The following is a 59,258-nucleotide window of genomic DNA, read 5'->3' as shown; positions in this document are numbered from 1 at the left end:
TGCTTTGTATATTATTACTATTATTATTATTATTATATTGTTATTATCATCATTACTATTTTACTTTATTTCAATTATTAAACTGTTCTTATCTCAATGCAGGAGTGTTTCTCACTCTTACTCTTCCGATTCTCTCCCCCATCCCATCGGGGTAGGGGGAGTGAGCGAGCGGCTGCGTGGTGCTTAGTTGCTGCGAGAAAACGCAATAACCCTGCAGGCATAATTTCATTCTTTTTAAATGATCCCATTCAGCAATGAGCAGATTCACAGCTATCAACAGTGGCCAATTTCCTGTTTTATCATCCAGAAAAGAGACCAAAGTCTCTGTGACTCAGACCTCATGACACAAACATCTTAGCCCTGTATAAGCCTACCGTTGAACTCACAGGGCTTTTTAAATTCCAGATTTATAACCCTGCTCTTTTAGGTCCTGTCTTCCCTTCCTAGTGCCCTCCCATCCCCATGCATCCTCTCTGAACTCTGATGAGCTCATCACTTGAGATATAATAAAGCAGAACTTTGGAACTCCAAGCCTTACCATCTCTCTTCTTCTTGGCCCAATCAAGTTAAGTGCAATTAAAAAGAAAAGCATACAGTTTACATTATTATTTCATACTCTTTGTTTTAAATTTTAAAATCTCTTAGTTTTTTGAAGGAAATGCTTTTCATAACTAGTTTTTGTATGGTGTGTTAAAACAGAGTTTTAAAATATTTTCTTCTTGTCAAGGAATCGGAACTTAACATAAAAATTAAAATGGCCATACTGAATTTCATAAGTTTACTTGCTTAGTTAGGTATGTATTCAGAGTCTGAAGCATTGAAACCTATGAGCTTTTATAGAAGTATAAACAACTAGAAAATTTTGGCATCTTCAATGTTAAAACAGAATTTTGAGGATAACATTTTCACTTAAGCATGAATAGTCGCAAGAAACACTGACCTAATCTGAAAACATCTCACCTATTCACTTCTTTCTGACAGAGCACGGTTTCTTGCTGCAGAACCCTGCCCTTAACTATCTCACCTAATAAAGTGCCTTGTTACCTGACCTAACCGCGGCCCCAAACTCTCAAATCTAAAATGAGTAGCGCTCAGCTCCATCCCCAGGAAGGGCATTTCACACAGGAAATTTACTCACCGCAGAGGGAATGACTCATTCCAGTGACACTGTCACTTAAACGCTACTCCTGCTCTAATGAGTATTTTACTGTATTGTTGTAAGGCTCTCAAAGTAGAAAGATTGAGAGAGCCTGAAATATGCTGTTTGATCAGAGCACTTTTACAGGAGTTACAAATTTCAATGTCTTAATCAAGGTCCAGTTAACCATGCAGCTGTATGCACTATTGTTAGTGAGAAGGAAGATTTAACATGGCTCTGCAGATCTAGAGATGAATAGTGACTCCCCTGAGGAATACGTAAAAACTACTAGGAAGGCAAGCGTGAAAAAGCAATTTGAAGTACCTGGATAAACTGTGAGCCAGAGAAAGTTTCAGGTAGACTAAAAGTTGTGTAAGCAGCAGCAGCAACATTGCAAATAGCATTCATTAAAATAAGTCCAACAGCATGAGCTGAACAGAAAAAAACCCCACAAACTAATTCACACCGTGTGCAACCATCCATCCTGTGTACTAGATACTGAATGATTGCTATGGAAATAAGGCGACGGGACCACACCTCAGCAGTAACACAGTGTGGAACAACAGTCAGCAGTTATTACCTTAACTTCTGTTTCTCTAAGTGATCAAAAGCATGGCCCGCAACTCATGGAGTCTTCTCCTGGCTCACTCTATATAGATGTTGCGTAAGTGGTAGATGCAGGCAGCCATGATGATGACAAGTGATGCTAAATATTGCCCTTAAAAATCTTTTTACGAATGCTCAAGTGCAACGAAAAGCTCGATCTCTCGCCATGAATAGCACACTCCCACAAGATGCTGTCTGAGCGTCTGAACTGGTACGCTCCCATTTTAAGAACTGGTTCTGTGTATGTCAGGGAATAGCAACAGCTAAGGATGGCCATGTCTGGACGGCAGCCCTAGCTCGCCAGCAGCCAGCGGCGGACAGCGGGAAGACGTCTCGGCTCACCCCTCAGCCCAGCGCGGATCACCGGGCCCGGGGGAGAGAGCGGGGCAGCCGAGCGCGCAGGCCCCGCCCCCCGGACGCCCCGCCCCAGCAGCGGCCCCGCCCAGCCTCTCGCGGCAGGCGAGAAAAGCTGCCCTAGCCCGCGCCTGCGTCCGGACCGCAGCAGCGACCCTCGGCAGTGCCCGTGCATAATAAAAAAATAAAGTACTCGTAGAAGGGCGTGGAAGATACGGGAGCAGCCGTTCCTTTCAGTGGGTGCTTTCAACGCTCGGCCTCTGCAGAGAGCACCTTCTGTCGCCTTCTCCGCTGCCACTCGTCAGGCAGCGATGGGGTCACCCTCGAGGAAGCGAAGGCGAGCTGGGTCCTTGCTGAGGCGCTGGCGCGGCGTGTGGCGCAGTTTAGGCCGCGCCGCCGTGCCGCTGTCGGGGCTGGGTGGAGGGCCGCGTGTGGCTGCGCGGGGCGCTGCTGGGCAGCGGGGCCGGCGTGGGGCGCGGCGGTCACTATGATGCCTGGAGAGACACCGCCGCCGCCGGCCGGGACTGCAGCCGCCGCGGCGGCCTGCGCGAACTGCGGTGTCCTCCAGCAGGTAGCAACGGGCCGTCGTCCCTTGAGCGCTGGAGCGCATCGGGCGGGGTTTTTGCTTAAGGACGCGATCGTGGGGCTGCGCCGGGCCGCTGGCGGGTGCGAAGCGCTGGGTGCCGCAGTCACCGCTCCCGGTGCAGCGGGAGCTCGGATAACGAATGGGACAAACGGGCTCCGTAAAAGGAGCAGCAGTGGCGAGCTTTAGCCGGGGGAAATGCGGAATAGTAACTCGTGTATCTGCGGCGTGCCTAGCGGGATCTGCTAGTGAGTTCCTAGGCGTATCCTTTCGAGTTTGTTTCCGTGCCGTGGAAGGAGTGTCATCGTTCACCTCCTTTCTTCAGCGCTCTTAAGCGAGAATGTAGTCTTATAGTGTAACGCTTTGGGTAGTGTTTGTTTCCCCTTTAAATGTGGGGAAGGCCCTGCTGAGAGTTCAGAGGGCGGAGGAGGTCTTCGGACACACTTAGAATGAGTATAGGTTGAGAATCAGGGAAATCTGTAGGCTCAAATGAGCTAGATGCCGTTTATTGGTAATATTCTGCCAAAGCTTAATTTGATTTTAAAATAAAAAGTTATGGGGATTTTCGTATATAATCTACTGTAAAGGCAAAGTTTGAAGAGCTTTTTTACTAAAGCCTCATCTTAAGTATGCGTACTTTCTTTTGGAGCCTGCATTCCCTGTATGTATTTGTATGGTGAATTAGTAACTTGTTCACTAAGAGAACTGAAAAAAAGAAGACAAATTCTTGTATTGTGTGGAACATTAGCAATCAGTTCAGGGGTTATTTACAATGTATAGTATTGGGTTTTGGGGTGAAACTTCTTTACCAACTTGAGACTCTTCCTTACAGAATATAAATGAATATGTAGCCGCATTAATTGCACTGAAGCAAAAAATGATTGATGGAGAGTAAGTACAATTGCACAAGTGTTTGGTTTGTTTCTGGTTTTTTTTTGTTTTGATTTGGTTTTTATTGCTCTTAAGTTCTTAAAGCAAATACGTGTTGTGGAATGTAGGTATTTGTTAATGCACAAAACTAAATCCTCCTCAAAATGAAAGTAACTTCTTCAGGAGCAGGTCCTAAATCTAGACTGTAAGACTTCTTTTATTTATGCCCTAAAACATCTGTGTGTAATGGTAGTAAAGCAGGACTGTTTTGTGTAGCTGTAATAGCTTATATATTATTACGAGTACTAGCAGAAGCAGCTCTTTGAAGAGATTTATTTCACTTTATCTGCCGTGAAGAATATAGTATGAGAACTAAAAGTTGAGCGCAGGTGTATACGAACATTTTCAACAGAATTTAGTCTAAGCATTAAGGTGTGAAATGCTGTTTGGATTAAGTATCAGAATATGAAAAGTGAGGTTGAACATCAGTCAGAACAGTAAGGTTCTAAAACGCTTCTCATAGTTTGCTTTCTCTTCTGTGATTGCTTCCACTTCTTCTCAATAATCATCAACATATGATTGTATGGAATAATGTATCAAGATGTGTTATGTATACCTTGATACTATGGCTTAATATCCTTGCTATGTCTCCTAATTGTAATTTTTTTCTCTCATGTACCCTTTCCTAGATATGTGTCAATTGTGCTTTAGCGAATCTAAATTCCGGTCCTGCATTCTGGATTCCAAAAAGTATTCGAGAGCCCTTACTGTCTTAACTGGGACCCTTTTCTTCAAAGCTCCTTTCTTCTGTCTCCATAGATTCCTTTTCCTACCTCCAAACTTTGTGTCCCTCTTCTCTCTGCTAGTGTGTGCATTTCTTGCGGGAATTACTGCTCCTTTAACTACTTGCATCTCAGCCCCTTTCTTTTTTGCCTTACTTGATTACTCTTGACTGTTACAAGAGAAAGTAATGCAGCTTTCTCTGTATTGGATGAACTGCCATGGTATTTCTCTTTCTTGTCCTTTCTTCTCTCCATTCTTAAAACCCATAACATTTGAGGAAAGGAGAGAATACCTTTCCTTGGTACTGTCCCGCGGCCCACTGTACACCTTGGATCAGAGTAAGTGTTACCCTCTTATGGCTGCTAGGAGAATAGTGTAAGGATTAAAGCCTTTTAGGGTCCTTTGAACTATTTTTCTTATATTTATGTGTTCTTTCCTAGGAAAACATCCTTTTAAGTTTGGGAACTAGGATATGATTTTGTGATCATATGTATATTTTTTGATTATATGTATATTACGTTCATTACCTAAATAATGTTTTTGGTGTTTTTTTGTTTGGTTGTTGGGGGTTTTTTAAGCTGCAAATAGTTAATGGCTACAAATTCATGTAATTGCCAGTCCGTTGTTTTTTTGGGTTTTTTTTTTTTTTGCAATTTCGCTGATTTGAGGTTTGAATGGCTTAATGAAACAAAAGAGTTATATTGACTACTATCAGAAAATGCAAACCAATCTTACACTTTATTTATCTATAAAGCAAAAGGAAAGCTATCCTAAGGCATGATTGTCAAAATCGGGTGAGAAAATGAGTAATGTCTTTTTTCTTTTTTTCTTGCAGTCGTTTGCTGACAGAATATCAACAGAAATGCACTGATATCCTTTATTTTTCTATTAGTGTTCTTACAGAATTAGTATATCAACATTTCTTATAAGAGGGCTTGAGGCTTTTTATTTAAGGTTTAAGTTAAGAGATGATGCCTCTAGTAAAGAACATATTGGATAGACTTTGTAAAGAAAATAGGTCTTTGGAATTAAAACTATCCACTTAAGGTCTGCCTGTGTCTAATATATGGCTTAATATGGACTATTAGAAATCTGCGTTGCTGAGAATGACTCAAGTTTTTTCATGTAACAGAAGCAGCTCTACTTATTCACTTCAAACATGTTGAAATGTTTCAATTAAACACTTAGTTCTGCAAGCCCTATGTTTTTTGGGTGGAAGTTTTTATTGGATGTTTCTTTGCAAGTGGCAGTTGGATTGAAATCTACTTAAGTTCATTTGATAAACTGTTTTGAATTTCTACCTTAACAAGAGATTACAGCTTCAATTTGCCGAACGGTAAGTTTGATTTAAACTGTTTACTAAAGATGCTGTGTTCTCTGTCATGGACAGTTTTAGGAGTGTGACGTCGTAACAGCAACAGCCCTGGGTCTAGGCTGAGCTTTTAATATGGTCCTTTCTTTTACTATGCTTCTTAGGCCATAGTTAGCAGATATACCCTTGATGAGGAGAGAAATCTGTCCTCCTTCTACAATACCTGTGTGAAATTCTTTCCTGGCCCTGTGTTACATAAGAGTCTAAAGTGACGAAGTAGAGGTGCAGAGCTCATCTTTTGGTGGTGGTTAAGTTTGAGCGTATTTGGAGCAGCCCTAATTGTATGAAGCATTTTGTCTTAGAGTTGTAGCTGTGTGCCCTTGCTTACTCTACTTGAGAGGCAGCATATAATCTTTATGGACTCCATCCTGCCTGCTGAAAAATCCCACAGTGGGACTTTACTCTTATTTCACAGCACTGCCTATGTGAGACACTTACTCCTGGCACTTCAGTGTAGGCAGCTGGGCAGTACTCCTGTGTGGCACATGCCATCTGCTTGCATCTATCTTTAGGCTCAGTTTAATGTTTTTAAATCAGATCTTGAATTTTTTTTGAATGTAAAATGTTGGATGGAAAAATGAGAATACTTAGTCTCTTAAAAGCCCGTGGCTATCTCTTACAGCATTTTTCAATAGGGGAAAGCAAAATACTTGGGCACTTGCCTGAAGAATGAGAACATTGAGTTTGAAAGCACCCATGGTTTTCGGCAACTTTTTTTTTTAATTGCGCTTCCCATTTCAGAGAGATCTCTGCTCTTCGTTGCCAAGTGGAGCAGATGCTACAGAAAATCCTGCCTCTGGAAAAGTGCCAGGAAGAGTTGGGTTCCTTGAAAGCAGAGTTGGAAGAGAAAAAGGTGTGCTTCTAAGGTTTAAATAACATGCACTTTTTCTGTTGAAGGAAATGTATCTGATTAATGCTCATCTTAATGAAGCAGGCTTTAATGAACCTAGTTGTTATTTCCAGCTCACTGGGACAGGTTTTAGGTGAAATTAATTAAATGGCAGCAGGTTTCAGATAGGCAGAAAGTTCAGGCTTTTGTAGTTCCTATGATTTTTGATCAGATTATTTGGGTTTTATTTCCTTAGGAAGGAGATAGATTCAAATTCCTTTGTTTTTCTGTTCTGATCTTATTAGATTACTGGACTCTCTATAACTTGTACTACTGAAAGGGTGCAAAGAGGGTCTGTGCAGAATAGGATTTTGTTTCTGTTACCATTTTGAACATATGCTTTTACATTATTAGCTACTTAAGTTTATTCCTAATTTCTCTTCCATCCCTTATCTGAGATCTAGTCTACAGAAGAGAAGCTTTTGACTGTTCAAATTGCCTAAATATATGTATTTTCTAGACATTAACCATTACTTATGCAAAAAATACCCCACCCTCTTTCTTGTACTTTTTTTCATGCTCGTACAAGGTAGGATATTAACATTTGTTTGTACGCAGTTTTTCTTCTGTTAGACCTGTTTTTTAAATCATCTTCCCTCAGCAAGCATTAGTAGCTTATGTCCTGATGGCACTTTTTCAGAAAAAGCAAGATTATGCGTATGGTGTAAAACAGTTGTGCTCTTGACTTCAGCTTTGAGTTCCTATCCAGATAGGTGCTGGAGGCACATACTCAAAAGATAGATAGGTATAGATTTATTTGTTTGTTTGTTATAACTTTTGCTTTTAAAAGAACAATAATAACCTGACTTTTCAACTTGCTTGTTTTCTCATTGAATATACTTTTTTGGCTACGCACTGTTTTCATTAGAATAGGTAAAGTGTCTGCCATCTTTCACCACCCCGCCCCCTCCCCCCCCCGCCCAAGAAGGACATATTTTAACTGTGCTTTCCTTCTCCACAGAGTTCTCTCAAGATCTATCGGGAGAGTCAACTGGAATATGATAAAATTAAAGAAGAAATAGTAAACGGTGATGCTGTGTGAGTGCTGCTGCTTTTTTTCACAACCTTTCTTTCTCCCTCTTACCTCTTCCAGAACTTGGTCTTGCACCTTACCTAGTTATGCTTTCCATTTTGCTAAAATTTTTATGCTTATGGGTTCTTAGAACAGGGAGTTGATGGAAGAATGGTCTTAAATTTTGTAGCAAACACTCTGGAAGGTAGTATTAGTTTAATTATAATCTTGTCTTGAAGTGGCTTTTGGTGGTTGTTTAGTGAAGGTTTTTAAGAACAGCATGAGATTGGAGAAGAAGATATAGTTTCTCCAGTTTTAAGTAGTTCTTAGTCTTGGCTTTTTGTTATGACCATCCGTTTCTGTTGTGCTGATAAGTCTCTGAAGCAAATATATAAATGATATTGTCAAAGTGATCTGCACTTAAAATCAGTCCTTAAAATAATTGTTTTTAAAGCAACAGCTCAGCAGGCCCTGAACTGTCCACCATATTTGGAAATGGGCAGGAGGGATTTGGCACCAAAAATGCAGAAGCCGTTTTTGCTGCCATAGTACAGAATATTGTGAAGCTGTGCCTTGATAATTCCCAAAGTTTGTTCTCCCAGTAACCAGTCACTCAAAGACTTCCTTGCCTGGAGCATATATATATATGTGTGTTACCATCTTTTACAGCTCTTGATGGACTCTCTGATGAAGAGAGGCTTTTTAACCCTGTTACATTCCTAGCCTCTAAATCACCTGTATCAGGGAACTGATACTGATTATAATACTGATACTGTTAATTCTCAGTATTATATGGAAAGGTACTTCTGCTCTCAAAAGATAACCAGCTAATATACAGCTGGGTGTTGTGAGTTTGTAGTTGTGGTTACTTTTCTCTGTGTGCATCACTTTGCATTTATCAACACCAATGACTGCTGTCTAGTCACTTGGAATTCTAAGACCCTTCGGCTGTTTCTTGTAGTCAGCTTTTATGTCTGATGTGTTCCAGCACATATCCCAGTGGGACTCCCACTGGTGACTCCTTCCTTCCTTCCTTGTAAACTGGCTGTAATTTTTAACTTTGGTGTTCCTAAGCTATTTTGGTATTACCAGCAGGTTGAGGGAGGTGATCATTCTCCTCTACTTAGCACTAGTGAGGCCATACCTGGAGTACTGTGTCCAGTTCTGGGCTCCTCTGTGCAAGAGAGATATGGGCATACTGGAGAGAGTCCAGCAAAGGGCCACGGAGATGATCAAGGGACTGAAACATCTCTCGGATGAGATACCCTAGCATCTTTACATGGCTTGCGAAACATATGGTAGTGACAAGCACAACAACAAGCCGCTATCATCCAAAAGATTGTACAAGCAAACTAGCATTGTTGTCACTTGCTGTTGCCATTTCTTCCACCAGACTGCACTTATTTCACGTATAGGTACTCTGTGTCTTGTGAGCTTAAAGGAATCTTTAGCACATCGTCCTATCTAAGAGCAGCAGAGAGCAGCTATCCCATTGCTAACTGCATCTTAGGAGGGAACTGACCACCCTAATGTACTGGCAGTATACTGTGTCACCGTAGATATATTGCCTCTCTCCTATCTGTTATTCATGTCTTCAAAAAGGAGGAGTCAGGGAACTACAGGCCGGTCAGCCTCACCTTGATCCCTGGGAAGACGATGGAGCAGCTCATCCTGGAAACCATTTCCAGGCACTGAATGACAAGAAACTCCTCGGGAGTCATCAGCATGGCTTCACCAACTTGATAAACTTCTACGATGAACTGACGTGCCTGATAGATGAGGTGGAGAGCAGTGGCTAGTGTCTGCCAGGCCTTCAGTAAGGTCTCTGACACTGTCTCCCATCAGAACCTCACAGCCCCTCAAGCTGTTCCTGTAGGGGCTGGATGAGCAGGCAGTGAGGTGGATTGAAAACTGGCCGAATGGCTGGGCCCTGAGGGTAGAGATGAGCGGTGCAAAGCCTAGTTGGAGGCCAGTAACTAGCAGTGTACCCTGGGGGGAGGGGGACTGCATACTGGGTCCAGTCTTGTTGAACATCTCCATGATGTTCATTTCATGTTCTTCATTAGTGATTTGGATCATGGGACAGAGCGTACCCTCAGTGAGTTTGCCAGTGACACAAACTTGGGAGGAGTGCCTGATAGAGCAGAGGGGCGTGCTGCCACCCAGCGCAAGCTTGACAGGCTGGAGAAATGGGCTGACAGAAACCTTGGGAAGTTCAGCACAGAGAAGTGCAAAGTCCTGCACCTGGTGAGGAACAACCCCACACACCAGTGTATATGCTGGGGGCCACCCAGCTGGAAAGCAGCTTGGCAGGAAAGGACCTGGGGGTCCTGGTGGACACCAAGTTGGACATGTGCCAGTGACGTGCCCATGCGGCAAAGAAGGGTACCGGCATCCTAGTCTGCATTAGGCAAAGTACTGCTGGTGGGCTGAGGGAGGTGCTCCTTCCCCTCTGCTCAGCACTGGTGAGGCCACCCCTGGAGTACTGTGTACTGGGGAGCCCAGAACTGGACATACTGGAGGAGCAGTGAAGGACCACAAAGATGATTAAGGGACTGGAGCATCTCTGCATTGAGGGAAGGCTGAGAGAGTTGGGACTGTTCAGCCTGCAGAAGAGAAGGCTCAGGGGTGATATTACCAATGTCTATAAATACCTGAAGGGAGGGTGTAAAGAAGACAGAGTCAGGCTCTTTTCTATGGTGCCCAGTGACAAGACAAGAGCCAGTGGGCACAAACTGAAACACTGGAGGTTCCCTGAACATCAGGAAGCACTTTCTTACTGTGAGGATGACAGCACTGGCACTGGTTGCCCTGGGAGGTCATGGCCTCTCCATTCAACAGCCATCTGGACATGGTCCTGGGCAACTGGCTCTAGATAGCCCTGCTTGAGCAGGGTGGGTTGGACAAGATGGCTTCCAGTGGTCCCTTTCAACCTCAGCCATTCTGTGGTGCTATAGCTATTTTAGATACCTTTGATGTTGAGGCCGTTTTAAGCAATAGGTCACATGAGTTCAGTAATTTGAGAGTTGAGTTTCTTCAAAAGCAGAATTCTAGTGAATTGTTCATAAAATGAATGTTAATCCACAGTTACTGTAAAATAATTTAGATCTCAACTTGTTTGGTCCCATGTGCCATTCAGAGCCAGCCTCGAAGTTATGTTGCTCAGGACCTTGTCTAGTTTCATTTTGAATCTTTACAAGGAGGGCAATTCCCCAATTCTGAGCTTATAACAAGCGTGATAACTTGAGGCAAATACGCATCTCCACTGTGAAGAAGGTTTTAAGTATGAAATCATTCCTACAGACAAGCTTTGAAAGAAGTACTCAAAATGTTGGACTGTTCCACAAGTAATGTTGTTCATTTAAATTAAAAGATCACATTCTCTCTAAGGATGAAATAAATATGAGACACAGTTGTTTGTATTTATACTTTTCAACTTTTGAATATTATAAATATAACCATGTTATGGTTTTTGTGGTTTGGGTAGATTATAATACTGTATGTATTCTGATTCTCAATGTAGCTTCTGTTAGCATCTTAAAGATTGGATTTGTGCATGCATCTTGCAGATCGGATGGGTGCTTGAGTTGTGTAGCGTAAGAGGAATTCTGTCCAAATGCATCATCTATAAGCTTCGCGTTTTGTGAATTACTAGATTTAACATCTACCTATTTTCTTTGTTACTGTAATTGCATGTGTTGATGAAACTAGTCGGCTTACTACTACACCTGTAAAAGTAACTATTTCATCTGTAAGTATCACTGCAATGATAAATGTTGGCATTTAATGGCTGTCTGGTTATTCAGATCAGTTGTTTGTATCATAGAATTCCTGTCTTGAGTTGAAAGGGACCTGTAAGGATCATTGAGTCCAATTCCCAGCTTGTCACAGGACTACATAAAACTAAACCATATGACTAAGGGCATTGTTCAGATGCTCCTTGAACTCTGACCAATTTGGAGCCCCACATCCCTGGGGAACCTGTTCCAGGGACTGGCCACACTCTCAGTGAAGAACCTTTCTGTCCAATCTGAACTTCCCCTGCTGCAGCTTCATTCCATTTTCTCGTGTCCTATCACTGGTCACCAGAGAGAGGAGATGAGCACCTCCCCGTCTGCTGCCTCTCTTGAGGAAGTTGTAGACTATGATGAGGTCACCCCTCAGCCTTCTCTAAGCTGAACAAACCAAGGGACCTCAGCTGCTCCTCGTAGGTCTTGCCCTCAAACCCTTTCATTGTCTTGGTCGCCCTCCTCTAGACACACTCTATTAGTTTGATGTCCTTCTTACATTGAGGTGCCCAGAAGTGCACACAGTACTTGAGGTGGGGCCATGCCAGTGCAGTGCAGAGTGGGACACCACCCCCATTGACTAGCTAGCCATGCTGTGCTTGGTGCACCCCAGGACACGGTTGGCCCTTTTGGCTGCCAGGTAACACTGTTGACTAATACTCAACTTGCCATCAACCCAGACCCCTAGATCTCTTTCCACAGGGCTGCTCTCCTGCCTCTTGTCCCCCAACTTGGACATACAATGAGGATTAGACCGTGCCAAATGGAGAATCCAGCACTTCCTCTTGTTAAATTTCATATGGTTGGTGATTGTGCGGCTCTCTAGTCTATCCAAGGTCTCTCTGTAAGGCCTCCCTACTCTCAAGGGAGTCTACAGCACCTCCTAATTTCGTATCGTCGTCAAACTTACTTAATGTACACATTTGACTCTTGCATCCAGGTCATTTTATAAAAACATTAAAGAGCACTAGCCCTAAAATTGAGCCCTGGGGAACTCCACCGGTGCCTGGCTGCCAGCCTAATGTAACCCCATTTACTATAACTCTTTGAGCCTGACCCCTCAGCCACTTGCTTACCTAGTGTATTATGGACTTGTCTAGCTGTGTGCTGGACATTTTGTCCAGAAGGATACTGTGAGAGACAGTAACAAAAGCTTTGCTGAAATCTAAAAAAAACCCCACATCTCCTGGCTTTTCTTAGTCAACTAGGTGGGTGACCTTGTCATAAAAGGAAATTAGGTTAGTTATACAGGCTTTTCCCTCGTGAACCCATGCTGGCTATGACCAATGACTATGTTGTCTCTCAAGTGTTTTTCAATAACTCCCTGAATAACCTTCTCCATAATTTTACCTGGCACTGGCTTGAGACTGACAGGCCTGTAATTACCAGGGTAATTCTTACTGTTCTTGAAAATTCAGACATTTGCCAGTTTCCAGTCAACTGGGACCTCTCCAGCCTCCCAGGCCCTTTGAAAAATAATGGAGAGAGGGTCCTGTGAATAACGTCAGCCAGCTCTTTTAGTAACCTGGGATGAATCCCATCAGGCCCTATAGACTTACATATATCCAACTGGAGCAGCAAGTCTTTAACAAGTTCAGAGTTGGCTGGGAGTTCATCATCCCCCCAGTCATGGTCTTCCAACACATAGCTCCAGGGGGGTCCCAGGGCCCATCATCGGTGTTTTAACAGAGGTGAAGGCGGCATTAAATGTCTCTGCTTTGTCTACATCCATGTTTGTTAGGTGACCAACCTCATTAAGTAATGGACCAATGTTATCTTTGATCCTCCTTTTGCTGTTAATGTATTTTAAAAAGCCCTTTTTGTTGTCCTTCAGAGTACTGGCCAGCTTGAACTCCAGTCGAGCTTTGGCTGCACAAATTTTCTCCCTATAATGGTGAACGGTAACTCTGTAGTTCTCCCATGTCGCCTGTCCTTGCTTCCAATGTCCATACATTGTAGCTGCAGTACTTCTGTGCATTGGTCAGAAGACAATCTACAGAGAAACAGAAGTTCGTTACCTGCTATTTTTTAAAGGACAACCCCCCCCCCACCCCTTTTCTTTCTTTCTCTTTTTTTTCTGCAAAGATGTTTTATGAGGACTTTTTTTCTGAAATTCTCACCTATGGCTTGACTGTCAAAGCCATCATCTGAGTATAGAGAGAATTAAGTGTGAACCTGTTCAGTCTGAGAATGCCCAAGAGCATCGGTCTATTACTTTAGCATTACATCATAGAAATGCAAAAGCCAGAAGCCAGCTTTCAGGTTGTGTTTGTAACTCCAAGCTGTAGCTGATTTTTGTACCTGGATTAATGGACTGACTGTCTTAAGAGCAAACTCTACCTCTGTAACAGATACAGCTGTTTGTGTGAGAATGTCAGCAACATGCCACTGATTTAAATTTTCAACTTCAGGGATGCATTGGTCTTACAGGTCCTGGTCTAGGAAGTGTGTTTTCTCTGAAATGGCTAGATTTTTTTTCCCCTGGCTTTTCATGCAACATAATTCTATACAGAAATGATATATTAATGCCTTCTTTTTAACAGGAGAAAGAAACTGGAAACCAAAGTGAAGAAACTTGAAGGTAACTTTCTACATTGTGTTACTGTGCTGTTGTCCTACTTCATCTCTTGGTTCCTTTTTTATCCAAAGAAGTAATTGCAACTTTCTAAGTCTGAGGCCCCAAGGAGCAAGGGAGGACAGTGCTATGTGTGGTGTTTAGTCTCTGAATTACATCAGCCCTCCTGCAAAATATTTTCTGTTGAGTGTCTTAGGCACATGGCGTAAATGAAGTTGGAAGGGAACTTCTGGTCATGAAGACCTCAAAGGATGGTGTGTGCCCAGCCTGTCCAGGCAACCTGATTCACTGCATGACTGTCTTCACAGTGAAAAAGCTTTTCCTTGTAGCCAGTTGGAAACTCTCCTGTTTCAACTTATACCTGATGTCTCTCGTCCTCCCACCATGCACCACTGAACAGTCTCATTCCATCTTCTTGAGACCTCCTTGTAGGTACAGGAAAGCTGCTCTTGGATCCCTTCTAAGTTTTTTGTTGTTGTTGTTGTTGGTTTTTTTTCCTCTCAAGCTAATTAAGTCTAGTTCAATGAGCCTGTTTTCAAAGGGCATGCGCTCCAACGTTCTAATAATCTTGGCAGGATTCTTCTAGTCATGTTTATAATCATATTTAAATATGTAGCGATCCTGACACATGTTTTCTGATTTTTAAATATTCTGGCAATTGTTTTTTCATTCGTTTGTTTGTTTGTTTTGTTTTTAAGTAGAGATAAAGCACTTGCTTCATGGCACTGTGTTTTTCTTGTTTTGCTAGTAGAGGGTGGATATGCATAAATCATTCTGATACTTAACTTGCTGTACTGTTAGTTGGCAAGGCAAATATTTTCATTCATGGCACACTTACAGCTGTGCTTACCACAGTTTAAAGTACGATGAACCGAGTGGCTTGTCTCTTAGTGTTAGAAATCCCCCAAATCCTACTGTGAAGTACAGGTACATGGTGCTTATTTGGGTGAGCATTTTGGAGTTCCATTACATGGCAGCAAGGTTTTTATACCCTCTTGCCCTCCAAAACTCAAATTCTGGCAGAGCCAGAACAAAATACTGTGAGATAGTTTGCATTAGGTCCAATTTGAGTGACTAGTTTATCTGTTTTGTTCTTTTCTGTGTTCATTAAATATCCCAGACCCTGTATTTTAGCCTGGTATCTTTTGTCAATTTGAAGTTTTCCCATGGTTGTTTTTTCTCAGTCTACTACCTGACCTGCCTTTTTAATGCGCTTTCTTTTGATATGCTCTCTTTTGTGACCTGATCTGATCAGCAGGCAAGTTTCATCTGTCTTTTCTCTGCTGTCTGTGTATAAGTCACAAAGCTGATCTCTCAGGAGTTCTCTCAAGTATTTCCCTTGCTTGAGAATTTCCCTAGGAACCTCACATTCAATCCTGACCTGCCCTGTGCTTTTTATTCCCACCCATCTGCACTCTTCCCAGGTGTCTGTTAGACATCGAGAGAGAATGTACTTTTCTCTGTTTATTAGTCTTGAGTGCTATCTACATCTTTCTAATGCAGTTGGCTATAGTGTTTTCGTCTTTGAATCAGAGCCTTCTTTTGAATAAGAGAATAAAACACATGAAAAAAACATTGCACCCATTCTTAATTTTATTCCTTTTTTTCACTTGGTATATATTGTTCTGTAGTACAGTATCATTACAATATAGAATCATAGAATTTTTTACGTTGGAAAAGACCTTCAAGATCATCCAGTCCAACCATTAACCTAACACTACCAAGTCCACACTAAACCAATTAAGGGTAGACTAGACTAAATCATGTCCCAAAGTGCTACGTCTACCCGTTTTTTGAACGCTTCCAGGGATGGTGACTCCACCACCTCTCTGGGCAGCCTGTTCCAATGCTTCACCACTCTTTCAGTAAAGAAACTTTTCCTAATATCCAATCTAAACCTCCCCTGACACAACTTGAGGCCATTTCCTGTTGTCCTATCACTGGTTACTTGGGAGAAGAGACCAACACCCACCTCAATACAACCTCCTTTCAGGTAGTTGTAGAGAGTGATAAGGTCTCCCCTCAGCCTCCTCTTCTCCAGACTAAACAACCCCAGTTCCCTCAGCCGCTCCTCATAAGGCCTGTGCTCCAGACCCTTCACCAGCCTTGTTGCCCTTCTCTGAACACGCTCCAGCACGTCAATGTCTTTCTTGTACTGAGGGGCCCAAAACTGGACGCAGTATTCCAGGTGTGGCCTCACCAGTACTGAGTACAGGGGGACAATCACTTCTCTGCTCCTGCTGGCCACACTATTCCTGATACAAGCCAGGATGCTGTTGGCCTTCTTGGCCACCTGGGCACGCTGCTGGCTCATGATCAGCCGGCTGTCAACCATATGACCCACTCTTCGTTCTTGCATGTAAGTGAGAAAAGCAATAAATGTATTTCAGTAGTTTAGAACAGTAATTATGCAGTGGAAGATGACATATGTATGAGTCGTTGTCTTAGTGAGCCTATAACTTCAGTAGACTTGTATTTCACACTGTCTTTCTGGTAATTTGATTTGCAAACTGGTGCCCAATACTACTTAAATTAGTTGTCTCTTATATTGTAGTTTCTAACTTGAATTTTGGTTCTCTTGAAGAGGCTGCAACAAAGCATACACAGGACTTCAGACAACTGAAAACTGAAAAGAAAAGGCTTGAGAAGGAGCTAAAGAAGGCACAAGTAAGACTTTCCTGGTCTTTTGGATGAAGCTTCTTTTAGTATTTCTGGGGGGGAAAAAAGGAAGCTACTATTAATAGAGATACTGAAATAGTAAAATTACATTTGTTGGGTGTATTGAGTAACTAAACATAGCAATTCACCTTAAGAGATAGAAATTTTCCAACTGAAGCATGACCTTTGAAATGTTGATTTAGATTTCATGCTAATTAAGAGTAGATGCTCTACAAACAATGTATGGCATGAAAAATTAATATTACTTAATTTTAACAGGGAAAACTTGATGGGGTACTTAAAGAGAAGTGCAGAAAAGGTAAGTGTTCACCTTTGCCTTCAGATTTATATGTGGTATTGTTCCATTTGAACATATCCTTTCCCCCCTCTCCTCTTTTTAGTAGTTAAGCATGCAGAGACCCAGAGTTCAAGTGAAGATCTTACCACAGATATAGACAAAGGTAAGACTTTTTGCAAGACTCTTCTCTGTACAAAACCGACCATGATGAATTTATTGCAGCTCTTCTGGAGTTGCATTTTTGGAAACAGAGGATACTGACAGAAATGGTGTAAGAGCAGATGTGGTTGATACAAATATGTTACACTGATGAACTAATGTAGTAGATGACTCTCTGCAGTTTTGCAGTAAGGAAAATACTTGATTCATTAAAATGACTAGTCTACCCCATCCATGTGTCAAGTCAGTTCACGTGCAATTATAAAACACTGAGAAAAATACAAACAATCCCATTGTCTTTGAAGCTTACTGAAATCATAAAGGAAGTGTGCAAAGCAAAAGACACAAAATAGAAGTGTAATCTGCTACAATTTCTGTGTGAGGCTCTGTAAATCAAGTGGAAATCCAGGATGCATAGTTGTTTCTTATCCTATTGACTTTTTTCCCCTAATGATCTAAAATATCTGCTACAAATTATCTGAATCTAACTGTGTAATGGAGCAAACTCCTAAACTTCCTCTAAAGTACTGAGGCCAAACTTTAGGCAAAGCGGTTTTTTTGCATTTTTGCAGTCTTTTGAAATACTGGTATTGCTTTTGAATTGTTTAGAAATCCTGAAGGTAATTTTCAGGCAAAAGAAGAACTTGCCTGTTCTATTTCTTGCTTTGCAATATTTGTGTATAAAGTTTTTGCCAAAATTAAACCTTCTGAAAAAGGTAGACCTTGTCAGTTCTTTTGTGTCTCAGCATATGTTTACTGCCTTTTGGATTGTACTAAATTGGTACCCAATTTCATGCTTTAATTTTTAATTAATGGCAAAATGGGAAAATTAAGATCTGAGCTCCAATATGAACTTCAAATAGCAGCAAGGCTTTATTACTAATGAGAAATTATTAGTGTTGTTAATAGCTGTCATGCAAAATTTGGCACGTTTTCCTCCTATATGCTGTGGTTTTTTAGTATATCTCTTCTTAAAATAGTAGCAGTTTGCTGTGGTCTTTGACTTACGGAATTGGTGCAAAACCAATAGTCTCAGTTCCTGATTGTTGGATCTGATGACAGTTTTGGCATAAGTAGGTGAGGTGCTTGTGTATTTTGTTGATTTTTTGGTCTGTTTCTCCCTCCCCACCCGCCCTTCTGGTTCTGGAACTAGGTTGTTTGGCATCACCTAGCAATGGTGCTGTTAGGACTCCAGACAATGTCAACTAACGTTGTGGCCTGATAATTAATTCAGATACATTTAATGTGCTGTTACTGCATGGTAAGAGTAAGATGAGTAACTACTGAGTGGGCATAAAGAAAGAATGTGTTGTAAATACTTTCTTCCTAAAGGATTTCCTGCCCCATTTATGTTCATGTCACCTGAGTTGTTTTAGAAAGCTGTTTAATTTCACTAATGCGACATTCAAATCTGCTTTTACATTTTACTCTGGGGGCTGCTACAACTTTTTGCCACCCTCACTAGAGAAAGGAAAAGCTAAAGCATTCTGCAGTCCTTCAGTCCGCTGTGTGGCTGTGGCCAATACGGGATCCATTCCCTCAGTGGTATCTAGCATTTCTCTTTCTCTGAAGCTAAAATGCCCCTATGTCCTTAATTTTTGTCGTGGGTATTTTGTATTTTGTTCTAGGCATGTCTGTGTTTTGAGTAAAAATAAAGAAACATAAATTCTTAGCCTCTGAGCAATTGAGGTTCTCCTCAATTTATAAAAATATTTATTTCAACAGAAAAAATAAAGCTTTTGTTAGAAGAACTCTGGACGTGCATTGACAGTGCAACAGGAAGAAGAGAGAATCAGGAGAATGATCCTGTATCGGGTGAGATGGCATGCAAAGTCTTGAAATTTTCTTAAAGCTTTCTCTTTTTCTGACCAAAAATAAATATCGGTACATTTTTTCAGCTTCTGTTCAGGATAAGGCATGGCCTGAAAAAAGAAGACTGACTGTTACAGAAGGTAGGTTCCAGAAATGTGAATTTATTAATATGCGAGTGCATTAATTTAGTCTTACTGGGCTATCATCAGGTTGGATACTGTTTGCATAGCAATTTTTTGACAGACTTAAATGCTTTCCTTGGTGATTCCCTGGTCAAGTATGTGTGTGATTAGGATATTTGAAAATAATTGCAAATATTAATTTGAACAGCCAAGTAAACTGGAATGCTCTTATAAATAGAAGCTGTTGTAATCTGCTGTTGCAATTGAGAACTCAAATTCTTTTACTATCAGCTGCTTTGACTATTTCTAAGTAGTCAAAACTCAGCTCTCATGTTTATACCTTAATTAATAAATCGTTATAAACTCTGCAGTGTATAATGTGAATTACGGGATGCAAGCGATCTTTTTAGTCTGAAACAAACACATGGTAACATAGATGGATTGTAAAATTTAAGAAGCTGGTACCACCACTTTCTTCATTCATACCTGCCGGAATAATAATGGATAACAGTGCATTAATTTTCATATTCCTGATACAGAGAAACAAAATGTATAATTTGGCGATAGCTTTAATTTTGTAATGTGATATTCAGTATAATAATAAAAAAAAATCTGAGTAGTTATCCACATGCACATTCACGGCAAACTTGAACTGCTTTAATTTCATATAACAGATGTCATTTTCCTTCTGCCCTCAAGAGTAGTAGGTGCCTTGAAACTGCATTAGTATTTCTGTAGTTGTTGCTCCCGAGTGTGCTTATTAATCTTTCATTTTTCTTTTATTTTCTCTACTACTATGATTTTTCTGTAACTCAGGCTGTAGAGATACTGTCTGGGATAGGTACCCTGCCTTATTAAGAGCTTTGAAGGTGAACTGTTATCTTGTCTCTCCACCCTGTTAAGTCTGAAAATTTGCTGAATTAATCTAGTTTCAGATTGTGTTCCAGTGGAATCCACTTAAGAGGTGCCAAAATATAAGGACCGGCTCATAAGCCAGTTTATCAACCTCACTCCCATCAATTTAGTGCAGCAGATCTGTGGCTTCAGCTCCAAAACTGAGCTAGACAGTTGTCCTCTGAGATTCTGAATTTGATTTCTTGATCAAAGGTCAATCAAATGACAAGAACAATCACAAGAAACTGAAGAGTTTGAAATATGGGTGATTTCAGGGGTATCGGATTCTAGTGTCATCCCCTTCCCATCCACCACACGGGGAACTTTAGATTCCAGGAGTCCTGTCCCATCTTCTTAAGGAAACTACAGTACTTTCACAAAAGGAAGCAATTGTCCATAATTGTCCCTTCTAGTCGGTCCCTTTTTTGCTTTTGTTGGAGTGGCTAGATACTGTAGAAATGCATCTTACTTCCTGTTGCTTTGGGTTTGATTTTTTCTGTCTTTAAGCCTAGGACAGCCATCTTGTTGTTCTGCCTCTCATGAAAGTGTCCATTACCTTGGATTCATAACAGCAAAATGGTTATGTTTACAGATGCAATCTTCTAGCAAAAAAAAAATAGGATCTTAATGAGTTTGCCCTAATTCCTTGTCCCGTACTACAATGGTTTCATCTTAGAGAGCAAATCACCTTGATGGTAGTATTGCTGAAGCATCTTTTCCAGAGAATGTCAGTTCATCTGTCTGCCTGGATCTAGCCTTTCAGAAAGATACCTCGTTGGCTGATTTCTTAGTACCCTCAAGTGTGCTGTAAAATACCAAAGCTTTGCATTATTGTCAGTGCCTTCTCTGTTCCACCAAGATTGATACTACTTTGAATGGCTTTCTTGAAGAACATGTTCATGTCTGAAAACTGGAAGACTCTTCAGGCTTTCCATTCATGCTTTTTCCAAGAAATGTGCCATTGTGAAAGCCTCATAGGACAATGAGGTTTTGCCCAACTTAATTTAAACACATTTTTGCTTGGTCTTGGTAGTATTGTTACAAATCTGCCAGTAATAAAGTTGACTGTACCTGAAGTTGACCATCAGACCAATAACCTTAGACCATAATCTAAGGTTAATAAGACATTGCTGTTTTTTTAGACTCTGGAAAACTGTTTCCTATGTAATTTGAGCATAAAGTCACCTACATTGTGAATGGGCATGTGAAGAAGCATTTGAAGAATCTTGCAGGCCAATGCTGCAGATTTTGGTAATTGGGATTCTCCAACATGCACTGTTTGTGTGCAGGCTTATGGTGAGAGGAGATGAGGGAAGACCACATCTGGGAGGACCTGAGCCTCTTCAAGTAGTATGTATAACGGGGTTCTGAGCTAAATCTGTCCTACTGCAGACCTATACCCATCTTACCTGATCGTCCTTTTTGTTTGGGGATCCAGGGTAGGGGAGAAACTGCATATAGATGTTAAGAACAGGGGTGGAAAGGAGCACACTGGAGGTACCTTGGTGTCTGCTTTAATACCAGGTGAAAGGAGATACAAGGCAGTGGCATTACCCGTGAAATACAAAGATAAGACTGAATCCTTAAGGACCTGTGTATATTTTGTGGTCCTGAGATTAAAGTCCATAGGATGTGAGTGATTTAAGAAGCAGACCTCTTTTCTGTGTTTAAGACCATATGAAAATCTCTCAAGATAACATCTTCTTAGATAGTGTAGCATTGCATATTTAGTTTCAGGTATGCAAGGTTCACCCTAATTACTTGTTTCATATGATGGGACGTGTAGATTTGCTGTCTCGAAAAACAGAACACTGTGTGTAGCTATAAGGAATAGCTAGTGTATAAAACATCCTGAAATTCACATAATTGGAACAGGTTGAAAAATCGAGGGTGGTCAGCAGGGCATAAGAAACTTTCTGTGGAGGGATTTTTCCTCAGAGAAATATTGCTGTTTGTCCTTGAGAAGTGTGTAATTGCCACTGCCAGGCTTTTGTAGTCACTGTGCTGATAGTGATGAGTTTTTGCTGTAAACCAGAAGAGATTCTATGGCTAGATGAATTATTTTGGTAAAATATCCAGCATCTTAATCTGGTCCTTCTTTTTGAGAGGAAAAAAACAAGACTTTTTTCAGAAAGTTGCTTTGTTGTTTAGGGTGGGGAGAGAAGAGGACATTGTTTTGCAGCAGTGAATTGCCCTGCAATGTGGACAATCACGAGCAAAGATTTGAGTTGTAAAATTCAATTCATTTAGTAGCAAGGCAACCGATGTTAGCATTGGACTGTTTGCTCTCCTTTCTCCATTCTTCATCAAGCAAGTATTTCACAGTAGTGTGTGATGGTATTTTCAGATCAGAGTAATCTTCACCTTCTCTCAGAAGTGGGAGAAGGCAGCAATGTAAGGGTTTGAAGCTATATGGACTAGATTCCAGGTTGTAGATTTGAGGACAAAATAATTCTGGTAAGTGACATAATGAAAAAGAGTGTGATTCCCTGGATAAAGTAAAATTTGTCTGTGAGATATGATCTTTGAGAGGATCCTTCTGATAAGGGCTCTATATCAGTAAGGCTTTTCCTGGACCTGAAGTTCAGGCCAAGGTGCCAAAGGGTTGACTGTTTCCTATAGAGAAGTTTACTATATCCTGAACCTTTGAAAATTGCTATGACAACTCTTCCTACAGATAAAGGGGTAACCATGAGAAAAGCATCTCATTCATAAAGAAGTTTTGTCAGGGACTGGGTTGGAAAGGGATGAGGAGAGAAGGATGGAGAATCTCTTAGTCATTCAGAAATTATATCTTTGATCCATTTCGCAGGGGGATCTTTTCAGTGGATGGTGTGTATCAATATTCTTGACTCCGTATAGGCACATGACTGATCTTGAAAGTATAGACAGGATGTGAAGTTCCTGATAACTTAGTACTATTGTTTAGTTCACTGTGCAAAGTAAACTTCCCAGTTGTCTCATTGAAGTTCTTCTAGGGGCAAAATATAGAACTGTGTGTTTCTGCCTGCTTCAGTGTGGAGAAAGTTCTGAGCTTAGAACTGGTTGGCACACAGGAGCATGAAAGAAATCTAAGATATAATCTAAGATTATATCTTAGAGAGAACCATCTTCTGAATTTTCCTTCTTTTCTTTGTTCCTGCTTGTGATGGATCTCCTGTTCCCTTGGATGGTCTAATGGGACTCAAATTGTAAAAAGAATCTAGGTTTTTCATGACAAGATGTAGAACATCCCAGAAGTTCTATGTGACTGTAGCTTGTAAATAGCTTGTGTGATCTTAAAACTTGTAAGATACTGCTTTGACCAAAGGAGATATCAGAGCTTACTTATCTTGGGGGAAAATGAGGTGGTAAGGCCCTTTAGGCTGAACAGTTTCTCCCTCCTCCTACTGTCTGTTGCAGCAATTGAGATTTTGACGTGGAGCTGCTACGTGAAGTGACTGAGGTGGATCTTGGGAATAGGGGTTTTGGTCAGTTTTCCTACTGACTCCTTTGGTGGAGCCAACATGTCAGAATGTGCTTAAAGGTTATTGGGAGGCAGGTCTCTGGGAGGTCATTTTCACCTATCGGATTAAATTAGTATTTTCGAATCTGGTACTACCATTGATGCTGCTTCAGGAGTATCTCTGCAAGTTCTAGTACTGGGTAAACACCGACAGCAATAATGAAGCACACTATTCTTTTTTATTTTTCCAACAGAATGCAAGTTGTGCCAATTAAATCAATATATCCTCTGTTCAAAACCATGTTGTGCATGTGCTGTTCTTTGTACTGGGGGATGGTACTTGGATGTACACAGAATAGGCTTGATCTCTTGCTTGAATACTGCTGATTCTGTGTCCAGTAGTGTTTGTAAGCACTATAATTGAGATCACACATACAAATGTTGTATAAGAACTGCAAATACTACAGAGTAGGTTCTAGTTCCATGTGGCACACTGGGTTTTGGCATTGTTGATTTCTGCTGTTTTATTGGAGGCCGTCTTTTCTTTTTATGAAATCATGGAATTTAAATTTCAGAAAACTGGGCCATCTTTTCACTGTTAAAGGTATCTAGCACAGTAACAATCAATATTTAAATTCTTTGTCTCTACTCTTTAGACTTTCCTGGGGCAATGTGTTTTGTCTGCACACATAAGAAATGGGTTACTGTGTAATAATAAAAAGCGTGATTTGAAAAGGAACAAAAGTACAATGCAAAGAATCAGACCATTTGGACATGCTTTCTTGCTGCTAGAATAATGTGCAAAACTGGTATAGTTGACATTATCTTGAAAGGGTTGTCAGCTGCTCAGTGTCTTTTGTTGCCTTAGTGGTTCAAACTCATTTGTGCATAGGTATGTTGTGGGGAGGAACCTCACTTCTAAGAAAGTGGGGTTTTTTAAGGGTTCAGCTTTAACTAAGTCACCTCATTAAAGACAAAATCTTGTATGATTAGACTCAATATTTAAATTTAAAGAACAAACACTTTAAAAGCATATGCATATTAAATCATAAAACTAGGAATATAGCTAAGAACTCCCTTACTGTGTTTATGGCAGGGTATAATTGTAACTGTAACTGTAAGTGGAGCTGCTGGCTCAAACCTGCAAGTTGCTTTAAGCTGAGAATTACAGCCTGAGTGAGGAATGTCACTGTGTGCTTGTCCCACTTTTCCTGAACATCAGATACTAGGCTAAAATTGAAATAAATCATTGAGCTATGTGGACCTTCAGTCATACCCAGTATGGCCCTTCCTGATAAGAAAAAAATGGGAATAATAGTCTTAATGACATTTCTGAAAGTGACATTAAGTGCTTCTTGTTACTAGTCTATGGTAATATCACTTGAAAAGATGGTAATGCATTCTTTTTACTATGGTGTGTTACCTCTGCAAAGAAAAATGGGAGGGGAAGAGAATTCTTAACAGTATTTTTGTTTCTTAGAAACTGCACAAATCCACCAGAAGATCAGGAAGTGTGATGGCAAAACACTACCTTGGTATTCTTCACTAGAAAGTGCTGGAAAGCAAAATTCTGTAACAGCCATGCAACTTCAAGTGAGTACTGAGGCTTTTGGAGGTGACTGTCTTGAGAACAGGAATACTGAAGAATGTCTGCACAGTGGTGAAGATAAAACTGTAGATGTGATAATGCAGACAGATGGGGCACACAGCAGTTCAGACTTCTCTGATCAGGAGCAAAAGGGCCTGGGTGGAAATGTGATGGATATATTGAATTGGGCCAGGCCTCTCCCTGCTCTACTTTCTCCAGTACAGCTTTCACCACTAACTACACAGGTGAGTTTCAGGATGTGTCTGACTTCGCACTAACTTCGTTGTATAATTACTGCAAAAATAATTATTTGGTATTCCTGGGATTTTTTTTTTTTTTTTGAGTATCAGTATCAGTCACTCATGCACTGAAATGATCTCTGTGTGAATGTTTAGAACCATATGGATACTTTTTTACCTTCTAGCATACTGCCTGTGGAAGGGGGAAAACCATAATTTTCAGAAGTATATTTAAACCAAAGTCACCCATGTCTCAACTGCTGTCATAATTTCTTTTCCCAATGTTGCAGACTTACAGTCCCAACTTCTGTTTGGTATAAGTGTGGCTTTCATAGCAAAATTCCATAGCTTGAAAGTCAAGGGGAACCTACTCAAATGTTGTTTTCCGGTAATGTTAGAATGCAAGTAGGTAGGTAAAGAAGTCTGACTGTTCACAGAGGTACTTCCCATTTGCTATGAAGAATAGTGATGGAGAAGGATGTAATTCTGTTGATCAGCCTTAATCTCTCAAAACCACTGCGTGTCAGGGCCACCAGTGTATTTTTTTAGAGAAATAGATCTTAAAACTGATACCAGGATTTGGAATATTAACTTTGTATTTTTCATTAAAGGATATATTATTTGGAGAAGTCACAGGTTCCAGTGACGAAGAAGTTGATTGCAGTGTTTCTGTGGTGGAGGATATATTACAAGAAGACCAAGTTCAGCCTCGGAGTTGTAATGTATTCAACCTCAATGAGGAGTGTAACAGACAGAGCAAATCATGTGAGCATGGTCTTGATGCAGAAACCTCACAAAACCTGAGTTGGAATGAAAAGAATGTTCATATCGGTCCAAAGATGTCAAGCGAGGAGGAGAGAGATGCTGAAACAAAGCAAGCTGAAGCTGCTACTTTAATTGCAAACATGGAAACTAACAAAGTTTGTTTGGAGGAGAATTCTGAGAATATGGAAACTGAGAAGAGAGAACTAACTGAAGCAACAGCACATGAATTGGAAGCAGTCGAAGAACACAAAGGAGATAGTGAGGACATGCACAGTGAAGAGGGAGGTTCTTCAGCTGATTTTATGTTACACAGTTTCAAGCCTCAGACGGAAAAATGTAGTGAGGTAAAGCAAACAGAGGAGAATGTAATCTTAACTGGAGCTGTTGATTATGAAGGTACACATGAAAAGCATAGTGAATTAATGAAAGCAGAAAGAGGTGGATTATCAGGGGAGAGAGAAACTCCCAGGACTGTGTCTGTTCCCCAAAATGTTACTCATTTGCCACCTGGGCAATGCATTGTGCTTCGAAGTGAAGATTCTGAGGAGAAATCTGATATGTTGATACAGAATGAAGTGGTTGAAAATGAATCAAAAAATGTAATCAAAGTAACTAGTATGGCAAGTGATGTAGGGGAAAACATAAAACGAGTGATAATTGGAGAGGAAACAACAGCTGCAATACAGATGAAAGGACTTTATGTAGAGGCAAATAATGAGAGCGAGCTCTCTGAAAATTTATTGTCTGATTTCAGTAGTTCAAAGTCCTTCTGTGAAGTGGAGTGTCCTAAAGACCTAATGATACAGCGTGATGGGGATGGAATAATTATGGAGACTGAAGCAGACACTGGAGCTATTGAGATCTCTGGACACTCTCAGTGCTCTGACATAAAACGTGACAGTGAAAAGATACTGGAGAAACAATGTGTGCAAACAATAAAAGATGAAGTGGACAGAGAATGGGAACCAGAGAAAGTCTCTAGGCATTACTTAACTGTATCTGCTGTTGAAGGAATCAGAAAGTCATTGCCTACAGATGATGTAGACAAAAATGTAGGTATGGAGCGGACTGCTTTGTCAGCCTCTCCGAAAGATGATGAACAGCTCAAAATTGAAGACAGGTATATAACCAGTCCTGAGATTACTGAACTAGCCATGAAATGTAACAGAGAAAGTGTTCTAGAAATAGCTGAATCATCAGAGCTACTCCATAGTGAAGAAAATGGAAAATTAGTAGATATAAAGGAGGGGGAATATTTAAAAGGCAAACCACACCAGGAAGAAAATAGTAGTAATTTATTGCAAGGGAAGTCAGACTTGGAAAGTATGCTTGCACTACCAAAGACAGCATGCATTAGTGATGCAGAAAGCAGTGTAGCTAAGTGTGAATCCTTCATGTTAGATTTTACAGAAATAAAAGGTGAAATAAAACAACCTGAAAACCTGTGTAGTACATTAGAACATGGGTTGTCCAAAACTCAAAACTTTAGAGTGTTTGAACCTCAAGAGACTGAATTCAAAGTTAATCCAGAAGACTTTGGAGAGGAAAGCGGTGAGTTGTTAGAAAGAGTGGACGCCACTGAATCTGTCTTAGTAGAAAGTAATCTTACTTCTCAGGAACAGTTTGCAAAACCTCTGACTCAGTTCTTGGTAACTGAAAATGTTAAATGTGATGAAATAAAAGGGGAATTAAATAAAGAAAGGAAGGAATTGGTGACTGAGACTTGTTCCGGTTCGTTTAACTGGGAAGAGAATGTTGTGAAGAAAAATAATATTTCAGAGATCACCTGCCAGCCTACTTCAGAAACGGATTTTAATAGTGGCTTGGCTTTTTCTACTCAAGGGGACTTGGAGGTGGGCTGTATAAAAACTGAAGAAATACATTCTTCTGTGCAAGTGGGAATTGGCTTGGAATCCACGATGCCTCCTGATCTAAATTTCAGTCTTCAGCAAGTTGTCAGTTTTGTTGAAACTAGTTGCACTGAAAAGGCTACTTTTTCCTGTACATGGAATAACAAAGGAGATAAAAATTGGATTACGGGTAATGCATTTAACTATTCTTCAGAAAGCTTGGAAGAGGGTGCTGAGATCCTGTCTGCTGAAAAAGACAGCATGTGCAAAGAACTGGACTGCCCTGAGGGGGAATACATACACAAAAATGAAGTGAAAATTCCAGATGAGAAGGAGCAGCCAACAGATAAAGAACCTCAGGTATCTGTTAAATCACAGATCCTGGATGCAAACTATTATAATAAGAATACTTTTCTTCTCCAAAAGTTTGATTGTCAAGAATCAGGATGCAGGACTTCTACGTGGGAGGCTAGAACAGATCCTTCTAGGACCAGTTCACTAACAGCTGGGGGAGAAAGCAAAGAATTAAATAGTTTTGAGGCATCTGGGAAAAATGCCATAAAAAGGTGTAAAAATTATTTTGATATGCCAGAGCAGAGCATTGAATCTGAAGAGAAAGACTGTTCTATAGAAAAAGTTAGATATGTGAAATGTTCTGAGTGTGTTCCCATGTTCGGAAAGGAACTGAGCGCTTCTAGCGGAATTGCAGTGGGTGCTCTGGAAACTGGTGCAATTGTTGATGCTGATTACCAAGTATGTGAACATCATTCAACAATGCACCCTGGAAATACTTTGACAGTTAGTCATCTAAAAGCAGACTCTACGGTGGATACGGATACACACTGTGAAACAAACACCTCTCCCGATACCGCAAATGAATTGTCAAATGTGGCTGGGGAGGGTTATCCTAAAGACTTAGCCTCTTGGAAAAGAGAGTGTATATTAGTAACCTCTGAAAATACGGAGGGTGCTAATGAATGCATGGTAGATTCTAACAGAGCTGGATGCATCAATGACAGTGAGGAAAGTGTGTTAAAAGCTGGGACATCAAAAGAAAGCCCTGTGATGCCAAATGCTTCAAAAAATAGGTTACCACTATGCCAGATGTTAACCAGATTCTCAGAAACTTGCAGACTGGCTGTAAAAAACAGTAAAGTAAATACAAGAATATTAGCACTTGGCAAGTTCTTAGAAGAAAATGATTCTGAAAATCTTCAGTCAAATGTGGACCAAAGTCTACTACATGGTATTGATATGGGGGTCTCAGTGTTTGAAAAATACAATCAAACTTGCACTGCTTGCAACATAGGAGAAAACAGCACTGATGTTATCCTTGATGCTAGCGGTAGAAAAAAAAATTTTGTTGAGTATCTTTCAAATCCAGCCCTATGTGATGTAGACTGCAATTGTCAGACAGTTAGGCAGCCTTCTGAGCCACAGAAAACAGTATTTGAGAAGCTATGTGTGTTGGAGTCTGAGTCTTGTGTCGATGTTGCTCTCAAAGAGAGCAACAAATTGAAGTGCAACGAGCAGGAACCATCTGAAATCTTGCCTGTTTCAACCAAGACAGATGCCCAAGTAATGCATGCCAAGCTATCAAAGAGGTTGTTTCAAGGTAAAAGAAAAACAAAGACTCTCAAAGTTAAACTAACTCAGCCAGTTCTTGCAAATGCTGATACTTCTATGCCAACAAAATGTTCATCCGAGACTATAAATAAAATCAGGCAAGAGATGGGTCTTCCTCTGCCCCCCTTGCTGCTGCCTTTGATTGCTACTCCTCCAAAAGCTGCATGTGCCATATCCCCAGTAATGTCTTCTACTGGTCGATCATCTTTGTTTTCCCCTCTCGATGACCTAATATCCCCACTACGTGAAACTCCTGTTCCCCCCCTCATGTCTCCATTAACAGATACTCCAACAGCAAAATCTGCTCTTTTATTTTCTCCTCCCTCACCCTCAGAAATAGCAGTAGGTAGAAGGATTCGCTCCTCACCTTTGAAATTTTGTACTTCCATTCCAAAGCATGCACTTCCTGTCCCAGGAAGATTTCCTCTGTTTGCAGCGGATAGTGCGGCTCCAGGTACCACTCAGGAGAACTCTGTGAAAATCTTGGACACTATGTATCCAGAGCTGTCTGCAAGGGCCAGGACACTAAACATTCTGAAAGGCAACATTCATCTTAACCGATGTGCTTTTTCAGAAAGCCAAAGTTTGCCAGGACCTGTGGCTCAAATAGGTGGGTTCAAAGCAATTGCATCTGCATCAACTGCTTTTGTTAAAACTGGGAGCAATTTCAAATCTGATAGTAGCAAAGATCAAGACAAAGATGTGCAAAATCAGCAGTTGTTTTCAAGCTTATCAGATCATCCTGAAAAACGAACACTGTTGCCAATATCTATGCCAAGAAGTGCAAAAAGACTGAGGTTGGACAGTGAACCACCAAAGCAGGAGCCAAATGATACTGCTGCTACCAGAAATAGTAAAAATACAATCTCTGAAATGCAGGAGACTTTCCATGACAAAAGCTGTGAAATCAGTGATTCAGCACACAGTTCCAGTTTAGAAGCATCACTACCAGTAAAGAAGGTTATTGATCCTGACTGCCAGAAGGTTTCTTTAGCATTGAAGAAAATTGCTGAATCCTGTTTTGACTTGTTACCAGTTATTAAAGGTCACGTGTATGTTGGCAATATCTCGAAGATTCCAATACTGAGAGATGAAGAGAAAGAAGTTATCTATGAATTTGGCATAAAAAACAAGGTAAGTATAATAGTTTTTAATTTTGTGTTTTAACAATTACTTCTGTGCAGATGAAAAGAGTATAAGTATGTAATATTTCAATTCACAATTGTTCAGGCAATCTGCAGTGCCAGAGTGTAGTCTTGAAAGGTTATGACAGAATTATAGAATGCTTTGGGTTGGAAGGGACCTGTAGAGTTCACCTAGCCCAACCCCGCTGCAGTGAGCAGGGACAGCTTTAACTAGATCAGGTTGCTCAGAGCCCTGTCCAACCTGACCTTGAATGTTTCTAGGGATGGGGCCTCCACCACCTCTCTGGGCAACCTGCTCCAGTGCTTTACCACCCTCACTGTAAAAAATTTCTTCCTTATATCCAGTCTAAATCTATTCCTCTTTAGTTTGAATCCATTATTCCTTGTCCTGTCACAACAGGCCTTGCTAAAAAGATTGTCCCCATCCTTCCTACAGGCCCCCTTTAAGTACTGAAAGGCCGCAATAAGGTGTCCCCACAGCCTTCTCTTTTCCAGGCTGAACAACCCCAACTCTCTCAGCCTGGCCTCGTAGGAGAGGTACTCCAGCCCTCAGATCATTTTTGTGGCCCTCTTCTGGACCTGCTCCAACAGGTCTATGTCCTTCTTGTGCTGAGGGCTCCAGAGCTGGACGCAGTACTCCAGGAGAGGTCTCACCAGAGCAGAGTAGAGGGGCAGAATCACTTCCCTCGACCTGCTGGCCATGCTTCTTTTGATGCAGCCCAGGATATGGTTAGCTCTCTGGGCTGCAAGCGCACATTGCCAGCTCATGTCCAGCTTTTCATCCACCAGTACCCCCAAGTCCTTCTCCGCAGGACTGCTCTCAACCCTTTCATCCCCCAGCCTGTATTGATATCGGGGGTTGTCCCGTCCCAGGTGCAGGACCTTACACTTGGCCTTGTTGAACCTCATGAGGTTCACACAGGCCCGCCTCTCCAGCTTGTCCAGGTCCCTTTGGATGACATCTCATCCTTCTGGCATGTCAACCGCAACACTCAGCTTGGTGTCTTCTGCAAACCTGCTGAGGGTGCACTCAATCCCACTGTCTACATCGTCGATGAAGATATTAAACAGCACTGGTCCCAGTACAGACCCCTGAGGGACTCCACTTGTCACCAGTCTCCATGTGGACATCTAGCCATTGACCACGACCCTCTGGATGTGACCATCCAGCCAATTCGTTATCCATCGAACAGTCCACCCATCAAATCCATATCACCCCAATGTAGAGGGAAGGATGTTGTGGGGGACTGTGTTGAATGCTTTACGGAAGTCCAAGTAGATGACATCTGTTGCTTTTCCCTTGTCCACTGATGCAGTCACTCCTTCATAGAAAGCCACTAGGTTGGTCAGGCAGGACTTGCCCTTGGTGAATCCATGCTGGCTGTGTCGAATCACCTCCCTGTCTTCCATGTGCTTGAGCATAGCTTCTAGGAGGATCTGCTCCATGATCTTCCCAGGCACAGAGGTGAGGCTGACAGGCTGGTAGTTCCCAGGGTCCTCCTTTTTTCCCTTTTTAAAAATGGGCACAACGTTCCCCTTCTTCCAGTCACCAGGAACTTCACCGGACTGCCATGACTTTTCAAATATCATGGAGAGTGACTTGGCAACTCCATCAGCCAATTCCCTCAGGACTCTGGGGTGCATCTTATCAGGTCCCATAGACTTGTGTACATTGAGGTTCCTCAGGTGGTCTCCAACCTGATCTTCCCTTTACAGTGGGAGGGGCTTTACCCCCCTGGTCCCCATCTTGCGGTCCATCAGCTCAGGAGGGGTGAGGAGAGAGGTTGCCGGTGAAGACTGAGGCAAAGAGGTTGTTGGGTACCTCAGCCTTCTCCTCGTCTGTTGATACTAGGTCACCATTCTTGTCCATCGGGGGGGTACGCTTTCTTTAACCTTCTTTTTCTGGTTGACATACCTGTAGAAGCCCTTCTTGTTATTCTTTACATACATCCCTTGCCAAATTCAGCTCCAGCTGCCCCTTGGCCTTCCTGACCCCCTCCCTACACAACCAGGCAGCTTCCCTGTACTCTTCCCAGGACACCTGTCCCTGCTTCCACTGCTTGTGCAGTTCCCTCTTGCTCTTTAGTTTGACCAGCATGTCTCAACTCAGCCATGCTGGTCTCTTCCCTTCCCTGCCTCATTTCTTACACTTGGGGACTGAGAGCTCTTGCGCTCTATGGAAGGTATCCTTAAAGATCTGCCAGCTCTGTTCCGTTCCCCTGTCCCTGAGGACCGTTTCCCAGGGGGTCCTTCTGACTAACTGCTTGAAGAGCTGGAAGTTTGCTTTTCTAAAATTTAGGGTCCTGACTGTACTCCTCGCTTTTCCCGTCAGGAGCTTGCACTCCACCAGCACATGATCGCTGCAGCCCAGGCTGCCTCCAGTCTTGCCATCACTGATGAGCTCACTTGCATTGGTGACCATCAGGTCCAGTATTGCATCCCCTCAGGTAGGGGTGTGTATTACCTGGCTTAGGAAGTTGTCGTCTATGCATTCTAGGAATCTCCTGGATTGCCTACAGTTCACTGTGTTGCTTGTCCAGCAAATGTCAGGGTGGTTGAAGTCCCCCAGCAGGACGAGAGTCTGCAAGCACAAAGCCTCCCAGAGCTGGAGGAAGAAGGCTTCGTCAGTCGGCTCCCCTTGATCAGGCGGCCTGTAGTAGACACCAACCACAAGGTTCCCTTTGTTGCCTCTGTCTCTGATTCTTACCCATAAGCTTTCGACCTGCTCGTGGCTATTCTTCAGGGACAGCTGAATTTGTCATCAGACATCTAAACTTGTATAACTTCAGAAAATATAGAACTTTACAAGAAATTACCATTCAGTCGTGTCCAAGATGCAAAACTGCGTTTGTAAATAAGTTTGCTTTCCTGACGTATGCATAAAACTTTATTTTTGCAGCATTTTTTGTAGTGGATAGCATTAAGAATTGTAGGAGTTCCTCTAAAAGTGTGAGGTTCGATTACCTTTTTTTGTTTTTTCAATTAAATACGCTGTATTGTATATACAATAGTGACATACCTTTTCATTCCATGTTTACCTTTAGTATTGTAAGGTTGTTCAAATGAATTTTATTGGAAAAATCTTTCATTAGTTTGTTTCTCAGAACTTGCTTAGCATCAGTGTTGAAAAAATTCACTTTAATTGCCATCTTTCTCAAACATAATTTGCTGCAGAGTAATTCACCAACTGATGCATGGCAGCATTTTGCCCTGTTTCAGTTCTTGAATGTAATTAAATTCTCCACAGAAGTTGCTACCAAGTTCTTGGGTCATCTTTGTTAGGAGTTGCCGAATCTGGTAATTTCATAGGAGCAAGGTTACAGCAGCTTTATTTTTCCAGGTCCAGCCAGTAGCAAGGCTGAGTACATACTCCTAATAGGCACACATGCACACAATATGCAGCTAATCTTGTTCCCTTCTCTGGCTGATCATGGTGAAAGTCTGGTGGTGAAAAATACATACATATATATACAGACAGTATGGATCCCTCCAGTAGCTAACATTAGACACAGTATATCCAGTAGATGACTCCTGTTCTCCCCACTTGTCTTGTGCCCTGACAGACTTACAGACACAAAGTGCACACACGTCCCTCCAGTAGCTGGTCCAGACCTATGGCCTTACCTGCATCTGACCCTCAGACCCCCAGTCTTTCAGGTAGCTGGCTTGGACCTTCTGGTTCCCCATGAACCAGACTCCCTGGTGTCTGCAGGTACCCAGTCTAAACTTGTGGCCTCTCCAGCACCTGGCTCCTACTCCCAACTTTTAGCCCTCCCTCTAAACATCCTAGTCTTGCGCAATCCGGATATTCTCCTTCCTTGCATCTCATTTTGAGTCCCATGTTACTCTAGACAGTAACACCCCCTCCCCACCTCCCGCAGGTGATCTGGGTAGAGACTCTGATGTTGACTAATCTAGTAAGTCTCACACCTGGAAAATGGGCTGTTTGTCCTCCTGTGACAGCTCTGGGAGTAGCCAAGTCAGAGTGCTCCATTTACTCTTATTAGGTTATTGGGGTTCCTCCACCTGTTAGTATTCCTCTTCTCACTTTTTGTTCAAGGAAGATAGTTTTTAATCACATAACTAAACAATTTATATTTAAAGAATAGTAGTCCTATTCTGCATCTGTTTAAGGCATATTTTTTCTGAGAAGTTGCTCCTCACTTTTTTTCTTTAGCTGGTTGCCTCTGATTTATTTTTCTGCATTTTTATGTGTATGCAAACAGTATTCTTGCAAATAAGATAGTAGTTCTTTTTACTTGTCATACTACTATAATGTTATCAAATACTCTCAAGTATGTAACAGTCTAACAATATTTTTTGTGCCTTATAGCATTTAGCAGAGTCCTTGCTGCATGTTATTCTCATTAAACTCAAGGCTCAGAAGAATGCCGCAAATTACAATTTCAGTCAGGCTCTATGTCGAATCTATATAGGGATTTGTCGACAGTTGGGAGATTTGGAAAGAGCCCGCCTTTTCTGCTACAGCCTACTTAAAGAAGGTATAGTATGGCTTAGTGGTCTTGTATCTTAAATATGCTGTGTGCCTTTGCTGTAGTGTTCCAGAATGATTGTGTGTGTAAAAACAAACAAAATTTCTGTGAAAGGGACATTTTTCTTAGAACTTTTTTCTATAGTGCAGAAGTATATACTGTTCTGGAAGAAATTTCCCTTCTCACAGTTCCTTCACATCTGTGTCTCAGTTTGGTGATGACCTGGGCTCTTAGGAGCCTACTGATTTTTCCACAGAAATATTTTAATTAGGATCCTCTGTGCTTTCATTTTTGCCCTACCATCTCCAAAATGATAATGTGATTCCAGGGAATTTTGTACTTTCTGCTTATTAGTATTTTCTTACTTTAACTGAGTAAGCACTGATTCATAAAGCAAGTATGATTTAAAAACATGTATTGTCTTAAAATAGTGTCAGAAGTTGGACAATACCTTGATCAAAACCAGTGCATTTTTAGAACATGTCATCCTTAAAGTTTATTACTTCCCGTTATCCAAAGTCTTGCTTGGTTGAGAGGTTTTTTCATTTTGGTTCCCTTCCTCTTCCCCCCTTCCTTCTGTTCCCAGTAACAAAGGTAATAATACACACATGCTATCACTGTACTAAATTGAAAGTCTGTCTTAGATCTGGAAGGACTTAGTTTGGAAATACCGAGCCATCCAGGTCTCAAAACAGTATACTGGTATCTGTGTTTCAAATTAAAATAAAATTTGAGAGCACTGAGGAGCAAAATGCTACAACTTTTGATTGCTTCCGTTAGTGGTTATCTTCCATATAACATCCCTGTCTTTTTTCTTTTTCTTATCTTATTAAGGATTGTGATTTTATTTTGTTCTTAATTACCTTTTTGGGGTTTTTTTTTTGCTTGGCTTCTTTTTGGAATTCTTGTTTTCTTATCTGTTTTTCTGTCCTTCATGCAGTCCATCATAATTCTCCTTTCACTTTTTTCATGTTAATAATTTTAATACTGCACCATGTCAGAAACTATTACTTGTCAGATATCTTTTCTTAGTCTAAATTAATAATTGAACCTTTTGTTCTGCAGTACCTTGGTACTTTGTCTTTTTGTGGGTTCTTGCAAATATTAAACATTCCCTTTTTTTTCCTTTCTTTTTCTGGGTAAGATCCAAACTTCAGAAGCTAAATGCATATTTTTTGTTGAATGATTTTCTCTTCTATACTTTGAATTGCATAAATTCCTGTTGTGGTTGTTCTGTGGTTCTGCTGTTATCTTTTGAGTGTGAACCACTGTAAACACATCTTACAGGTTGTTTGGGGTTTTTAAATTTGTTTATTTTGATTTGATTACAATGCATTCATTTTAGGATTTTCTCTTTCATGTAGTTTCACATATTAATTCCTATCAGAATTATAGCAACACAAGCATCAGCTATGTGCCAGCTACACAATTGCCAAAATGACTATAAATAGTCAGTACTACCTCATTAGACTTGCATCATCTGTTCTCTTGACTTCTTGTCCATACTTTTTTGTTTGTTCTCCTTTCAGGTGTTCTGCCTTAAATGACTATAAATTAAATATTACCTTTCTTTGGTTATTTTTCCTTTTACTCCTCCTCTGTACTGGTTCTTTTTTCTTTTTTTCTTTTCTTCTTTTGATGCCCCTTTAACTCTTATTCATCACTGAGTGAGTCTTTTAAGTGTTCCAAATTCATGGGCAGGCAATTCAAGTTGCGGCATGTAGATAAATCTAGTTTAGCGACAGTCCTTGTTCTGACAAAAAAAAGTTCATTCTTATGTGATGAGAGGCTTTAGAGTAGAGAAGGTCCATCCAAGACACTGGATGGAAGTCTGTAAATTCTTTATGCACAGTGAATCCATTAAAGCTTCTTGATTTGATGTATTTCCATATGCTCTCTAGTTCTTAGGATCTTTCTAAAAATTTAGAAGTTATGCTGAAGTGAAGAGGGAAGACACATTTAGCTTTTCAGTTTTCATAGGTTTTTGTAGCTTTTTATAGTGAAAATAGTGTTTCAGGCATAGGTATTGTATCTCATGCATGAAAGTAATATCTACTTCTTGCTTATTCCAGTGTACTTTTTATTGCTTGCAGTCTACACACTCATGTTTTATCATAATATTTTGCCTTGAAGATCTCTGCTTTGGTGTTTAGACAGGTCTATTAGCTTCCCTTTGTTGGCCTGCAATTCTGTCCTCTCTTACTCATATAGTTCTGGATATGCAGTTGTCAGATACTTGCTCTGAATTAATTTAATGAATGAGGTTTATGAGTGAGGTTTCTTCAATTATAGCAGTAGCACACTTTTTGTGTCTATGCAAGTACAAATCTTGATATGCATTATTCATATACGCTCCCTTACAACTTGTATAACTTCCCTGATGGAGTCTGGGAAAATTGCTGAGCAATATCAGATTTCATATTTGACTTGTATGAAAGTTCTTTGCAAAGTTTTTTTTTTTTTTAATGTGGATTTCATAGGTGTGTGGGTGCAAGGTGTTAGCAAGTATAGAATAGAATAGAATCATTAAGGTTGGAAAAGACCTCTAAGATCATCGAGTCCAACATCAACCTAATACCACCATGCCTACTAAACCATGTCCCAAAGTGCCACATCTACCCATTTTTTGAACACCTCCAGGGATGGTGACTCCACCACCTCTCTGGGCAGCCTGTTCCAATGCTTCACCACTCTTTCAGTAAAGAAACTTTTCCTAATATCCAATCTAAACCTCCCCTGACACAACTTGAGGCCATTTCCTGTTGTCCTGTCGCTGGTTACTTGGGAGAAGAGACCAACACCCACCTCAATACAACCTCCTTTCAGGTAGTTGTAGAGAGTGATATGGTCTCCTCTCAGCCTCCTTTTCTCCAGATTAAACAACTCCAGTTCCCTCAGCCGCTCCTCATAGGACTTGTTCTCCAGTCCCTTCACCAGCTTCGTTGCCCTTCTCTGGACATGCTCCTGCACCTCAATGTCTTTCTTGTATTGAGGGGCCCAAAACTGGACACAGTATTCCAGGTGCACCCTCACCAGTACCAGTGCTGAATACAGGCGCATGGTCACTTCTTTATTCCTGCTGGCCACATTATTCCTGATACAAGCCAGGATGCTGTTGGCCACCTGGGCACACTGCTGGCTCATGTTCAGCTGGCTGTTAACCAGCTCCCCCAGGTCCTTTTCCGCCAGGCAGCTTTCCAGCCACTCTTCCCCAAGCCTGTAGTGTTGCATGGGGTTGTTGTGACCAAAGTGCAGGACCCAGCACTTGGCCTTGTTAAACCTCATACAATTGGCCTTGGCCCATCGATCCAGCCTGTCCAGATCCCTCTGCTGGGCCTTCCTACCCTCGAGCAGATTGACACTCCCACCCAATTTGGTGTCATCTGCAAACTGACGGAGGGTGCACTCAATCCCCTCATCCAGATCATTGATCAAGATATTAAACGAGACTGGCCCCAAAACTGAGCCCTGGGGAACACCGCTTGTACTGTGGATTTGTACTGGAGACCTGATTTTCACATTATTACACATCTCAGGATTATTTTTTTCTTTTGGAGTAGCTCTAGTTTGATCCAGTGATCAGAGTGCTCATTTGTGACTGGAGAGTATTAGGTAGGCTTCTGGAGTGCATCTTCCATTTTCATTTCATCCTAAAAGAATCCAGTTTCAATGCTCTAGGACCACTCTCCTTAGTGAACTAAAGTGCAATAAGAAGGATGAAGGGAGGCTAACCTCAAAATGCAAAAGGAAAGGTCCTTTTGCACTGTCGTTACACACCGAAGTCCAGTGAAGCCTTCCCTGCCCACCCCCCCGCTTAAAAAAAAGAGTGAAATTACAATAGGGTAGGTGGCTTAGGGGGGGAGGGATGTTTTTTTTTCTTGGGTCTTTTTTCTTATTTAATCTTGGGACTGAGATGTGCTAGTATGACTCCCCTTCCCTGGACTGCAGTTGTTACGTGACTTCTATGCCTTCTTTCCTAGTTACCTTGCTGAAGAGTGTACTAGCTTTTAATGCCTGAGTGTATTTTTTTTAGTTTTCAAATGTTAAAAACTTACTTTGTTCTCTCTTTTTTTCCTTAGACTTTCCAGACTCAGAAAAATTGATTTTATTTATCACAAATGTATGGTCTGACATATTTGTCTTCCAAGGTGCAATTAACAAAGCTATGCAATTAGTTGTCAGGCAGACTGCAAGCAATGAGATGCTGGCCTGTTTGAGTGCTTATCTCAACTGGGAAAAGGTAACGTCTGCTTTAATTGTCAGTATCAGCTTTTGTCTGCATTGGTCACTTTGCTGGCTGAATCAAATCAAGCAGCTTACTTCTGATGAAGGGTGTGAAGATACCCTGTGAATCTCCCATGGAGTCTGTACAATTGCACAACTAATGCTGCTTCAAGCCTTTTTCCTGTGGTTGTCTTGACCCTACCAGAACACAACACTTCTCTTGTTTTCCCTATTAAATGCTAATCCCTCTATTAAACATTAAAAGTAAACATTGTTTTTAAACTTTGACTGGAGTGTTCTTGGACTAGGGAATTCTGTCCCTCTATGGAACTGTGGCTTTGATGTTCTTTGAGGTTATTATTTTTGTTTTGTTTTGTTGGGGTTTTTTAATATATATTGGACTTGTCTGTCTTGCATAGTTCTCTGTGTAATAGGTAATTATTTATCACAGTTAATTCCAAGATGAGCCTGTCTCTTTTTACTCATGATCTTTCTGTGAGATAGACTGTAAATATCCATTTACCACCAAAAAAATATCAGCCAATTAATTTAATAAGGAACTGGCATGATCAGTACAAAACTGCACTGGTGGCAGAAGAAGGATGACCAATGTTAAGGACCTTTGACTAAAAATCTTTGAGCCCTTGGGCGAGTCATTTAATTTCTGTCAGTTTTCAGCAAGCACATACTACCATCCTGAAAGGGATGTTGCAAAGAGGAAAAATTGGGACACACTTGATATCAGTGGGAGCAAATTTATATCATGCAGATGGAAAGCCAGAGGTACTTTGCCTCTGGAAAAGGAGTTTGTGTAACAGGCTTGTGTGTTTTCTTGAAGACTAGGGCCCCGGTAGTTTTGAAAACCCTGTATTAATGCCAGGCTTGCTTGGTGGAAGTGCTATAGTTCTGTAAATACCAAGGGAACAAAATCATCTTGATTCATAGCTCACCTATTCCCTATCCTAACATGCTGCTCCACAACTGCCTTGGGGACTGCAGCTAGGCTTACTGCTGTCAGCATAGCCTTTACGTGTTGTACCCATTGGAAAAGGCATGCCGATGTCTTTTTTTTTTTTTAGATCTGAAACCAGCCCTGAATGTAATATGGTACCACTGGAATTACAGCTCCTAAAAACCTCCTGATTTAGTACAGGTTTACAGTGGAGCGAGTTAAGAGGGCATGGATTTGTATATGGTTTTTTTTGATTAAATCACAGTTGTGATGTAGCATTAAGCTCTAGTAATCAGAGTTATGCTGTACTGCAATCCCTGTTTAGCAAAGAATTTGTATTCTCCATTCTATTAGGTTACAGCTTTCAATCTTATGCCAATAGAGATGCACATAAGTATGTCTCAGTAGGTGTTCCTGGAAATACTCATTCTGTGCACTCACACTCCCTACTTTATTTATGGATCTCTATGGAATATGAGAGCTGCTGCATCTGGGGAGTATGAGTATGTAAGATGTTTTTCACTTAGGTGAAAAATTTGAAGTGGATTGTGGTCAACAGTCTCTTACACATATAATTTTATGAGAAGATTAATTCTACTTATGAAAGTAAAGCTCATTTAGGATGGGTATTTAGTTCTTGGTCAAAGTATGCCATTTTAGTGACTTGCACCATTGCAGAACTTGCCAATTATATGAGCTTTTGTACCGAGAAGCTATACCGAGCACGCACTATGTTGATGAGCCTAGAGTTTTTTCTTAATACTTCAGATATTCAAAGGATGTTTGGTTTTAAATTTCCTTGCTTGCCCTAGCTATTCCATTAGCAGAATTGTTTCACATGATACATTTTCAGTTATGACTACCACAACTATTGAAAGTACTTGCTTGGAAATTGGCCCCTAATGAACAATAAAGAGTAACAAATTTCAGCATCAGAAAAGAATTTTAAAAAACCCAACTTAGCAAGTGACCAAGATTAGTCTAATCTTCTTGCATTGGAAATACTCTTCTGACCTTAAAGCTTCATTGAGAGGAACAAAAATCCCCAAATTGTAGGAGGAGAGAAGAGAGTGGGTATAGGGTTTGTGGGTTTTGTGGTGGTGGTTTTTTTTTTTTCCAAACTCCTTTTAGTAAAAGCATCAAGAAAAATACCGAGTACTTGAAGATTTTAGTTTATGTACTCTTTATTTTAAGTCAAACCCAAAGTTGAATTTATGATGCAAGATGCTGTGGACAGTCAGAGTCAAATATATGTCAAGAGTTTGGTTCTGGGTTGGTAACTTTTCATGCATTAAGATAATCACCTTCTAAAATTCCAGAGTTCCTCTTTAGATGCTGGTATTATGGTCTCAAACCTGCTTTTAGAAATGCAGTCGTGTCCAAAAGTAGAATTTCAACTAAGTGAGAAATATGGAGAAGATCTGAGTGAAGATGCTTGGCAGTACGTATTTGCTATTGATCTACTCTGCTCTCACCTGAAGTGGGATTGGACACATGACAATGTTATAAGGTATTGTGGCAAGCAGTTCTTTCAAATGTTTTCCTGCGTGGTTTTTTTGTGGTTTGTTTTGGTGTTGGGTTTTTTTTCCAAATTTGAGACATTATGACTTAGCTTCTAATAAGATAAAACATTGCATAGATACTTAGAAATGAGGGCTTTTAACCAGATGAGACCTAGACTACGGTGTTTGTGTGCCTTATTGTAACGTAGAATGAGTAATCAATGAGGAAATGTAGGATTTTGTGGTACTGGTCCAAGAAATTAACCCTGTTTGAACTGTTCTAATAAAGGATTGCTTTTAAAATATTTTTAAAAAATTAAAAATTAAAAAGAATTTAAAATAGCTATATGTGGACAGTTGTGACAGATTTTGAGATAGATTGTTGGTCAACAAAGCAAAATTATTGTCTTCCTCTGAACTTAATTGTTGAATTCCCCTCACCCCCATCACTAGAAAATGTGTGTGGAAGTTTTGATGTGTAAATAGCACTCTTTCGGTGCTGAAAGTGAAATGTAACCATACTCATTAGTGTACTATCCTGGTTTCAGTCTGATTTTAATTCTAAAATCATTGTAATACTTAGATTTAATGTCTTAAATTTTCTGTGAAAACTATAATCCAGTGCATGGACTGCTACCATACTTAACTTGGTTTGAAAGACTTCATTTTGGTACCTACACTGGTCTTTGATGCCTACACTGATCTGACAGCCCCTATTTTCTGTGTAGAGGTTACATAACCTAGTATAATCTCCAAAAATATGGCATTTGTTTAGCTACGACGTAACGTAATCATTGAGTATAAAGTAAATGCAAGTAACTTACAATTGTCATCAAGTCTTTTATACAAGTTCCATGCTTTCAAATAGTAAAGAAGTTATTTTTAGTGAAATACTTCTAAAATGAATACAAAGTAGCTTCAGTGAAAGGTATGCCATTTTAACTAAAGCCATACAGAGTTCATTGTCTGTGTGGAGTTGTGCTGATAATAGGTAACTAGGTCTATTAGCATCATTTTAAGAATGAAAAAAGTCTTATCTCAGGTCCTTTCAGGTTTAAAAACAAGCATCAGATCCTACTTGTAACACACAAACTGAATTTTCAGTTATATAAGAAGCTTGCATAACATCTCAGCATGACATTTGAAAGTAATGTGTTTTCATATACGTCTATGAAGTCAGTGGAGTAAGTTCCCGACTTTAAGTAGAGATGCATAATGTTGCAGGGAAATGAATGGAAGATGAACAGGAATACTATTCTGAAAAGGAATAATTCCTCCAGAAAGTTAGCTTTGCTTGTTTGGGTTTAAATCCTTCTTTACATTACGTAGATTTGTGGATGCTTGGAATATTGTGAGTTTCCCTAGAAGGTGAATTAAAGATGCAAGCGGAGCTATGGAAATATATGGTAAACAGAAGAACCATTTGCATTCATTATTGTATAAATATTGTATCACCCCTTCATGCAGTATCAGCTTTTCAGATTCATTTGTCTTTCACAGCAAAGTGCTTTGGCCTTCTATGGATAAATGGGTAAAGAAGAGAAAGGGGCATGAAACTGTTCAATCTATTCCTGATATTGTTATAGCATTGACACTCAGGCTAATTGGTAAGTAATCGAAATTCTTGGCTGAACTTCTGCTTTGTGTAAGTATGTCCTTTGAAAGTGTCAGCCTGCCTGGAAAGTAAATGGAAGTATTTTTGCATTTTTTTGGATCTTGATTTTTTTTTCCACTTTCTTCAAAAATTTTCACCTTAAAAGCCAAACTTTTACAATCCTTGCAGATATTATCTGTTTGTCAGCCTGTGGAAAGCGTGTACTTAAGTTTTGAGAGATGTTACTCTGATTTCATGATAACAAATAACATGTTTTATGTATTTAAAATGAAATAATCTGTAGCTACATATGCTTTATAGCAAAGTGTATAAAATAAGGTTTTATGTGCAACATAATACCTCTTCCTGCAATTTTAATTTAGATTCTTTTATTTGGGATCTAGGTGGCATTCAAGGTAAATAGATAAACTTTGCGTTTCAATAGATATTTTCAGTATATAGGCTGTATAATATTGTTTGTTAAACAGAAATTGCATTCTTTGAGAGTTTTACACTTACAAATTGTAAATGTGAGAGAGGTTGGATGAATCTGATGAAAAATGCCTTGGGGTCTTTAGTCACAAAAAGAATAGGACAGTTGTTCCCAAGACAACATGGTAACAAGAATGACTAATTTTGGTAATTGAAATTTTCATTTTCTGTTGATACTTCAACAGACAATCAGTAAGTCTAAAAATTAGGAGCTTGTCTAAATGTCTGACTGTCTAAATGTCAGATACATAGTAACCTTTTTTTCTTTCAGGTCGATTGGGCCAAATAGGTTTGAAGGAAGGATATCTTGCTGCAGTGAAGAATATTAGTTCTGTAATTGGACTGTTTGTACAGCATGCAAAAGAGGAAGGTAATGTTTATTTAGGGGAACTTTAGTGTAACATCTGCAATGTGAAGCTTTGCAAATGTAAACAGAACACACACAAATTGAGACACACATGCCAAAATAGCCTGCTTGTGCAGTTTTATATTAGTGCATAACAGTACAAACAGTTTTCAGTTTGAGTCCCTTTGTCTTCCAAAGTTAATGAAGCATGTGTGTTGCCTTCTGTTTGAGACAGAGAACAACTCTGAGATAGTTTCAGCAACCTTGGAATTATACTGCTTCATGTAACAGCATATCAGCTGCCTCAGAGAACTTAAAGGGTGATCTTAACTTGAGCAGTAATAGCTAATTTGTTACCTAAGCAGCTCATGCTGAAGCTTGCTACTAACAAGATTGTTGTATCAGGAAAGGGTTGCAAGACAGTCCAAATTCCTGACTGAGACAAAGTAAGGCAGCAGAGATCTATATTGCTAAGTTATTCTGGATGTTAAGTACATTTTGCAGTGAAGCATCAGTTATGTTAGAGAGCTGTTTTGAACCACTTGTATAGCTTCTCTTCCTTGCAATCTCAAGTTTTTCAGTGGTATATGTCTGTTTCAGATTCTGTGTAAACCTGACTGTTTTCACAGAAGTCTGATCACCCTTAACTAGAGTAAAATCACTAGATGCCCAGATCTTGTATGCCCTTTGAATACTGAAAACCTGCTGAATTCAGAAAACTAGAAAGTGCTAGTATAAAATTAGATGCTATGGAATTGGTGTGCAGGTTGTCATCTTGCTACTTTCTGGTTTTGGGCATCCCAATTGTTGATGTGTTTTAATTTCAATTCTTGAACTAATAGTTTCTTTAGATTCAGGGTTTCCCCAAAATGTTATTGCATGTCAAAGTTTCTGTAAGCTGATTTGTGTTAACTTTTTGCAGGTATTCCCTGGGGTGTGCAGCTGGCAGCCATATATTCACTGTGTGACTTGGGTTCAAGCAATCCAGAAGGTATTGTTGAGGCCATCCATGCTTGGAGAGCAACAGTTCCTAACAACATCCCTTTTGCTGTCACAAATGGCATAGCTGAAATCACTTCTCTGTGTAAAATGGAGCTAAACTAAAATCTAGGGAAGTGGACTGATCTAAAGGAAGAAGTGCCTTATTTTCCTAAGCAGTAGTTGGTTCCAGTTAAAAACAATACAAAGTGGTGTGTCCTCTTTTATTTATTTTTTTTAACAGAATGTCTGATCACACAAAGCAAGCTCAAGTATTTTATTTGGCTTTTCTGTTTGAGGGAAGAGTTTAAAAAAAAAAAAGAAAGACTTGCTTTTCCTAATAACTGATCAGTGATCTGAAAACCAGTGCATCTTTGACTCCTGAGATATTTCTGGTTTTATGTCAATAAAAATCAGTAATAGTTTCCATTATTTTACTTGCATCAATTTGGAGCATGGGCTATTTGACACAATAGAAGATTGAGCCTGGCTGAAAACCTGGTTTTATTATTTTGTACTATATTTATAAAGTAACCGTTCAGGTAGCAGAACTTTGCCCAGATTCTGCTTTATTTTGCTTGACTAGTCTCATAAGCTTAATTTAAAATACTTGTATAAGATAGGTAGGAATTGACTTTTTGTGTAACAATCATGTATAGACTAACAGAGATATTAAATCTCTGAACTTGTATATATGGTATATTCTGATAATGTGTCTCACATTTGATATTGTTCCACTTGGGGAATTTTATATATGTAAATAGAAAGTTGGTTCAAAAAAAAGTTCACTTTTCTAATGACAGCGTCACTACACTCTGTGGTTTTGTATCTTTCATAATAAAAGAAGCAAACACCATTGAGTTCTTCTTGGTCTTTTTAAATAACACAGAATGAACTGTTGTTTCTAGCTTATATAAATACTACTGTGCAGTTCTGGCCACTGGAATGAGGTTATATTGCATCTGTCTGGAATTTTGTGGTATGCCTTGGGGGCTGGGGAGGTAGTTTTAAAAATCCATTGAAAACTTCTATTTTCACCCCCTGATTATAACCGTATGAAGGGGTAAGCTTTGCTAATGCAGATTCTCATTGTAGTGGGACCTAGACTCTGCCAGGGCTTTGATGTGGTGTCAGCCTTTTTTCCTTTTTCTTTCGATCATAAAAAGGTCAAAAGGCTTTTAGTCTGCTGAAGCAAGCTGTGAACTTGAATAATGAAATCTTTAACTCAGAGTGAATTGGACAACTTACAGTTTACACCTAATTCTTTCTCCTACGCATTGTGTCCTTGCAGGCACATCTATGCTTTCAGGCTTGTCTTCAGTCAGTTCAGTATCTTTCAGTTGCAGCAAGCACTTTACAATTTCTTCTGGTTTTTGTAAACTTTTTTGGCACCTGAGGACCAAATTGTGTTTCTTGGTTCTCTCAACAGTTTCTGAGTTGCTGCATGAGCTGCAGGCTCTCAGCTCTTGTTGGCAGATCTTGTGTTTTGTGGAGGTTCTGCTCTGCAGCGTGCAGAGTTGCTCATTAAAGAAAGGTCATCCCCTTCCTGCAGTTCTGCTTGATAAGGTGCTGCTGTCTTCAACAGACAGGATGCGTACTGCTTTTGGTATTGGCTGTTGTATCGATGCCTGTAGCATCATAATTTAAATTTAATTTAAACACAAGCTTTATCTTATTCTGCCTTGCCAGTTTGTTTTTACATCTATTTCATATTAATGTCTTAAAACCTACTGGCTGGTTTTGGTGTGAATGGAATTTTGTAAGAACCTCCCTTGTTTATCTTATGCCTCCTATTCTAGACTCCCTGATAAAGACACTGAAGAAGTAAAATCAATTCACTAGTGTTTCTAAATATTCACTGGAAATGTAAAATTTGGGGTTGGAATAGCTGGTACTGACAGTTCAAAATTTATAGCAAAATAATGTATTTTATAAAATAGAAATTGTATATTTTGTGTATTTACACAATTTATACAAAATATTGTATAAATATTTTGTTTCTGATCAAATTGCTTTACACTATTGCTTATAGAAGCAAGTTCTTAGTTCACGCATCCATTCTTCAGTTCTGCCACCAGAGTTAGTCTGTCTCTGCAGTATCTGTAGTTAGCACGTTCCTTATGCTCTGTGTGTGACATAAGGGGTAACACCTATGCTGAACCTTCAGTTCTCATTTCCTCACTGAATTGCAATACTTTGTTTCTGACTCCTTTTGATTATATTTCGATTTCAAAAGCATCTTTCTGTACCATTTGTGATAGTCATGTTCCATCATATGACTTTCATTCCAAACATACTTGTATTGTCACAGCTTAGAACAACATGCCTGAGAAATTCCACTGCTCTTCTATATCACAGATGAAGCATAGTAGCTTCCAGGTTGTGGGGCTTCACGCCAGAAGGATTAAGTCTTCAGATCCAGGAGGCTGAGTCATTTTATCTGTGCCAGATCATTCTGTCTTGTCCTTGATATCTTTTTTGAAAGCTACTAGCTTAAGAAAGACCAAATGAGAAGTGCCTTAGAAGCCTTCTTACCTGCTTCTTTCTGGATTTGAGCACACTGCATCTCTGGAGGCCTTGGTGATTGCTACAGATTAATGCCTAGCCATTCAGGCCATCCTTCAGCACCAAGAAAATCATGGCTGACAACTGTTCCTTCTAGCCACACCTGAGGCAAAACCTTATGGGACTGATTTTTGCCAGTACCAGTGATGTGATGGCTTTGGTTGCATTACTGTTGATTTTTCTTTGGTGCTGCCTTTGCTCTTAGCCATTTCCAGCTTTGTGCTAGTACTGTAGTCCGGGGCATTCAATTCTTGTCTACATTTCTGCTGTCAGTGCTGCTGCATGGCCAGCTCTGGTGCAAAGAGCTGGTGTTAATATCTGTTGTGATTTTTGTGCCTCTTAAGAGCCTGACTACCAATGCAGTCTCCCAGCCCTCTGAGAGGTTCTTTCCTCTGAAGTGAAACCATGCAGAGCAAAGTGTCCATTGATTTCAGTTGCAGATATAGCTGCTAGCATTCTGTACATCAAATTGACCTAAGTGAATTTAACACAGACAACTAGGTCAATGAAAAATGTCTAGTAGTATTGGTAATACCGGTGTACAACAGGCACTGCATCAGATATCTATCATGAAGGTTTCCAGTAAGGATCTGTAGAAATTAATTTGCCTCAGGTTGAAGCTGTATGATGTCTGGGACACTTGTCATTTTGGTGATTGTGAGGACTGTGGGGATTTTATGTATAGCCTTTACTTATCTTTCTTGCATTAAAATGAGCACAGAATATCTGGAGTGGAAGAAGGACAAAAGCAAGCAAAGGTTGACAAACTATTGATACTAAATCTGGTAAAGAAAATGAATGGGAAATAGATCAAATAAAAGAAAACAAAAAAAGAAACAACGTCAGAAAAGGATCCCAGATGTTTCAATGCAAAAACATTCCAACCCAAAAATCTTCACAGCAAACAGAAAATCTTGTTGCCTTTAGAATTTTTATAAAACACACACATTTGAAGGATATGAAATTCACAGGGGAAATATCAGAGCTTTCCAAGACCAAAAATCTACAGCTATACTAATTTGGAAACAAAAAACAAACAAAAAACCCACAAAGCCATTTACATGAAAAATCTTCTGTTCTGCTAATATGACTGTAAGAATAATTTTTTTGTGTGCCAGAATGGAAGACTGATCTTAATTCTCCTGTTACTTTCTGCTGTCCAATCAAACTGCATTTGAATAAGCAAAATCAGAATCATTAATACCTGCAGGTGTTTGCTTCTGTTAAATACTTATCGCTCATATAAAAATAATACTTGTACCTTCCACACACAGTGTCAAATTTACAGTATTTAAAGAGTAGTAAAATATCAATATCCATAAATAGGTGAAGAAAATACAGAGATTTTCACCATATGGAAACCTTTCATCTGTATAATTCTCATTAATCAGAAATTGCATAAGTTTCTCATCCAGATATGTGTTCCAAATACTAAAATCCTATTTTGTGTAAAATACTAAGTCCATTAAAACAGGGATTTTCAGATTTCTATCATCATTTGCAGATTTTTGCTTTCTTGTGTTCTCACATGAATGTTGACTATGTGGCCTGTCCTAAACTGTGTGTATCAGAGAATGTTCAAGTTTTCAGTTCCTCCATGCCTTCTCATATTCCTAAACCAGGACATGAAAAGGTGCCTGAGCTGCTAAGAAATTCATGTCAGCAACCTAGGGGCCTTTGAGACAAAATGCTAGCCATCAAAATTGATCTCAGTTTAAAAAACTCAGCTCTAGCACTTCTGCCTGACAAAATGTAGGAGACAGTAAACGTGCAATCATTTATTTATTAGAACAATTCTGTACTACAGGCTTCTGACTTCATAGCTGTATTATCAGGTATTTGAAAAATCCTTGACAGACACATATTTACTCCAGGAAAAGAAACCTGTCATAAATACGGGGAAGCCATTTAACTTTATGTCTGTGTAGATGAACAGGATGCTGGAATAAGTTATTCTAGGAAAAATTATATTGATTTGTTTTACTTGTATAGTTGGCTTTACACGAAAAGTTCTTTTCTGCGTGTCTGTATCCTAGTATGCTGTATTGGCAGAAGTATTCCACTCTGTATGCTCAGTCACACAGTCATCCCTTGCTGGAATACTAATTTTGGACATAGATACTTTTTTGTAAACTACGTTTCTACAAAAAGCAGCATCTTTGAGCTATGCTGCCATTTTTTGTTGGCCTGTTACACCATTAGGGTATCTTCTGGGATGATTCCACCTGTCTAGGTAGAGTAGCAAATCTTTTCTGGTGTGAATTTGTTCTTGGTTTGTCTTCATAAAAGAGAAAGGTCTGGACTCCGGATTGTTTAAAATTAAGCTCTATTTATTTTATCAAACCCTCTAAAACTGATATATTGTCTTTCCTAGCTTCTGCTTTCACCTACCCGTTCTGAACAAAAAGGATTGCTGAAACAGACCCTTTAAAAAGGCCAAAGCAGTTACAAGTTTTCCAGTTTGAAATGACTAATGGAATTACATGCTCTACCCTCAGTTTTAACTGATGAAATTGCACATATGAATAGAAACCAATCAGAGAACCTGAACATTTGTTTTCAAGGAGCTGAAATTAGGTGGTTAAATCAGTTTGGAGTATCACCATACAGCTTCACATTCTTCCCATCCTACCTAACTTTTCACTAAAAGTCAGAGACTACTATCAAAAGACTGTCAAATTGAGAAAAAGTGTTTCTTCAGAGACAGGCTTGTAATGACACTGTTATTGGACCGAGTAGGCAGAGGTCTCCATCTGCAAAATTCTGAACCTTGTTTAATTGTTCAAGGTTTTATAGATCCATGAAATGCTAATGCTTTTGGGTATTCTGAGCCCATCTATTGCACTCAACTTAATGCAACTCACTTTATGAAATTACTTTTTGCACTTTTTAAATATAATTTTTTTAAAAACCATTCTGGAGCTTAATGAAGCAAATAGGTACTTAATGGGAGTTAGAAAGAAAATAAGGGAGATATTTATGCAAATGGACTGGTTTTTGATTATTTTGAATTTTAGTCTTAGATGGCTAAAATTCCTTGAGCTGACACATCACCCTGGAAGATGTCTAAATGTTTGCTGCTGAAAATGGCCTGGGCTTTGTAAATAAAACCTGCATTTCGTTGGCATTCTTTGGCTTGGACTGGCTTGGACAGAATGAATTCTGACATGGTTTAAGCATCAAGTAGGAGACAGCTCAGTACTTGGTGCAGCCTGGCTCCTTGGGCTTCACATACAGCCATGAGCCTGGCTCCAGAGAGCTGCTGATAATGGTGGATTCTCTATTGATTGCACAGGCAATAACCTGTTTGTTTTGTTTTGTTTTGTTTTTTTTTAAATCTCGGCATGCTAGGGACAAATGCATAGTGTTCATTTAGGGCTCTTCTGAGATTTTGTAATTGCTCATTGCTTCAACAGTAATGCGATATTAGTAGGCAGCTTCATAACACTGCTGGAATATTGGCCCAACAGCAAATCTCTGCCTGAAGACAAGTCCCTACATATGTTAATAAATTTCTGAGTCTTTTTGGACCACCATATACCCGTTCTTTATAACAAACTTGAGCACAAATATGGAGACAGATGCCTCTTAGACTATCAGCCCATCTCTAGATCTGACGTACTATTTTCTGATTTGGTAGGTTTTTCTCTGCAAGCTGGTAGGATCTCCCATCAGAGTTTTTAATGTGATTCACTCAATATTAAAGCCAAAAAGTAAAACAGCATGTAGGCAGCATACAGACAAGGTCCCTGAGTTGAAAATGAATGAGAATGACTTAGCCATGAAGATACAGGGGGCAAGCACTGCCTCCCTGCAGATTCTGAAGGTAATGTTATTTTAATAAAATACACACAACTTGTTTTAGGTAAAATTATGTTATTTAACTCAAAACAGTTTCTTGTGATTGTCCATATATTCAAAACTACTTCAATTTCAGTTTTGTGTAGAAGATGATAGAAAATAAAGCTTGACGTTCTCTTACTTCATCAATAAGGAACTGCAGGTAGTGTTTTATTCTTCATTTCTTTTTAACTTCTTACGTTTTTCTATATTTAAATTACTATCCATTTTTTTTTATTTGTGATGCATCACAATGGATCCATTAACTATATCATAGAAAATGTTTTAAAGACTGTATTTGGAATCTGAGCATTGGTTTATGGCCTGTGGGGGCTTACATTGTAGTTAATAATTTCTGCTCAAAGCACCACTTAACATAGGAGTTTTCACTGATCACTTCAAAACAAAGTGTATATGTTTCAGTCACTGTCCAATTTCAAATTGGAAACACTGATTAACCTTAACATCTAGATAAAAACAGTGGTCAGTTTCAACTAATTTATGTAAAAAGTATTGAAGTTTTCCATAACAGCCAAAAAAAAACCCTTAAAGCCATCTTACCACCTCCTCAGTCCAGTCCTAGACACATTCAGAGCTGAGCTTCAGCAGACTGGGATCAGATCTCACAGTCTTTTCAAGCCAAATGATTGCCTGTTTATGGGAGCTGCAGGGGGAATGCCTGGTAAATTAAAGCTCTCTATTCTCCTTTCTGCTACAAACACTTGTTGGGACAAAGGGGATATATATGCAACTACTTGTATGGGCATGTATATACAGAACCAAGAATGTGCTGTCAGGTTAGTCTCATTAGTGTATTAGACCAGTTACAGTAATACCTACTCATAGTCCAAATTAATGTGGAAAGGCTTCAATAGTACAGTTAAAACTGTTACACAGAGAAAGAGTCCTTCCTAGTATCTATCCCTGTTCTGTGGTGTTATGTTCACCCTTCCAGTGTCCCTCTGGTTCTCAGGGCTGACATTCTCAGATTTTTCTTTCACTTTCTTTGTCTCTCCATCAAGCAACCTAAGTAAGATTTCCACAGTTAAGCAGTGTGAATGCCATCTTCCCTGAATGAGCATACTTTATTTAGATGGGCAGAAAATCATAGAACTCATGATTCCACATGCATGTATAATTCATTTAGTATGTAAATAAATAATAGAAAAATCGGAAAAAAAACCATTAACCAATGAAACACTGCAGGAGAGATTGTTTTCGATCACAACAGGTAACTGCGTGGCAGCAGGACTCACTAGGCCTAAAAGTCGGCCAAGGACACAGCAGTGTCACAAGCAAGAGGGGGTTGGGCTGAGGAGAGGCACAGGGGACTTGCAGGTTCTGAGTTCTGTTCTGTGGAGCAGAGCGGTACATCTGCTGTGACAAAGCTTCCTCCTGTGCAGACGCTGCTCTGCCATATGAGGCTCCTTCACAAAGCTGTTTATATCTGCTGTAAATGTGTATATGTCCTAATACTTTTGTTTTAAGCCAGTATGGATGGAGAGCTGAACCTCTGTCGCTCTGCCTTCTCTCCTACAGCTACAGCAATAAACTGCTCCTGCCTGGCCTGAACACCTGAAGCAGAGCATGTGTTTATTCTGCAATACCTGTTAGTCAGTTCTGATGAGAGCAGAGAGCAATACAAAGCCATTTTTTTGCTGGCTTTTAGGTGCATATAATAATTTCTCTTTAAAAAAAAAATATATAATTTCATTATACCTAAGTTGGTTATTAATTCTCTGTTCTTTATTATTTTGGGCAAATTATGGAAATTATCTGTATATGTAAAGTTTGTCCTCTCATTGTGGCTTAACCTTCAGAGGCAGTGAGGCATTGTTAACAAACAGACCACGTCTAGAAAACAAGCTAGAGAACAAATTAGTGTCCAGTTTTGTCAGGAGACCATATGATAAATAAGCAAAGGGAGAAAAGGCAAGCAATGTGGATGTAAGCCTTTTGCGATCCACACATATCACAATGTCATAACTTTAAAGGGATTAGATCAGCCTTCTTTCCACAAATCCCACTTAACCTTCATATAGCAAGCATTTCACTGAAAGCAGTCTGCAACTATGTGTGTGAAAGATGGAAAGTGTGCTGAACTGCAAGTGTGATGGAAGTATAAAAAATGCAGTGAATCTTCTTGGCTGTGTGGGATTTCAGTCCATCGGGGCTGTATCTTCTGCAGCCACATTTGTTTTACAAAACAAAAGGCTAACAGAGCAGTATTTAATTAAAAATAAAGAAGTCTGTCTTTCAAAGAACCACACATACAGGCTTTATTCTATTCACATTCAGTATATTTGCCACACCTAATACATTTGAAAAAAACCTCAAGCTGTTTTGTGATAAAGACACAAATATGGCATTGGCACACTAGACGCCATCTCTGCTTAAGTCTGAGTTGTACCACTAGAGCTGCAGGAAAAAATGTAAATTTCTAAGAGTATTATCAACTATTTGTCATCACACTGACGAAGTGTCGGTATACTGATATATACATATCAGCACATTTTTCCAGACAAGTCCTCTAATGTTCATCCTAACTACCCTTGGCCTTCATGCCCATTTCTTTCATTATAAAGCAAATCACAACAAGGCTGTTGACTTGTTGATTTGTCCGTGGTGGGCTCAATAACCTGAGTGGCAGGTGAGTGTCATGAATATCATCTTGGGATCATACAGGATCTGAACATCTAACAAAAATCAAGCAATCTATGTCTACATTTTTTTTATCCTGAAGGGTAATCAAAGTAATAAAAATTAAACAGCCTATGATTTTAAAGAAAAAATCTTTGAACATTTGTAAACAGTTTTATTTCTTTAGGTCTTGTTAGCAGCTAACATGAGTTAAGCCTAGTTAGCATAGCTGTTAGCATAAGCCTATGAACTTGAATGACTTTTTGGTTTAGAAGAAGTAGGTAACATGTAACCAATCTCTTGTCCCAAAAACCAAGAAATGTGTTCAAGAAAATACATAACCAAACTATGCAACCAACCAGCATCAAGAGGTGTGAACATGTCCAGAAGTGTTTGGAACAAGTAGAATGTGAGTGCCAAAAATGGTCACAGAAAACAGCACAATTTGAGCAGACTAATCACCAACGCATCCTCTAGTGAGTCCTAAAACTAAGGACACTTAGGGCACATTGCAGGTAATGCAGCATACTTGAAACACTCATTCAGGGAGAAACTTCACTACCATGCATCAGGACCCAAGACCACCTCTCCAACCACCATGGAAAGAGTTGGTAGAGTATTTTGTAAGATGAACTTAAATCTTTCCAGGAAAACCAAATATTTTCATTTTCTTTAGCTGTAGAAAGAAAGTCTGATTCAGCAATTCTCTTCAAATACTTAATAAATTTTGCAGTAAGTATTTTAGTATTCAACAGAATATTCTGAGATTCATGACCTTAAGTTTTTCCCAGGTCATTTTGAACTCTGTAGCAGAAGAGTGTGCTCCTCTGATGTGGCCCTTTGGCACAGTCCTCCAGCACTGTCCTGATGCCTCACATCAGGCTTCCTCAGTCAGAGAACTTGGTGCCACTCTTAGAAGAACTATAAACTTCCTGGACAGACACATAGCAACCAGCTACTCCAGCCACTTAGAGCTGGGGTAATGAGATTTCAGAGGGAATCAGCCATCTGAATAGGTTTGCAGAAAAGGTGGAGCCCTGGCAGTACAGCTCCTTGCAGAGAGCCCTAGTGGTGGCCTTCTATAGACAAAAGTTGTGCACTCTCTGCCAATCATCCCCTTTTCTTCCCATTGTAGGAAGTGGTCTTCTAAATCTTCTCCATGACGAGGGGTGTGGGAAGGCCAAGGACCAAGATCTCAGCCCTAACTACTTCCATCAGCCTGGAGTGAGAACTCCAGGCCTTGATGATCATTTCCTCTCTGCCTAAACTGCTGAGTCCTGAATCAGGTACCTGACCCATTCACTGTACAGCTTTCAGGAAGCACAGCTCTCCTTGCCCCCTAGGAAGCAAGCAGCCACCACTTAAGCCTTAGGTAGCTTCAAAGGCTGCTAGGGCATGATCAAAACAGCAAAAGTCGGAGTAGCAGGAGCAGCAAGGTAAGCTTCTTGTTAGGCACCAGCAGCATAGACAGAATCCTGTGACACCAAGTTCTCAGAAGAGGCTGCCCATCTGAAAGCACAGGGCACAGGGCAGTAAAGAGAGGAGCAGAGTGCCTACATTGTGCTAGTGAGGTAATGTAGTCCATTAGGTGCAAAGGTGTTACAGGTGAGACAGTGTAAATGACAATTTCTTGTGAATCAGAACATTGGTGTTCATTTAAGAAAAAACAAGATCAAAGCTCTTACCCTATTTGATTGCTTCACACACTCTGTCTCATGTCCCTCTCCCCTTCCCCACCAAGTTATATTCACTAGAGGTCCTGACTTCCCTTCATAGTAGGGAGACTGCTGCTGTTCTGGGAAAGTCAGGCAGAAAGCTATGCTGGTTTCATGCTGTGCAACTGCTTGCAGTCACTGGCATTATCAGCCAAGGACCCTGGGCATCCTCCAGCCTCCATGAATCTCCACCATTTCCACCAACTTCCCCTCATTTCAAGGATCTTCCTCTCTTCTCTTTCCTCCAGCCAGGATCTTCACCTTCTACTTCGCAGGCCCTCAGCCCCTGGTTTCCCAATCTATGTGCAGAAACACAATTTGTGATGAGTTTCCTAATAGGTGGTTCTGCCTCTTGTTTCTTTATTAATGAGATAATTCAGAAATTGTCACTTTCATTTAGTTCAGGTCTCACCAAAATCTACAACCAGCCTGTACCGGCTGTAGCTAGCAAATAGTGGGCTTGTGCCTAGCTCAGAAGTTCAACTTCAGAAATTCACACACAAACACATATACACCCAATTATCTGCCACCTGTCAGCATCCACAATTTTAACTATTTTTCACATACCACAGAAAAACAATAGGATATTTTTTGTGCAAAGATCTATTTCATGCTGCTTCAAGGACAGTAAGTTTACTAAAGATGCTGTAGTCCCAGCCTGTGTAGCCTAGTAAATATGATTTTTGCCATGACTAAAGGCCACAGATTTTGTACTGACCTGACAGTGCATGGTCTCAGGACTGCCCTGGCCTGTGCTGGTTTTAACGTGTCAATTTGTCAAGTGATTACCATCTCATCTGTTTCAGTTTTAGCTCTGGGAATATCCCATATGGTAAAAGTCTGATACACCTAGATCATCAGTGCGTTAACAAACAGCCCTTTGTATTAAATAGGCTGGCAGAGGTCAAATTGCAACTTTCAAACTTTAGCTGGAAATGAATGAGAAGGGAGCAGGTTGAGGTGAGAAAACATACAAATACACACATTTCAGGTGGCCTAGAAATATGGGGGGGGGGGGGGGTGTTCAGCTTTTAAGCACAAGAGCCAGACAAGAATGAAAGTAGTACATTAAATGGAGTGTGTTAAGGATAATTTCTTAATCCAGGTGATAGACAGCCAGACCAGAGGATAAGTGTTGCTGGACCTGTTGCTCACCAACACAGAACTAATTAGAGATGTCAAAATTGGTGGCAGCCTGGGCTTCAGTGATCGTGCCCTGGTGGAATTCACAATCTAGAGCGATATGGGCCACGTGAAGAGTCGAGTCACAGCCCTGAATTTTAGAAAAGGAAGCTTTCAGTTGTTTATGGCATTAGTGGATGGGACTCCCTGAGAAACTGCCTTCAGGGACAAAGGAGCTGAACAGAGCTTTTTAAGGACATTTTTTTTAAAACACAAGAGCTCTCAATTCCCATATATAATAAATTGGGCAAGCAAAGCAGGAGACCAGCATGGCTGAGTAAGGACTCGCTAGTCAAATGAAAGTGTAAGAAGGAAAGGCGCAAGCAGTGGAACCAGGGACATACAGGCCCCCTTTAAGTACTGAAAGGCCACAATAAGGTCTTCTCGCAGCCTTCTCTTCTCCAGGCTGAACAACCCCAACTCTCTCAGCCTGTCCTTGTAGGAGAGGTGCTCCAGCCCTCGGATCATTTTTGTGGCCCTCTTCTGGACCCACTCCAAGAGGTCTATGTCCTTCTTGTGCTGAGGGCTCCAGAGCTGGACACAGTACTCCAGGAGAGGTCTCACCAGAGCAGAGCAGAGGGGCAGAATCACCTCCCTCGACCTGCTGGCCATGCTTCTTTTGATGCAGCCCAGGATTCAGTTGGCTTTCTGGGCTGCAAGCGCACATTGCCAGCTCATGTCCAGCTTTTCATCTACCAGTACCCCCAAGTCCTTCTCCGCAGGACTGCTCTCAACCCTTTCATCCCCCAGCCTGTATTGATATCGGGGGTTGCCCGTCCCAGGTGCAGGACCTTACACTTGGCCTTGTTGAACCTCATGAGGTTCAGGCCCGCCTCTCCAGCTTGTCCAGGTCCCTTTGGATGACATCTCATCCTTCTGGCATGTCAACCGCAACACTCAGCTTGGTGTCGTCTGCAAACTTGCTGAGGGTGCACTCGATCCCGCTGTCTACATCGTCGATGAAGATATTAAACAGCACTGGTCCCAGCACGGACCCCTGAGGTACATTACTTGTCACCGGTCTCCATGTGGACATCAAGCCATTGACCACAACCCTCTGGATGTGACCATCCAGCCAATTCGTTATCCATCGAACAGTCCACCCATCAAATCCATATCACCCCAATGTAGAGGGAAGGATGTTGTGGGGGACTGTGTTGAATGCTTTACGGAAGTCCAAGTAGATGACATCTGTTGCTTTTCCCTTGTCCACTGATGCAGTCACTCCTTCATAGAAAGCCACTAGGTTGGTCAGGCAGGACTTGCCCTTGGTGAATCCATGCTGGCTGTGTCGAATCACCTCCCTGTCTTCCATGTGCTTGAGCATAGCTTCTAGGAGGATCTGCTCCATGATCTTCCCAGGCACAGAGGTGAGGCTGACGGGCTGGTAGTTCCCAGGGTCCTCCTTTTTTCCCTTTTTAAAAATGGGCACAACGTTCCCCTTCTTCCAGTCACCAGGAACTTCACCGGACTGCCATGACTTTTCAAATATCATGGAGAGTGACTTGGCAACTCCATCAGCCAATTCCCTCAGGACTCTGGGGTGCATCTTATCAGGTCCCATAGACTTGTGTACATTGAGGTTCCTCAGGTGGTCTCCAACCTGATCTTCCCTTTACAGTGGGAGGGGCTTTACCCCCCTGGTCCCCATCTTGCGGTCCATCAGCTCAGGAGGGGTGAGGAGAGAGGTTGCCGGTGAAGACTGAGGCAAAGAGGTTGTTGGGTACCTCAGCCTTCTCCTCGTCTGTTGATACTAGGTCACCATTCTTGTCCATCGGGGGGGTACGCTTTCTTTAACCTTCTTTTTCTGGTTGACATACCTGTAGAAGCCCTTCTTGTTATTCTTTACATACATCCCTTGCCAAATTCAGCTCCAGCTGCCCCTTGGCCTTCCTGACCCCCTCCCTACACAACCAGGCAGCTTCCCTGTACTCTTCCCAGGACACCTATCCCTGCTTCCACTGCCTGTGCAGTTCCCTCTTGCTCTTTAGTTTGACCAGCATGTCTCAACTCAGCCATGCTGGTCTCTTCCCTTCCCTGCCTCATTTCTTACACTTGGGGACTGAGAGCTCTTGTGCTCTATGGAAGGTGTCCTTAAAGATCTGCCAGCTCTGTTCTGGGGAGAATACAATGACACTGCCTGGATGTGTAGGGATGGGATCAA

The 59,258-nt window shown here is 40.5% G+C and overlaps 1 protein-coding gene across 1 annotated transcript; it reads left to right on the top strand.

Moving 5' to 3' along the window:
• Window positions 1–2,585: 2,585 nt before the first annotated feature.
• Window positions 2,586–45,990, top strand: ICE1 (interactor of little elongation complex ELL subunit 1). The gene is given in 23 exon segments (XM_075704755.1): window positions 2,586–2,669; window positions 3,514–3,572; window positions 5,170–5,204; window positions 5,652–5,670; window positions 6,448–6,559; window positions 7,557–7,633; window positions 13,939–13,976; window positions 16,555–16,637; window positions 16,908–16,947; window positions 17,033–17,089; window positions 18,811–18,900; window positions 18,984–19,037; window positions 24,839–25,191; window positions 25,797–30,560; window positions 34,229–34,260; window positions 34,262–34,324; window positions 34,326–34,365; window positions 34,905–35,073; window positions 39,144–39,304; window positions 41,560–41,750; window positions 43,243–43,349; window positions 44,100–44,198; window positions 45,097–45,990. Coding segments are annotated over 23 exon segments (6,909 nt in total). The 3' UTR covers window positions 45,279–45,990.
• The last annotated feature ends 13,268 nt before the right edge of the window (window positions 45,991–59,258 follow it).

This window comes from Pelecanus crispus, chromosome 2 (assembly GCF_030463565.1).
Source record: "Pelecanus crispus isolate bPelCri1 chromosome 2, bPelCri1.pri, whole genome shotgun sequence".
Classification (NCBI taxonomy): Eukaryota; Metazoa; Chordata; class Aves; order Pelecaniformes; family Pelecanidae; genus Pelecanus; species Pelecanus crispus.
Note: the sequence above shows the minus strand (reverse complement) of the source record. Positions and strands in the feature narration are given on the sequence as shown.